This window comes from Podarcis cretensis (assembly GCF_951804945.1).
Source record: "Podarcis cretensis genome assembly, chromosome: 10".
Lineage (NCBI taxonomy): Eukaryota > Metazoa > Chordata > Lepidosauria > Squamata > Lacertidae > Podarcis > Podarcis cretensis.
Window position 1 is genome coordinate 50,064,502 of NC_137179.1, and position 71,859 is coordinate 50,136,360.

The 71,859-nt window shown below is 41.6% G+C and overlaps 2 protein-coding genes and 1 long non-coding RNA gene across 5 annotated transcripts in view; 2 read left to right on the plus strand and 1 right to left on the minus strand.

Moving 5' to 3' along the window:
* The first annotated feature begins 1,424 nt into the window (after positions 1–1,424).
* On the plus strand, positions 1,425–18,372 carry SLC38A2 (solute carrier family 38 member 2). 3 transcript variants are annotated; one of them, XM_079994266.1, is made up of 16 exons: positions 1,450–1,929; positions 2,969–3,213; positions 3,558–3,639; positions 3,785–3,900; positions 7,362–7,435; positions 7,548–7,640; positions 7,830–7,911; positions 9,168–9,250; positions 9,816–9,874; positions 10,030–10,200; positions 11,066–11,145; positions 11,248–11,348; positions 12,002–12,126; positions 13,176–13,320; positions 13,435–13,532; positions 14,059–18,372. In XM_079994266.1, exons 2-16 carry the CDS (start codon positions 3,095–3,097, stop codon positions 14,155–14,157), a joined length of 1,527 nt encoding a protein of 508 aa, XP_079850392.1. In that variant the 5' UTR covers positions 1,450–1,929; positions 2,969–3,094; the 3' UTR covers positions 14,158–18,372. The 3 variants fall into 3 exon arrangements, with proteins under 3 accessions (XP_079850391.1, XP_079850392.1, XP_079850393.1); XM_079994265.1 differs by having other exon boundaries at positions 1,425–1,929; positions 13,176–13,532; XM_079994267.1 differs by lacking the exons at positions 1,450–1,929; positions 3,785–3,900 and having other exon boundaries at positions 3,073–3,213; positions 13,176–13,532.
* Positions 18,373–19,084: 712 nt separating this feature from the next.
* LOC307226046 lies at positions 19,085–27,164 on the minus strand. The gene is made up of 3 exons (XR_013843290.1): positions 26,992–27,164; positions 20,910–20,998; positions 19,085–20,037 (listed from the first exon to the last, which is right to left on the minus strand). It is a non-coding gene; the product is annotated as an uncharacterized lncRNA (long non-coding RNA).
* An 8,465-nt stretch (positions 27,165–35,629) lies between these two features.
* SLC38A1 (solute carrier family 38 member 1) overlaps positions 35,630–71,859 on the plus strand; it is a 41,215-nt gene continuing 4,985 nt past the window's right edge. The window contains exons 1-12 of the mRNA XM_079994297.1: positions 35,630–35,954; positions 47,700–47,894; positions 51,705–51,780; positions 53,180–53,295; positions 62,761–62,834; positions 64,202–64,294; positions 65,428–65,509; positions 67,387–67,469; positions 69,171–69,229; positions 69,329–69,457; positions 70,389–70,468; positions 71,753–71,853. Coding sequence (XP_079850423.1) covers positions 47,776–47,894; positions 51,705–51,780; positions 53,180–53,295; positions 62,761–62,834; positions 64,202–64,294; positions 65,428–65,509; positions 67,387–67,469; positions 69,171–69,229; positions 69,329–69,457; positions 70,389–70,468; positions 71,753–71,853 — 1,012 coding nt within the window. The 5' untranslated portion in view covers positions 35,630–35,954; positions 47,700–47,775. The remainder of the gene's footprint in view (positions 35,955–47,699; positions 47,895–51,704; positions 51,781–53,179; positions 53,296–62,760; positions 62,835–64,201; positions 64,295–65,427; positions 65,510–67,386; positions 67,470–69,170; positions 69,230–69,328; positions 69,458–70,388; positions 70,469–71,752; positions 71,854–71,859) is intronic.

Here is a 71,859-nt window from a genome sequence, read left to right on the forward strand (position 1 = left end):
ATATGTTATATCATTATCATGTGATATTAACAGTATCCTAGACTTAACTGGAAATTGTGACTTAGGTGGTTAATAATACAGAATGACTCCTGAGTCCTGAATTCATACCCCCCAAATCTAATACAGTACCGTATACCATAAGCAGAATTTTTGTTCTTATTAGACAAAAGTTTTAGCAGCCTTGGTGGTACAAGAAAACATGAGCTATAGAGTAAATAAGGTTGGAAATGTTTTGTTTTGGTTTTTTCGAGTCACACAAAATCTTCAGATGCAGTGTTCCCCTGGTGGCACCATTTTCACCCATACCCCATCTCATCTAAACATTTTAAAACCATAGGTTTTATCAATCAGTTTTGGTAACATCTCAGGACTTAGGAGATGCTGTGGTTGTATACAGTACTTTTTTTCTTTAAAAAAATGTTTAGGGGGTACTCTCATTTTCCTACTCATATTGAAATACTGCCCCTCAATGAGGCCAAACATAATTTCACAAAATGTTTAGGAGTATGCGCACCCCTGCATACCCCCAGGGGAAAATGCACTGCATATGATAATTCAGTGATATTACATTTATCTATGAAATCAGCAGCTGATGGACCAAAAATTTAGACTAGTGAGCTGTGGTGGCATTTCAGAAAACATTACCGTGTCCAGAGGGTGTTCTGTACAATTTAGTATAATTTACAATTTGGTTTGATTTATGTTGGGGGCAGCAGGACACCCATCTGTCACCATCCTCTGTCTGGCTCTGTTTAGCAGATTTGGAATGAAATGTTTCAACAACTTGAATAGCTTGTTTAGCTTATACAGTGGTACCTCGGGTTAAGTACTTAATTCGTTCCAGAGGTCCGTTCTTAACCTGAAACTGTTCTTAACCTGAAGCACCACTTTAGCTAATGGGGCCTCCTGCTGCTGCTGCCGCCGCGCTGCTGGAGCACAATTTCTGTTCTTCTCCTGAAGCAAAGTTCTTAACCTGAAGCACTATTTCTGGGTTAGTGGAGTCTGTAACCAGAAGCGTATGTAACCTGAAGCGTATGTAACCCGAGGTACCACCGTACATAAATCCGGCACTGCAAACGACACTGTGTTGTTCTGGTTTTGCCGATGGGAAAACTGAGGCGGAAGGCACCCACGGGACCCAGGGGGAAAAAAACTTAGGATCCAAAAGCAAAGCCCTGCCCTCATTGTAATTTGAAGCCTCCATCATTTCGAAGAATCGCCGGCGGCGTCAAGTTTCGCCCGGCTGCTAAGTAACAGCCTCGTGATCCGCTTTGGCTCCTCCCGAGGGTTAAACAGCGTCCCCGGAGCGGCCTCGTAGGGCGGAGTCGGAAGAGCTCCCGGGGCGGAGCGACGGAGCTCCGTGTTGGTATACAAAGAAGCGGCTGCACGTTGTCGAGGGGAAGCCGCGCCCTGTCCTTCCGCCGCTCCCCCTTCTCTGACGTCGCCGCCGCATTCCGCCCTCAAAAGCGGAGGCATCGCCAGACATTCCCCAGACCTGAGCGCGACGTTCCGCGAGAGCTGATACTGCGCTGCTGCTCGGCGGCTCACAATAGAGAAAAACACAAAAAACCAACCTCCTCGCCAAGCGTCCAAGCCGCATACCTCACTCTCCGCCTCCAGAATTTTCGTCGTGATTCTTCTTGTTTTATTTAATAAAAGAACCATAAATTATTATTTTATACCGGCTTTTTTTTTTTACGAAACAATTTAAAACAAAACCTATTGCTGATATTTTAATTTGTATATATATATATATATATATATTTCTTTCTTACTGGGCCTTTTAATTGTTAATATCTGAGGGTTTTTGTCGTTTTTGCTTCCGTCGAAGAAGCGAATTAAATCGCGGAGATCTCAGAATTTTTTTTGAATTTTAATTTTTGTGGGGTGGAAAGGAGATCCGGAATATCCAAGGCTTCACTGATCGAGGTAAAAAAATCTTCTTGGGCTGTTTCAGGGGGTTGGGGGGGGGGGAATCTGTGATCATGGGGAGGGGGCTGGTTTGCTGCTGTGGTAGCGAAGGCATGGCAACAACAAAAAAACCCCAAATCATTCCTTTACGTAAGATTGGGTGTTAAATAATAAAAAAAATAGCCCAGCCAACGTTGCTGCATCTTTGGAGAGCCTGGGATGGGGGAGACCCATTAGAAAACAGGCGCTGCTGGTGCAGTCTTGTGACTGATTTGCATTTTTTTCCATTTTAAAAATGCAGGGACCCCTCTTTATTATTATTATTATTATTATTATTATTATTATTAAGAGGAAGAGTGGAAGAAAGAAATAGCAGGGAATGGCCAAGGAAAGGATAACGAGCAAGGCAGGGTGGTTAATGTACTGAAAGGGAATGTGACAATCGCCCGACGGGGTTGCATCATTTTCCGTTCAGATGGGGTGGAGTTGGCTGCCCGCCCAAACCTGTACAGAGGTTTGTGTGTGTGTCAGTGTGTCATTTCTGGTTGGACACAAGTCGATTTTCGTGAACCTGAAACTAGCCTTTGCAACTTCGGGTTTCTCCTGGTTTAGTCTACCCTTTAAGAAGTCAACCCTTATAATTAAAATGACTAGCTTTAAATGTCTTGCGGGGGGGGGGGGAGAGCAAGTGATGTATAGGTCGAAATGGGTTGTTGGGCAGATATGTGTTGTTGTGTTGTGTTGTGTTGTGTTGTGTTGTGTTGTGTTGTGTTGTGTTGCGCACCCCCTTGCCTTTCCCACGCAGATCTCCCCCAGTGGCGGGGGCTGCCGTGTCGAAGCTGGAGATTATCTTTGTTCTACTCTCTTGTACTTTTCCTTCCCTTGCCATCTCCCTCCTCCCTCCCATCTCTGCTGGTACTTTTCCACTCGCCTGGCTGCCTATGAATCAGCCGCGGTGAGCAGAAGCGGCGGCAGCGGCTGCTCACGTGACCCAATTCGGGAGGACTACTGCAGTATTGACGTTTCCCTTTTTTTTTTTTTTTTTTTACCTTCACAGACAAGGCAAGTCCAGCAGCCAAGGACAAAAGATCAAGAGGAGCCCAGGCTTGCTGCCACTATCCCAAATAGTTGATTTGCCTGCTTTTAATCCGGTACCCCCCAAAAAGGCATCCTGGATCCCATCATGACCAAAGCTGAAATGGGCAAACTCAACACTACTCCTGATGAAGACAGTAGCAGCTACAGTTCCAACAGCAATGACTTCAACTACCCCTACCCAACCAAACCAGCTGCTATGAAGAGGTCAGAGATGTTTCTTTGCATTGCTTTAATAATAATAATCATCATCATCATCATACACAGTCCTCTTCAGATCAATGACAAATCTCTGAAGTGGATTTCAACCTTCATCCCCAAATTTACCTTTTAAAAAAAAATGTCGTAAGAATGGCCAGTATCTCAGTTTGTACGTACAGCAGCAAAAACCGAACCTTTCCCAGACCAAATCTTATTTTAAAATAAGCCCATTTGAAATCGGTGGATTACACAATAAAAAAACAACCACCCCAGTGTTGTTTTATGTTGCTTTTTAAAAAAAGTGATAATACTTAAGTTGCTTTGTTTTCCTTCTTTTCCCCCTCTCACAGCCATTATGTAGACATGGATCCAGAAAACCAAAACTTTTTACTTGAATCCAATCCTGGGAAGAAGAAATATGAAACTGAATATGTAAGCATGCATCACTTATCTTTTTAGCATTGAGTACATAAGTGAAGACTAGGCTTCCTCCCCCCTGCAAATTAAAACCATTTGCAAATAATTGTTTCTGAACAAATTATTAACCACCTCCACCACACTTTTCTCTTATTCACAGCGTCCAGGTACTACTTCCTTTGGAATGTCAGTATTTAATCTGAGCAATGCTATTGTGGGCAGTGGCATCCTTGGGCTTTCTTATGCCATGGCAAACACTGGAATTGCTCTCTTTGTGTAAGTATTTGAATGCAGCAGAATTGCAGCATTATATTGTTGGTATTTGTGCATGCTAATGTTTTCCGTTTGCCATTTTAAAATGTAACCATGGAAAGGAAACTTGGGCGCAGTTGCCAAGTGAATGAACACACATTAGAACTCCCAGACTATTTGAACATAAACCAGTTTAATCCCACTGAGACCAGGGATGGATCCTAAGCATCTACCCATTTAGAAACAAGCTCTGTGGAGCTTGTTTCTCAGTGAACCATGCTTGAGATCAGGCTAAAATTAAGCATCCTTGAGAGCCTCAGTTGATGATTTCAGCCGGGAAGTTAAGCACATGTTTAAATCTCTCCTGTTAAAATAAATGGACTCAAAACAGTTTGTTTGCTGGATTTCACCTGTCCTATCCTGCCTTAGCATCTTTCAAAAATAGTTGTAAGGGGAAAGAAATATTTTTATTCATTCTAAGGAAGAAATTACATTACATGTGCATTTTCCAGTGTGTTAAGTACTAAGTGTTTTCAAGTGCTTTTAAGTATTCCAGTTTTGGTTAATACCCATTACTGCCATTCGTAAATGCATGCTTTCTCCAGTTTAAATGTCATTGCATGCTTCTCCAGCTCATGTGAAACCTCACTTACCCATCCTGATTCCTGGCCCATAGCATCCTGCAGCTAGACTTGCACATATAATATCATAAGGCATTTCTATTCCTAGCAGCACAAAGTGCTTGTCTATTTCATCTCTACACTTTCTTGTCAATTCCCCCCCTTAAATTACCGTTTGCCTCAGCCTTGGGATACACACTAATACACCTTTCAGGTTAAAAATTGTATATATTCATAGTCCTTGGGGATTAAGAAACTGGAGAATAAATTTCTAGGCAAATAGGTTTGTAGCTACGTGCTCACTGGCGTGGAAAACAAGGAGATCGTTTGCCTGTTTGCATATTGTGTACAGTATATGTTTCCTGTAGAGGGCAGTGTATATTGAGAACATGTATCCTTGGAAAAGCAAAGCCAGTGAGAGATGGTCATTGTAGCATCTATTACAGTGGAACTCTTATAGCAGGCATAGGCAAACTCCGGCCTTCCAGATGTTTGGGACTTCAATTCCCATGATCCCTGGCTAACAGGACCAGTGGTCAGGGATGATGGGAATTGTAGTCTCAAACATCTGGAGGGCCAGAGTTTGCCTATGTCTGTCTTAGTGGGGCAAAAATATGGAGATCTAATATGAAGCCTTAATAGGAACCAAATAAATTGCTCCATCCTAGGAGGAATGGTTTAAAATAATATTTATAAATTTATGTCCCAGTGCGTACAACTACGTGTAAAAAAATGATAGGTGCAGAGCTAAATATACACTTCAGACAGAATACTTCTAGGTGAAATATCTTGGGGATTTTTGTGATTGATTCATCCATCATTAGAAATTAATTTAAGAATCCTATGCAAGTACATTTAAAGTTGCATTTCTTTCTCACACAGGCACTCCCAGCAGTGAGAGAGGTTCAAAAGCACTTTAAGGCCATCTTCCTATGCACACTTATGTGTGTGTAAAGTCCCATTGGACTTGATAGGATTGCACTATAGGGCATACTTAAGTTGAAACTAGTGGCAGGGAACTTTGTAACATGAAATCAGTAAATGTGCCTTATGTTGTATGTTTTTAAGTGGATGCAATGTTATCTTTAAACTCCTTTTTATATGGCTCAACATATTTACTTCTAAGCAGAACTTTAAGCATATTCAGAGTCTTTCAACTTACGTTTCTGTCTTCTCTGGTCCTTCAAAATGACTCACTGACAGTCATTTAGAGATGACCCAAAATGCAGTATGCTGATAATGTTGCTGTTGCCACCAAAACCAGCTTTAGTGGAAGCACATTTTGTTCTATGGCAGTTGATTCATTTTATATATCTCCCCATATTGAACTCAAATGGGCTTTGCATTACACTTTGCCCTGCAGTGTGTACCACTGGCATGCATTATGCTGATGGCATTGTAACCAACACAAAGCTGTCCTTTCGGTATGTGTGCATACTGAATCCAGTGTGTTGTTTTATCAGAAAAAGTTTAAGTTATATTTATTTTCCATGGAAAACTTAATTTCTCCGAAATGTACTTTAAGGCAGAGTCCTAAGTACAGAGTAGGTTTCATGGGTGTTGGACTTGCTTCCGAATAAGCATGTTAAGTATTGTGCTGATAGTTTTATGCACATCTAAATGTGAGCAACTCCACTTAAACACAGGGGAACTTCTGCCTTTGATTGGGCTATTAGTTTAAAGTCTTAAATAGCTCAGTTTTGTTTTGGAACATGTAATTTAATTATCAGTGGCATCTTAAAAGGAAGAACAAGTTCCCACTAATATGCCTTTTTGCTATAGAGCAGTTGCTTTGTAGATTTCATGTTGGATGAAGAGCAGATCTATTATTTCTGAATATATTTTGTGTATATGTTTTATGGTATTCAAGTATATAATCCCAGAAGCAAGCATATTAGCTTCCACTTGAATTTTCAAACATCTCCTATATAGTTTACCTTGATTTTTATCTAGATAGCTGTATTTTTGTTGATTATAATGATGAAATTCTTATTGGTAGAATTTATTTGTCTTATGTCAATGACTCTGCAACAATGGGCATTCACGTTAACATAACCATGAAGCCAAGTCTAATTGGGGGCAATCTGTAATCAGTTTGTCTATTTAGTTCAGCGGAGTGCTACTCCTTAGATCACTGGGATTTAAGCATGTGCTGGGTTGCATCCATTTTATGAAAGGAAGTTTAATTCAAATAACTGAACTATGTGCATTGCTTGTATCTATGATCAGATTGGGCATTCCCGTAAATCAACATGAGTATTGGATTGAGATGCTGGCATTTTATCATTATAGCTCCACCGCAGGAGATGCCAGTGTTTAATATTCTGATTAAAAACCCCAAAACTATAACCATTTCTGATTGTCTAAACTTAAGAGTCATGATCTCCATTTATTTTTGTACTAAAATGAACAGAAAAGAAAGGGAAGTAGCATTTTGCTTCCCCTTTCAGTATCTCAGATGTGGAGAACTGTTTGCATAGAAAGGGCTTGTGGTTAACCCAGCATGAGTCTGAACCAGCTTAAAGGCAGATAATCCACCTTTAGAGACATGTCAATGGGATCATATGTAATCCTTGTTGGGATGGTTTCTTATAACCTCCACAATAAAGAGCACCACTGTTCTTATTACATTCATTTTTAGAATTATTTCAATATTTTCTTTAAAACCAGTTATCATTTTATCACTTGTAAATGAAACTGGTCTCAATTAAGAAGTCAAGTGTGTACTTAAATCTTCCCGGCTGAAATCACTGGGAAGTGCTTTGGCAGAACTGAGCCTGATTTTGTTTACCTTTTCTTGTTGCAATTTAGATGATTATTTCAGCCAAAGTAAAAGTGGTTTGTTTATGTGTGTTTTTTTTAAAGAATTCTTCTGTTCTTCGTGTCAATATTTTCTTTGTACTCCGTTCATCTCCTCTTGAAGACTGCCAATGAAGGAGGTATGTTAACATCTACTTGTGACTAAGAAATTCGCCTCCCTACACTTTATAAATTAAAAACATGGAACTGTAAATTACAGTCTAGCAACTGCTCTGTTTCTTGTTGCTGTAGGGTCTCTGCTATATGAACAATTGGGAATGAAGGCCTTTGGAATGGCTGGGAAACTTGCAGCATCTGGATCTATTACAATGCAGAACATTGGAGGTGAGGTTTTTCAGATAAATGTCCCTTTTTACACTTTATAACAGTTTTCTCCTTTGTTCTGATGAGATGAGCTTGTCACACAACATGTTTCCATTAGCAACCTAAAAGCGACACCAAGAAACATGTTTCTGTGGCTCTTATGTGCCATGCTCTCTATTTGCATTGATGTACAATATCATTCACCTGCAGCTATGTCCAGCTACCTCTACATTGTGAAATATGAGTTACCATTGGTCATCAAGGCATTTTTGAACGTCAAAGAGAGCACAGGGTAAGTCTTCGAACTGCTCAGCAGAGAAACTGTTAGTGGGAACAGAAATAGGCATTGTAGAAATTTTATCTGATGTCTTCCGTTGAAACGTGTAAGAAGAGATCATGGTTGAGCTCCAGTTATACTGGCCTACTTATTGAGTGGTCTGTTTGACATATGATACGGCCTATACGAAAGGGGTTAGAAAAAAGCCTTGTTGTTTGACAAAATAGCAGGACATGTAAACAGGATCAGTGTTCACTGACTGGCCAGTCCAATTACTTCTTTGTTCTGAAAATATAATCAAGCTGTGGTTCCAACATGTTCTTTGAAGCCAGCATGTGTATGGTAGTTTTTTAACACTGCCTTCACACAAAATATTATTGTATCATCCCATCTTAATCACTGCAGTGATGTTACTCTTGAATCAGAAGTAAATATTTGGGCACAAGCATTCAGGGACATGAGTTGTGTTTCTACGGGAATTCTAATACCATGATTAGAGTGTGAGATTCCCCCATATTTTAGTGGAGACAATGCTTGCGACCCATTGAAAGTTTGCAATACCTAAACCTCATTATATTCCTTAGATTGTAAGCAGACTGCTAAGCCACGTCAAACTCAATGGTGCTTAGATTCATGTAGCTTTCTCTGAACTATGCTCATTGCATTTTTGAATAGCTATAACGATAACAATTATTAATTTCTTTGGGAATAACCCTTTCCCATGTGGTTTCTCTGCCCACATAAAGAGGGTTCTCCACTGGGCATAGCAGTGCTCTTCCATGGCATGTTTGAATACCCATTTGCATGCAAGTACAACTTAATCCCATTAAAGAGTGTGTAAGGCCTCCTATATCCCCCCCTCCGAGTCCTGTGCCATACCACTTAGGAAGCAAACTCTCACTGAACTCAGACTTGCTTCTGAGTAAGCATATTTTGGTTTAGGCTGCCAGTCCTTCTGAAGGTGTTAACTGGAGCTCAGTCTCATTGATATCTGTGGTACTTAGTCCAATGTAGTTGCTGTGACCCAGCATAGCACAATCACTTCTGCACAAGAGGGTCTTTCCTATTGACAGCTGTAGAAAAGTAAAGTACTCCCCAAAGACAGGACCTTACAGAAACATAGCCATTAACGGGAACTCACTTGCATAGGTACTCTGGACCAGTACTGCTGTCCTGTGTTTCTCTATTGCACTGTGATAACAATATATTTTTAAATTATAGATGTGGTGACCATGCAGTTTTTCAACAAAGATTTCTTTCTTTTCTTACAGAGAATGGTACCTCAACGGTGATTATTTGGTTATATTGGTATCCTTGTGGCTCATTCTTCCTTTGTCATTGTTGAAAAATTTAGGTAAGTAGGCACAAGTGATATTGATGAAACTAGGGTGAACAAATTGGGAAATAATGGCAGTCCTCTTTGTGCTTAACATGGCACCTGTAATATGGAAGCCACTTCTACATTCTGCTCAGTTTTATTGTGCATGGAGAGCTAAGTGTCACAGCAGTTTCCGAAGCCCTCCTAGTTGATGAAATACAGATATATGCCAATATGAAGGCAATATACTTGAGCATCAGTTTTATATCCATTTACCTGGGTGTAAGCTTTATTGAAGTTGGGGGAGGGGCTAAGAAAGTATGAAAGAGCAGGATGACACCACCACACTAAATCTAATAGTGTTCTTATTGGATGTTTTGATTTGGGATAATAGAATGGATAGGAAATCCCAGATAATGGCTAAAACAAAGGTGTGCGCTTTCTAGTTGCTCAGTGATATTGAATCAATATATTAACAATATCCATTCCTGTAAATCTATTCTCTTGGAAACTCACTTTTGAGTTGTGCAGACCATGCTACTGAATGTGCCATCTCCCAAATGTGTTACAAGGACTAACTTAAAGCATTTTTCTGTTACAGGTTATCTGGGTTACACCAGTGGATTTTCCTTGTTGTGCATGGTCTTCTTCCTTATTGTCGTAAGTGCGACATTTTCTAGGCATACATTTAAGTGCTTAGGATATTTAATTCAAGTGATATTGCTAGTGACTTCTAATTATGTCCAGTCATTATTTTATAGAACAAATGTATCCCGTGAAAGTAACAGGCAGAACTCTTTGTCATTCTCCGTTAGGTCATTTGCAAGAAATTTCAAATTCCATGTGGACTGGAAAGTGACTTGATTAATGCAACTCTGAATACCACCCTAGAACATCTGTCAACCACTGCACCTTTTCATGTCTCAGAAGTTAATATAACCAGTGATGACCAATGCACACCAAAATATTTCATCTTCAATTCACAGGTAAATATTAATACAAGAGGGGGTGGGAGAAAATAATCAGCTACACTAATTAGAAATTTAATTGTGACTATTTTAAAGCCTCATTGACTGCTGAAAAATCCTTTTTCTCTTACAAGAGCACTGTGTACTTGTGGCAAGGGTCAGTGCTTCTTGAAAGGTCCTTATGTTAAACAGGATATGACTGTAAGCTGGAGAACATTTTTGTCTTGGGCACAAGCCTGCCAATAACTTAAGTACACTGCTGGCTTTTAACAACCTGAACAATCCGATCCCTATTTAGCAAATGCCTGTGTTTTGAATTTTTGCCATGCAAAACGGCTATCTGGCCTATTGCCTATAAAGATGCATTGTGGGTTCTGAAGCTGTTGAAAGGCCCCCACCACACTCAATGGAGCTTACTTCCAGGAAAGTGCGCATAGGCTTGTAAGATGCATGACTGGTCCTGCTCCAGACCAAGAACAATTTGTTTGGGGTTTTACCCCGGCTATTGTGAAGGCAGGCAGAGGCCAATGGGTAGGGATGGCCACCCAATCATAGTGCCCTCTAGCAGTCTGGACTGGAGGTTAGGATTACAGCCTTTCTGTGCAATCTTGCGCATGTTGATTTAGGTTTAAATCCCACTTTTTTAAAAAATGAAGCTAGCTCCCTTGTGAATCCTTCCCCAGTCTGATGCCACCCCTCTACTGTGGACTATAACTTCCATAAGATCTAGCTAGTATAGACAACTGTCAGGGGTGGGAATTTTAACCCAAAATACCTGGAGTGTGTTTACTAGCACTGCAGCCTTTACCTAATGAAGAAATATGCTTACAAGTTAATATTACAGAAATATTCATAAGTGCATTTTTAATTTTGTGCTTTTCAGACTGTTTATGCTGTACCAATCTTAACATTTTCCTTCGTCTGCCATCCTGCTATTCTTCCTATTTATGAAGAACTGAAAGGGTAAGTAAGACATGCGCATGTTACACATCAGGTATTTTATAGAAACAGGAATGGAAGCACATAACTTCAGAATCAATAATACATTTTGTTCCTTTGAAACAGGCGAAGCCGCAGAAGAATGATGAAAGTCTCCAATGTTTCATTTTTTGCCATGTTCCTCATGTATCTTCTGGCTGCTGTCTTCGGCTACCTGACATTTTATGGTGAGCAACTTCTGTTTCTGTTTCCTTTTTTTTTTTTTGTACCTAAACGTTCGGCGCACGTTTTGGCCAGACACAAACCAACCAAAATAAAGCACCCTTAATGTTAATTTTGGTGGGAGAGGTCTAGGAATGTGCTGGTTTTCGGACTGAAACCAGTGGGACTTTAAATGTGTTGTAAGTGCATGTGTGCTCTTTGCATCTTACGACTATGGATGTAATCTCAGAGGAGAGCTCTCTAAAGTCCAGTTAACTTATTTGAATATCATTTCTGAGTAATTTATTCAAAGGAGTGCAGACTCGCAGTTTGAAATGCACTGCTAATAAGAAGCAAGTCTCATTAGATTCAGGAGGGCTTGCTTCTAAGTAGAGATGCTTAGGATCATGTTGCAAGGGGAGTGAATGGTCTTAGAAATGTGAGTGATGGCAAAACATAGCTCTCTGGTTTTATATGAGAACCAATACATGTAAATAAGTAGAACAAGTAGAAGCATAATTGGAAAACTCCATTTGAGAATAAATTGATATGTATTTAAACAGAGCACAGGGATTTTCCTGATATATATATATATATATATATATATATATATATATATATATATATATATTCCACCTATAGTAATTAACATTCTATTAAAACACAATTTTCTTTGCAGGAAATGTTGAGCCAGAGTTGCTTCATACTTACGCTGAAGTCCTGGGAGCTGATGTTCTTCTCCTTATTGTTCGTCTGGCAGTCCTGATGGCAGTGACACTTACTGTGCCAGTTGTGATTTTCCCAGTAAGTGACTTAAGTTTTTTCCCCCAGCTTCAACAATAATTTGGAAATCAAGCTGATTTAGAACTTGTCTGCTAATTTCCAGTTGTGATTTAAAAATAATAATAAATAAATAATCATTTTCTGCTATTTCACCTTTCTGCATTAGTTTTTGTTGAGTGTGAAAGGCAAAGAGATTAATTCCCACGGTTGTTAAATTTAAGCATTTTAGCTTTAAGCTGGTAGACTTTGAAAGAGAAGCAGCCTAAAAGTAAAGGCTTAAATCACAAGGAAAGTTAATGTTGGGAAGTTCACAGAAGGAAAGCTTCCTGATCCATCTTTCCCTATTAAACCATCTGTGTGAACCCCCCCCCCCCCGCAACCAATCTTCTGCCAAAGCCTCTCTGAAAAATTGGAAGGCCCTCTTGAACAGGTTGAGATGGAAAGAGGAGGAGGGAATTGTGAACTTTCCTTCTGCAAATTTTCTTAATTTAAACTTAGCTTCGGATCCAACCTGAAACCTTTAGCTATCTATTGGTAAAGGTAAAGGGACCCCTGACCATTAGGTCCAGTCGTGACTGACTCTGGGGTTGCGGTGCTCATCTCGCTTTATTGGCCGAGGGAGCCGGCATACAGCTTCCGGGTCATGTGGCCAGCATGACTAAGCCGCTTCTGGCAAACCAGGGCAGCGCACAGAAATGGCGTTTACCTTCCCGCCGGAGCGGTTCCTATTTATCTACTTGCACTTTGAAATGCTTTTGAACTGCTAGGTTGGCAGGAGCAGGGACCGAGCAATGGGAGCTCACCCCGCCGCGGGGATTCAAACCGCCGACCTTCTGATCAGCAAGTCCGAGGCTCAGTGGTTTAACCCACGGCGCCACCCCTGTCCCGTTGGCTATCTATAAGGACTAGCAAAAATTCAAAATGGATTTTCCCTACAGGCTATCCCTCTCACTCATTGTTACAATGTTGAAACATTTCCAAAAGTTTGAAAAATGTACTTGGAACTTGCCTTTAAGGTGTTGGTTTTTTTAAAAAAAAATGATTTTAATAAACTTTCATTTATTTTACAGATCCGCAGCTCCATCACACAGTTGTTGTGTTCAGGGAAAGAATTTAGTTGGTGGCGCCATACTGCAATTACAATGGCTCTTTTGGTATTCACCAACATTCTCGTGATCTTTGTTCCCACAATTCGAGATATATTTGGATTCATTGGTAAGGGTTCTGTTGTTCTCGGTTCTTCTTGCTGTCATTTTCTAAAGCTTTCTTTTTTATATATAAAAAATCAGAATACTGTAATAGAAATGTTGACCATTTTTATTAACACAGGTGCCTCCGCTGCTGCCATGCTGATCTTTATACTACCATCTGCTTTCTACATTAAGCTAGTGAAGAAAGAACCAATGAAATCTGTTCAGAAGATTGGGGTGAGTAAAGAGAAGTGCCTATTATTATCATGCTTGTCTAGCTCGATCAGTAGAATCGAAAAACGCCAAGAGCTATTTGGCTGCATGAGCAGAATGACTATCAAGCATGCTAGTCATGAAAGAACAACATTGAAACATTTATGTATTTATGGAGAATTAGGTTGCTGGAAATGTACAGCTAATATAAGAAGACTAAGGGAGTTCTTGAGTTCTTATCAAATTCTTAACTAGCAGCAGACATTTTATCACGGATTCAAAGGAAATAACCATCAGTGTGTAAAGGAACTGTACAATAAGCCCGAGTTCCTTGATAGGTTTTCACAGCTACATCTCCCACAACAGAGAAGGCAAGATGTGTTTAAAGTTTTGTCGTCTTGGTTTTGGGAAATGCAGCACTGGAGAGAAGACTGAGCCCCAGCTGTGTATACAAGTTCCCTTACGTGTGCATAATTGGCCCTTTTCTTTATCAAGTTCTATTTGTTTCTGGCAAAATCCTTCAATTTTTTTTTATATAATGTCTTTGTAGGCTCTTCTTTTCCTGATCAGTGGCATATTTGTGATGACTGGAAGTATGACCTTGATCATTCTGGATTGGACCAGCAATGCTGCTTCTAATGGCCATTAGCTATCTGCTTTGGACTCCAGTGCTTACAAAACCATCTACTGAAGAAAAAAAACAGAACTTCTTACCCACGTTTGCAATTCTGCTTCCTTTCGAAATGCAGATTCTTTGATGCTGGTTCTTCTGAATGGAGAATAGGTGAACTTTTTTTAAAAAAAGATACTATTCTGCACTATGGGAATCGATACTAACATCAAACCACCTGAATCTTTGGCTGAGGGAAGTGACTATTTATTCCATTCCAGAGAATGGACAGCTCTCTCTGTAAAATTTTATCAAGCCATGTTTGGCTTTTGTCATTGTTACTTGGATATTTTATTGTTTTACTTGAATGTGCCTAATGGAAACAATTGATGTGAGAAATAAGTTAGTTTACATCAGGAGGGTAAGCTAACCATTGAAAGTGAATGAGAAAAACACTATTATTTTTGTACCAAAAATTTTATGGACCTCAAAAGCACTATTTTGACTTTAAGAAAATGTTTTGTAAGTTGATGATCCAAATAAGGGTAAAAAGAAATCCGTAAAACTGTTTAAGCAGAGTTCTAAATTCAACATGTTTTGCCTGCCTATAGAGGCATATCCTTAAAAGTATATTTTTGGCCATATGAAATTATTTTTGAAACCTATTATGTGAAAGGTTGATTAATTTGAAAGACTCAAAACTGTTTAATGATTTCTACACTTAGTTATTCTAACCTAAAACCAAACAAAAATATGTTAAGACAACCCCATGGCAATATTTCTAATCCAACCAACATAAACCACCACACTCTTTCAAGTAGCTATTTACTCAAATTGTAATGTTTTAAAAAAGATTTCATACCATTAGAATGGATGATGTATTAAAACAATTTATATGTAGCAAATGTAGCATCCAATCCAATTAGTGCTACAACCAAACAAGACCCTTGAAATAAATGAGGGATGCATAGGAGCAGTATTTGGCAAATTACTGAAAGTACAATCCTAAGCATTTTTCTTCTTGAGGTACTCAATAGTGCAATTATATTGAACAAATGGGCTATTATTATTATTATTATTATTATTCAGTTGTAGGTACCAACCAAAACATGTTGGGTCATTTGCCATTAATGTGGAGTTCACATGATCCAGCGACAATTTTACACATTTTAGCTTTCGTTTTTGTTTTTTGAAACAAGTAAAAATGAGGTCCTACTATCGTTTACTAGCAGTATAACAGTATTCACACACTGTACGATGTTTTTCAATAACCAGTTTTCATCCATTGTTGGATTTTAAATTATTTAATGTTTTTGTTCCTCTCTGACAATGTGATATTCCTAATTGCATATAGTACGCCAGGATTTGGTGTATATGGCAAAAGCTCTCTTCATAAGGCAACTGGGATTCCTAATGCAACGGATATTGTACAGCAGTCTTTTAAAATTACTATTATTATTATTAAGACTTGATGGGACTACACTGTCATCTCATATTTTTCTGATATAGGCATGTGCTGTTTGAGCCTTAAGTAGTTTGCTTTGAAAAGGAGGTGGTAATTCTGTGGTCACTGAGTGCTTGATCCTTCCCTGTTTGCAAAGAGATCACCATAGAGCATTAAAGAGCCCTTCCTCTGTGTGCATTTGGCATACTGGGGACATTACAGGAAATGGAATTTCTTCCATGTACTTACCATATCCCGTCCAGCCCCTCTAAACTAGGTCAGGGTATACAAGAAGAACATGGTACGCATATACAGACCAGTGGAGCCAGGGCTTCACACCCAGTGCAACCGAACCAGTCGTGCCCCGCTAAATTCAACTCTGTACTGACTTTCCGTTCCCTATCTTGCCCTACAAGTATATCGCTGGGCAGCAGTTTTGCTGAGTGGGGAGAATAACTCTGCTCTTATTAACACTACATGGTGATAAATCTGTGTGTCGGTACTACACCTGCATAGGTAAGGATCATACACTGCTCAGTTACTATGCATGTTCCCTGCATTATTTCCATCCCAGGCTGAAGAGATGATATACTTTCATAAGAGCACATTCAGCACCACTTAACAGACACAGATGCTGCTGGAAAGGACGGTCTGAAAGAATAAAGACAGGCAGAGTTTTAACAGCAAAGTCCTTAGTAGACGGCTTTCTGCTATGTTCATTTGGCATAATAGTTTAGAAATCTAATTTAGCTGATTTCAAGCAGTAGTTGAGTTATAAGGGTCAAATCGTAGCATGCAATTAGCTAAACACTGGCTTTTTTCCTTTTTCTTTGAAAAAAAAAGTTTTTTTAATAGTTGGCAGATTACTGCCACTCTGTCCCAGGTTTTTACAATCTGCCAATGCATACCTTTTTGTTTTGTATTTCTGCATGGCAACTGCCATCCCCTAAGGCTGCAATCTTGATTCCATGGAGGTCACTATCAAGAGAAACCTGCCTTACTGAAAAGTGTCTACTTTTTTTCCCTTTACAAGTTACAAATGGCTTGAAATTTTGAACTCAAGCCATTGTCCTGGGCAGGGCAATACGAACTGTACTTGAATAACAGTCCCGATAATCTCTTTTGTTAGAGAAACCAGGTAACCCAACAGCCACATCCATATGTGAAACTTTGCTTTGGTCTGTACTTAAAACACCCAAACAGAGACCATCTTTGAGTTTTCAAAAATCAATCATTTTCAAAGCAATGGCTCGGTATAATGTCAGATGCTATTTTTATTGGTTTATATCTCAGAACCACCACTGGCTTCGGTGTAATCCATTATACATCTGTGCATGGTATAATGAAAATGACATCTCTCTTTCCCTGCAAATTAGTCTAGTGGTACTTGGCTTTCATATTTTGCATACTTCTGAAAGCTGATAAGATGAGCCTCTGTTAAAATGGCAGCTCTTTCAATTTAACCATTCATGTGGTTCTTGTAAAAAATACTAGGATTCCCAAGTACCGTCAAGATATCAGAATGGTACAGGGAACAAATGACCATTTTTTCCAAACACCCTTGAGAGCGTTTGTAACCAAGAAGCTAAGTTCATTGGTTCATCTCAACAGCTGGAAGAGTGGCAAAAGTAACAGAAATTACATGACTGTACTAACTGTTGCATTTCAAAGGAGTCATTGCTGGATCAGAGATACCTCGACAGTACACTGTGAATCATGCAGTTTAGTGTCATTCAGTAACTAAAGAGGTCTCCTGCCTGACCTTGCTGTGTACTGCTAGGCTATATTGATTTCTAGTGTCTGTTGTAAACCTGTCTCTTTAGAGGTTTCATCGAAGCTCACAGTTTCAGTATTAAATTAAACCACTGTTTGTCACCTAATTTTTAAATTACTGTCTTCCATGTTATTTCATTCATAAAATGTAACATGTTATTTATAGAACAATAACCTGTTGAAGTTAAAACCTATTTTTCAGTATTTATGGGTAGCCTTTGTATATAAACTGTGTGTGTATATATTGTAAGTATATTGTATATAATGTAGGTTGGGAGTTTGTGTTTATGTATATAAGCTTTCGTTACGATTCATGGCTAATGCATTATGTCCATGACTCATTCCTGTTATGCATTCAGTTGAAAGAGCTATCAGATGGAAGTCTCCAGAGAAATAATTATGGCTCCCCAAATGAAAATCCTGTGCCCTCAAATTGTCTAAGGACACAAGAACATTTAAAGACCAGGGCTGGCATCTAAAAGTGTTTCCAAGGACGTGATAGTCCAATGAGGGGTTCCCCTCCCTTTGAACCACACACAACATTACACACTGATCTGAAACTTCCCTTGCTTTCAAAAGCAGTTTGCTTTGTGGGATGGAAGCTGTGATGGTTCTTTCAGAAAAAAGAAGTCTAGATTCATGCAAGGGCTTTGCAGTGTGAAGGCAGTTCTCTGCTCCCTTGTAAGAGGGAAATGTGAAGCCCCTGTGTGCATGAAGTTTATTGACTGGGCCCCTTATTCGTTACAACTGTGTACACTGCATTAAACATCAGAATCTCTTGGATCCACAGAGTGCAGGCTTTCAGAATACAGTTTGCCACAGATGGTTTTTCAGTAACTAGTTTTAAAATCAATATATCAAGCCTTCATGTACAGGTATGATAATATTTGTATATATTGTATATGTATATATAGAGAGAGATACACACTGTAATGTTAGATCAACAATTAAGGGACAATTGTTGAAAAAGAGTGCTACACAGTTTCAATGAAACATTGTATGTTTTAACTAAACTAAAATAAAGATATAATCTTAAATTGTGCAAGTCTGAACTTATTTTTCAAGTATAGATAATACAGCTATACAGTGCCAAAGGGACTCTTAAATACCAGGTATAGACACTAGAGGAAATGTGCCCATGACAATTTGCTCCCATCAGACTTCCAACTTGTCCCAAAGGACAGCTCCATGCAAACAATCTACTTTCGTGAGATTGCACAGGCAGCACTCAGTTTTCCTTCCCTAGAGGCTCCCAAGTATTGTGGGATATCTTCCAAAAAGAAATTCTGTCCTTTGTTTGGGCTGCAAACACTGATTCTTTCAACCATCCCCTTGATAAACATGAATCTTACTGCTGGATCTTAAAGGTAAAGGTAAAGGGACCCCTGACCATTAGGTCCAGTCGTGACCGACTCTGGGGTTGCAGCGCTCATCTTGCTTTATTGGCCAAGGGAGCTGGCGTACAGCTTCTGGGTCATGTGGTCAGCATGACTAAGCCGCTTCTGGCAAACCAGAGCAGTTCACGGAAACGCTGTTTACCTTCCCACCGGAGCAGTACCTATTTATCTACTTGCACTTTGACATGCTTTCAAACTGCTAGGTTGGCAGGAGCTGGGACCGCGCAACGGGAGCTCACCCCATTGCGGGGATTCGAACCGCCAACCTTCTGATCAGCAAGTCCTAGGCTCTGTGGTTTAAAACTACCAAACTGATTTCTTTATCCACCTTAATACCACCCCCTTGATTGTTTCCCAAAAGTCTTAAGCATTTCTCCCCAGTGATGGGTTTATTGAAGTACTTCATAACAGCACATTCTATCCATAGTCACAAATGAATGACATGTTGCATCATGTTGCTTCTTGTTATCCTCTTGTTAGTACCTCCTTTCTTTAATGGGAAAAAAATACTATAGGCTTGGATTTGTGCGTTAAGGAAATGCGACTTTTCAGGGCAGAACCCTCCCATGACAGCTTACAAAACAATTGGAGGAAGGAAACCTTTGGATCCAACCTATAGTATGGAAGATTACGTATTCTGTAGAACCTTTTAATGTCATTATGTTGGCAGTTTCATGTACAAAGCACAAATGTTGCTGGACAACAATGGCCATCATCCCTGTCCATTGATCATGTTGGTTGGTGCTGGTGGGGCCTGCACTCCCAACAGCAGATGGATAGTCACCAGTTAGCCTCCCCTGTTTTATAGCTTCCTGTTTCTGGACTTTGTAAATCAAATCACTTTTGACACCACATAGTGATGCAGGGTTTGGCGTTTTGGATGCTTCTCAGAATTGGAACGAGGCCACCCACATGATAGAGCAGAAAGACCTTTGTGTCGCATGCCCCTCATCAACTCGGCTCACATTCATGTCAGGAGGTTCCCAACTTTTCCATGCTGATTTGTATGTAAGTGCATGGAGTAGACAGATCTACTGGTATTAGTGAATTTGTTTAATTAACTGGGGATTGGTCATATAATCCAACATAGCTCGACAGCAGGTCTGTGTCTGACACACCGTAGAAAAGCCTTCCTTCCATTGGAGGATTAAAGACAGGAATTCCATACCTTCTGATGGGAATCATGGCTGCATTTCACAAAGCATTCAATTGCAAGTATTTCTCAACCTGTGACCTTCCTGAGTCACTGTTCATTAGAAAGCAGCTTTTCTTCAGAAAAGGACAACACTCTCAACCTCCTTCAGTCTGTAGCAGGCCAGAAAAGTTGGATAGGTAATGGTACATTATATTTCACATTTTCATGCAATATTATCACCATCATTTTCATACAGTATTTGGAAGCATTTAGTGTTCTTTAATCATGTGAAGCAGTTAATATTCCTTACGTCAATTTTAGAATAGGTTTTGAGGTAGCATGTCCAGATAAATTAATCATTCTTCTCTCTGGACTAGTATCATGGGTTCAATAGTTTATGTGTGCGCTGTGGATTTGTTCCAAATAAGGTCACATTATCTCAGTTTCTGAGGAAAGTCAGAAGCACTCGTTAGACTTCAAAGTTCAGCTCAGCTTAAGAGAGTTGTTTTCAGTTTTTGTTTTTAAGGAGTTGACTGTTCCAGTAAGACCAAGTTTGCAGTAATGATGCAACACACACACACACACACACACACACACACACACACACATTACGGGAACGCATGTACTTTTAATCAGATCATGTCCAAGATATTTTGGTGAGGTTTTATTTTTACCCACTTAAGAGTTATTCATGTCTATAAGTTGATAATTGCAATGGCATTTTGTAATTCATGCTTGGTACATATACTAAATGCATACCTAAATCACATCAACAGCCCAAATGCTTTTTTAAAAAAACAAAAACCCATAGGAAACAGGAAAATGTAATATTTTACATGTCCAGCAGGATCTGAGCAGAGTTAAGTGAGTCAACATGTCCTGGTCTGGAAGGATTACAACATCAAGCATCCATGGACAAATCAAGAGCCTCAGGCTATTATTTTGTATAGGTCATTAAGTGTTCTGGCTTCTGAAGAGTTACACTCATCTAATTATATTAAGCTGTCAGTTTTACAATAAATCTTAGAAACAAATTGTCTACCTTACAGAGCAATGGCCAGTGAGGTCTGTGCAGGCTGACTGGGAAGATGGTGAATATTCCTCTACCCAGTTGTATGATATTCAGGGACCCTGGAAAACCAGAATCCGTGCATTATAAATCAACCAAAGGGTTGTCATGCTCCTAAACTGTGTTTGCCAGAATGGCCAAAACTGTTGAATTAGAAATATGTTGCACCATTTATTTATTTTTGTGAGTTGACTTTGCAGGGGTGGGGTGGATTTTGGTAGGGCAGCCTGGTTCTCTGGTTGCTGTGACACATATCCAGGTTGCAAATCAACACATCAGGAGTTGAGTTTTCACCTGGTGCCAAAAAGATGTCAGTGAAGGTATGAAACAGATCTCCCTGGGAGCCACAACTGAAAAGCCCATCTCCTCCAAGCCTCCATCAGAGAAGGAACCTGGAGAAGGCCTCAGTTGATGATCTAAGGGTCCAGGCAAGTCTATATCAGAAGAGGCGTTCCTGAAGATATTCACCCTATTCATACCCCATTCACTCCAATGGATTAGTCTGCACTGCATTTCATTAAACCCCAAAATCAGCTGCCTTAGGCAGCAGCCTCACTTCTACTTAAGAGTATGGATAGCTCTGCAATACATCCTAGAAAGCCTTCAAAGAGTGGATAACTCATTATCTCAACACCTCTTGGGTGTTCAGCACAGCAACAAACCCTTAAAAAACTGAAGTTCAGCACACATGCAGACTGCATAACTGCCAATTCCTCTTGTTTTATTGCAATTTTCACAGTCTTTATAAGGCCAAGCAATTCAGCCATGTACAGATGAGCTCAGAGATGAAAATACACCATCTAAGAACAGTGTGACTCAGTGTTTAATAGGTATGGACTCAGTTTAATTACACACAGCCTTCGTAAGCAAGGTTATGTTTATTTAGATGGGGAAATGACTTGCCAGGTTGCTCAGCTGACAAGTGTGAATGCAGAAATCCAGAAACATAAGCCAGGTTACTCCTAGCAGCTCATTTCCATAGCTGTACTTTGAAAAAAATCACTGATGATTCTCAAGCCCCGAGGGGCCAAAACCAATGTCTTGCAGGAGATATGAGATCAGAGTTCCCAACATGTGCTCATTTTTATTAAGGCATAGGAGGGCGCTCTGATTTTTGAGCTTCAGGGGGATTTAGATTGGGAAATGGCATGGGAAAGGGTGAGGCATCCAAATCAGTCTCCACAGTATCTTTAAAATTGTTGTGAAGCAGAAGCGGAAGAACTGAACATGGATCTTTTATGTAACAAATATTTTGACCCTTAATTTCAATAATCTGTATGGTGCTATTGGCTGTGGAGTGCAGGTTAAAGACTGAGCTTTTGTGGAATCATACTTAAACATTCACCATTGTTTTATGTGCAGTTAATCATACACAAAGGACATGGGTGGCACTGTGGTCTAAACCATAGAGCCTAGGGCTTGCCGATCAGAAAGTCGGTGGTTTGAATCCCCACAACGCGGTGAGCTCCCGTTGCTCGGTCCCTGTTCCTGCCAACCTAACAGCTCAAAAGCACGTCAATGTGCAAGTAGATAAATAGGTACCACTCCGGCGGGATGGTAAAAGGCCTTTCCGTGTGCTGCTCTGGTTCGACAGAAGTGGCTTTGTCATGCTGGCCACATGACCCGGAAGCTGTCTGTGGACAAACGCCAGCTCCCTCGGCCAGTAAAGCGAGATGAGCACCGCAACCCTGGAGTCGTCCGCAACTGGACTTAACGGTCAGGGGGTCCCTTTACCTTTACCTAATCATACACATAAGCCTAGATTTTATGTGCAGCTGGTGTTCAACAAACATCTAATAACTTTACTATGCATCCATTTTCAAGATGGATTTAACCAGTATCTTAATTCATCCGGGGTCTGGGGGCGTCAATGTTACTCTGTCCGCAGTAGAAAAGATAACACTAGCCATAATTTTTGCTGTGAACTCCTGATTCCCACATTACAACCTTGAAGGGGTATCTTTAAAAAACAGAAAAGAAAAAGATATCCAAAGATATTTCAGGGCAAGACAAATCAAGTGTGTGTTTTATGACATCTCTACTTCAAAGTGGCTGAAGGATGCCTAGCTTACATAGGGAAAGCCCGTTGCATCAGAAAGATACTACATGGAAAAAACTTGCTCAGTTGCTACAATGAAACTTGTGCAACCTACCATTTTTGTCCAAACTGCCTTTCTTTCATTCAGTTACTGTTATAAATGCTACCAGACATTACATCAGATCTTTCCGCAGAGAGAAAAATAAACAAATAAAAGGACAACCATTGCTAACAATTTTAACCATTTACTTGTGAACTTTAACAGATTGAGGTTGAATCCTGACAAGACAGAAGTATTGTTTTTGGGGGACAGGGGGTGGGTGGATGTGGGGGTCTCCCTGGTCCTGAATAGGGTAACTGTGCCCCTGAAGGACCAGGTGTGCAGCCTGGGAGTCATTTTGGACTCACAGCTGTCCACGGAGGCACAGATTAATTCTGTGTCCAGGGCGGCTGTCTACCTGCTCCATCTGGTACGCAGGCTGAGACCCTCTGTGTCGCCAGTGTGGTGCATGCTCCAGTTATCTCCCGCTTGGACTACTGCAATGCGCTCTACGTGGGCCTACCTTTGAAGGTGACCCAGAAACTGCAATTAATCCAGAATGTGGCAGCTAGACTGGTGACTGGGAGTGGCCGCCGGGACCATATAACACCAGTCCTGAGAGATCTGCATTGGCTCCCAGTACATTTCTGAACACAATTCAAAGTGTTGGTGCTAACCTTTAAAGCCCAAAACGGCCTCAGTCCTGTATACCTGAAGGAGCGTCTCCAACCCCATCGTTCAGCCCGGACACTGAGATCCAGCGCCGAGGGCCTTCTGGTGGTTTCCTCACTGCAAAAGCACACAAACATTGCACATTTTCCTGCTTTCAAAAATAACCTAAATGAATTTATTTGCTGAACATGTGCTGAATCCTGCTAAAACCTACAACAGAGCCAAAAGGTTAACTGCAAGCTGGCAAATCTTTGGCATCAGCGTGATCATGTTTATTTATTTATTTCATAAAAAGTTATACACCGCTTGATTGTAATATAAATCAATCTCAAAGTGGTTTACAAAAGATAAAACAGTAAAATCAAGGAACAAAAATACAAACCTACTTTAAAGCATTTGAATGTTAAAACAAATTAAAATTAACCCCAGCTTTCAGTATATCTGAAGGAGCATCTCCACCCCCATCGTTCTACCCAGACACTGAGGTCCAGCGCAGATGGTCTTCTGGCAGTCCCTTCACTGCGAGAAGTCAAATTACAGGGAACCAGACAGAGGGCCTTCTCGGTAGTGGCGCCTGCCCTGTGGAACGCCCTCCCATCAGATGTCAAGGAAATAAGCAGCTATCCTATTTTTAAAAAACATCTGAAGGCACCCCTTAGGGAAGTTTTTAATATTTAATGCTGTATTGTTTTTAACACTCGATTGGGACAAGCCCAGAGTGGCTGGGGAAACTCAGCCAGATGGGTGGGGTATAAACATTATTATTATTATTATTATTATTATTATTATTATTATTATTATTATTATTTAGCTGCAGCAGCAACCCTCTTATATTTAACAGATTTCTGTACAGGTGCTTTGTTCTGAAGCACCCATACATTGGCTTTAGGCCAATTTGAAATGTCAGGGGATCCTCACCCACTGTCTTTGTTTGAAGCAGCAGGAGGGGATCTTAACTAACATATGTGTGCGCAGTGGTATAATGAGCTCTTGTTGTCTACACCAGGAAATGAAGAGTCTAAATATGGGGTCCTGCCTTAAGATCCCATTTCTGCTTTACAAGGTATACACTGTTTTGCAGTCAGTGGTGTGCAATGAATTTTTTCGTTGAGTAACAGGGCCAGAGTTGCCAGCTTGCAAGGGCGATTATGGGGGCCCAATGTTGTGCACGTGAGTATCTTGCTTCCCTGCCTAATCAAGCCAGAAACTTCCTGGGCTTTGGATAGGAGGTACCAAGGGAATATTTAGGGGACTAGCCTAGTGCCCCTGGTCCACTGACCACACACCACTGTTTGCAGTCCCTACTCCCATGACCTTTCACATCAAAGCAGCAGCCTCAGGAGATGGAGAGGTGTCCCTAGTAGCTGTCAGGACACAGTTTAGATGCTGGGCACCATCATAAGCTGTCACACAGAGAGATTGGCGGCAAGAGGTGGAGGGAAAAGGGTGACTCATCCACTCCATGGTTTCCTTCTTTGCAATTCCTCCTTGTGTCAAGAAGGAAATAGGTGTCGTCAAATTACTATAAGGATCAGCACTCATGAGACCTGTTGATTTAGAGCCACCCTGGTAATCAAAGCAAGCTTATCTGCCTCTTGCTCTCCTTTTGCCTTCTTGCCCCCACTGAGGCTTGTGGCACAGCAGATTTCCATCAACTGCACTTTTTGTATGGGCAGATAAATGGAGGAAAGGCAGCACACCCAAAAAGTCACTCGTCAGCCTGGCGAATTCTTTGCACAGAATCTGTTACACACACGAAAGTCCCCTGTCTGCAAGAGTTTCCCCATTAAGTTCAGTGGTGTGGACAATTTTGTGATAGATCCAGAGAGCTTTTCCTTTCGCCAAAACGAATGTGGAAGTGCTACATGAGCACACACAAAGCTTTACAACTGCATCGTATGATGTCCATTATCAATAAAAATGTAAGAGCAGGCTGGGCCACCCCAGGGCTCCATCTAGTCTTGCAAACCAGTTCTCCAAATGCCTCTGGAATTCAAGCGCAAGAGCACTCTTCTGTCCTGTGGCAACTGGTATTCAGAGAAATTGCTGCCTGCAGACGGCAGAGCACAGCTATCTTTTGTTTGTTTGTTTGCTTGCTTGTTTATGCATTTTTACAATTTATATATACATACATTAGTCGTAATTATCTCTTAACCTCAGACTTCTCAGTCCATCTCTCCATGGCATTCTAGGTAGTCTTTTGTCGGCTGCATAATCTACTATTCCACCCATTTTCATCTCAAATCTTCCTTTATTTAATGTTATCTGCTGCTCGTATGTTCATTCCTACTTGTAGGTTAAACTATTACACCCTCTGAGATACTCTTAAAAACACATCCACTCATCTCTACCAATGACTCATCTTTATTTCTTAGTTTTGCGGTCATAGTTACTAATTCTGCATATTATATCAATTTATTCTGCCACATTTCTTTCATGAGTATCTCTTTTTCTTTCCATGTCCCCCTCTCTGCATATACCACTCTAGCTGCGGTGGTCGCATTTAAAAAGAGATTTGAGTGCCTTTTTCGGGACATCATCACTTGCTATCCCTAACAGAAATGCCTCAGATCTTTTGGGAAATGTGATCTTGAGGATTTTTTTTAATTCTGTTTGAATCATCTCCTGGTATTCTCTATCATATTTGCATGGCCACCACATGTGGAGCAAGGTTCCCTCTACCTCTGCCCTCTGCCTAAAGCACAGCTATCTTGGCTAGCTGTCACTGACAACTCTCTTCTCCATGAACTTGTCTAATCCTCCTTTAAAGTCATCCAGGTTGGTGGCCATCAAAGTTTAACTGTGTTTAACTATGTATTGCATGAAGAAGCGCTTCCTTTTGTAGTCATCTTCTAGGCTGATTTTATTTTGGCTTATTGCCCTGAAATAAGTCCTGCTTTCCCACAAAACTGCTATTCAAATCCTATACATTGCTAATTTTAGATACATTTGTCATTCCTTCTTGACAAATACATTATATAACTCATGAGTACTTTTTAAAAACTATCGTTTTTATCTCTTCTCTTTCTGTACTACTATATATAGGAAACAAGTATCCTGGCAGGCTTAAAATTAATCTTTAAAGAGGATCAAACAAAAGGGGGGAAAATAAAGGATTAAACAAAAATACATTTTTCATTATTACTATTAGGCACCACTTTAGGGCTATTTTCTTGTTCATCTCATGTCAGATTTCTCAAATGAATTTGACATGTATATAGACCCAAAGCGCACACATTCATCATATTTTATATTTAGGTTTATGACTCGGATTAGTGTTGGGATTTATGGTTGGACAGGCTTACCAGAACTTCAGATGCTTGTTCTCTTCGATTGATATATTGAAGAAAGATGTGGGACATAAACACTTGTTTTATACTAGAACCGTTCTATCTCGTTCTATCTTTAGGTGGGTCAAGACTTGTTTCACATAAAGGATGGGTGTCGTTTTTTTTATCTTCCTCCTTCCCACGCTCAGAAAAACCTTGAAAAAAAATTAAACATAAGAAAGGTTTTCGTAAATTGAATGTTTCATTGTTAAGGTTAGACAAACTGGAAAGCTGGTAGTCAAATTTGTCCCAATAGCTCACCTGTTAAAGCACTTGCGGCAGCGAAAGCAAACTGAGATTCAGCTAACCTGAAAGTGGAAGGAGAAATGTATAGACAAATCGGTATCATCTAGCTACACGCAGCCTGGAAGTAGCAGCTTTTGCCAACCTGGTACCCTCCAAATGTTAAGAAGACTATTTACATGCTGGAGGTGATGGGAGTCGTAGTAAAAAATAGACTCTGCTTTACCCTAAATTGGCCAGTGGGTTAATAAAGTCCCTCCACCAGTCTGTGATTCTGGAAAGAAAAAAATGCATTCCTGGTAAGGCCTTATACAGTGGTACCTCAGGTTAGGTACTTAATTCATTCCAGAGGTCCGTACTTAACCTGAAACTGTTCTTAACCTGAAGCACCACTTTAGCTAATGGGGCCTACTGCTGCTGCCGCGTCGCAGGAGCCCAATTTCTGTTCTTATCCTGAAGCAAAGTTCTTAACCTGAAGCACTATTTCTGGGTTAGCGGAGTCTGTAACCTGAAGCGTATGTAACCTGAAGCGTATGTAACCAGAGGTACCACTGTAGTAATTTCACACATCTGCAACCAATCTATTTACTCCTTGGCTATTTGCTGCTTGCTCATTTGATTACATTCATTTGACAATTTCACTTATCAATAAAGGAGGTTGGTAAGGCGGGAATGGGGGTGGAGTGGGGGAGAAAACCTATTGTTATTTCCCACAGGCTTCCCATTCATTTCCTGAAAAGTAAAGAACGCCTTTGCTTGCTGTTAATGGATTACTGGTGGGATTCTGCTGAAAAGGCATTTCTGGCTAGCCTGTGTTGCCACATAGATCATTAGGACTCCTGAGCATCATTATTTCAATTATTCATTGCTCAAGCCTGTATTACTGAGGACCTGATTCAGCAAGGTCCTCAAGTACATCTATAAGTCTAACTACGTGAATAGTTATGGGCTGAGACACCCCACTTTATACCATACGTACGGGGAGTGCATCTTCCATTTAATACTGCCAATTCACCAATGTGTGAGGCAAAGTTCCTGCATTACTTGCCACCATTGCACATAAATTCAAAGCCTTCTAACCACTGCCATCATTTGTTTATATTATCCTGTTTTACTAAAGCACTTATCTATAAACAGTAGCTGTAGTATACTAGTATTGTACAAAACAAGTCAGACACCCTTTTTATAATTGTACACAGAGACTATAAATATATCAGATGAATACTATGCTTCAGTTGGTTACCAATTCTTCTGCTAAATGATACACAAGAGTATCTCAAAGGAAAATGAGGGTGTTTTCCCCTTTAACATTATTTGATTACTGAGTTCACTTGATCATATTAGATCATTTATTTTAGCATTCCACAAAGATCTCTTTTAAACACACTTTATTGATAAAAATTATTTCCACTTTTATTTGTCTTACTGGATCACTGAAATGTTTACACATGCCGAATATATTGAGACTGGACATTATTGCATTATTATTTATCCATCAGAGTTATGTGAGTAGAAGCATTATTTTACCCTGCCTGCTTTACATGGCTAATTTCAATTTGCTATTTTAGAACATTCATAATTCAGGATTTATTTATTTTTAATGTAACACTCAGGGAAAAGAAATCGAATTTCCAAATATCTATAACCCCCTACCCACCCACAAAAAAAATTAAATATCCAAAGCGTCAGGTCTGTATTTGCTAAACCTTTCAGTCACCCTTAATGCCAGGTTACTAATTTGCTTGACTTAGGTCCAAACTAGATGTGAGGATACATTTCTATGCTGATCAGGCATAGGATTGCTACACCAGCCTAGTCACAATGTGTCTGCACTCCCACCATGAAATGGTGTATAAGAATGGAGGAGCCCCACTGTGGCAGGCTAACAACCAGTTTCTCCAAATCATGCATATCTTTATCATATCTCTATCATGTCACCATACAGTCATTTTAAAAAATAAACAAAATATTGCACCTTTCCTCATGTAGGAGTTGTTCCAGTCCCACCATCATTTTGGTGGCTCATATTTTTAAATGCCACCGAGCACGATTTTCCATTCCTTTAGGTCAATGGAGATTTGCAGACATTAACCATGTATGTTATGATAATAACACGGAAGCAGAAACTGTGCTATTGTTATGACTTTTGGCACTCTTATTTGCATCGTGTTAAAGAAATGTCAACCTATTCCTTTTTAAAAGAAGTCGTCAGAACAGTCCTAAGCTACACTTGCTGACATGCCCTTAGGCTGTGAACAGCTGCTAGTCTTTTCAAACATACTCACAATCAGTATATACATGATAGGATTTTCTTTAATGTAGTGTCCTTTTCTCTCTCTCTCTTTTGGAATGCCTAACATAGGACAAAAATAATGACCTTCCTCAGCATAGAGTCTAATCTGAACTGGTTAGATGTTCGCCACAAGAGACTTAAAAGTATATTTACTGTAACCGTCTAGCTAAACATTAGTGGGTTTTCTTTTCAAAAGCACACAAACATTGCACATTTTCCTCCTTTCAAAAATAACCTAAATGAATTTATTTGCTGAACATGCGCTGAATCCTGCTAAAACCTACAACAGAGCCAAAAGGTTAACTGCAAGCAGGCAAATCTTTGGCATCAGCGTGATCATGTTTTATTTCATAAAAAGTTATACACCGCTTGATTGTAAAAAAAAAAAAATCAATCTCAAAGTGGTTTACAAAAGATAAAACAGTAAAATCAAGGAACAAAAATACAAACCTACTTTAAAGCATACGAATGTTAAAACAAATTAAAATTAACCCCTTCAGTATATCTGAAGGAGCGTTTCCACCCCCATCATTCTACCCGGACACTAAGGTCCAGCACTGAGAGCCTTCTGGCGGTTCCCTCACTGCGAGAAGCCAAGTTACAGGGAACCAGGCAGAGGGCCTTCTCGGTAGTGGTGCACGCCCTGTGGAACAGCCTCCCACCAGGTGTCAAAGAGAACAACAACTACCAGACTTTTAGAAGACATCTAAAGGCAGCCCTGTTTAGGGAAGCTTTTAATGTATGATGCATTACAGTATTTTAATACAGTGGTACCTCGGGTTAAGTACTTAATTCGTTCCGGAGGTCCGTTCTTAACCTGAAACTGTTCTTAACCTGAAGTACCACTTTAGCTAATGGGGCCTCCTGCTGCTGCCGCGCGATTTCTGTTCTCATCCTGAAGCAAAGTTCTTAACCTGAAGCATTATTTCTGGGTTAGTGGATGTAAGCTTATGTAACCTGAAGCGTATGTAACCTGAGGTACCACTGTATTTTGTTGGAAGCCACCCAGAGTGGCTGGGGAGGCCAAGCCAGATGGGCGGGGTATAAATAATAAATTATTATTATTATTATTATTATTAGGAATGATTTTAGCAGGAGCTGAAAACAGGAGCACAATGAAAGTGGCTACTTGATTTCAATAGGCACTGCCATACAAAACAATTGAGTTCTTGCAGGTATTATGTGCTACAAGTATTCTGTGGCACCTGTACTATTGCCAATTCCATCAACCGAAGTGGTTGAATGGGCACCTGTGGGGTAAGGTATGCTCCTATTAAGACAGCTTAATAGGTTATCTGATTTCGCAAGTTAATGAATACTTAAGAATGGCGCTCAACCGATGCATCTCTGCAGCAGGATTTCTCTTTTGACATTTAGAACAGTTTATTCAGAAAGGAAGGAAATGATCAATACATATATTAAAACTAACAATGACTGCTCAAAATGGACTTCGACTGAACTTTGAGTATCAAATTCCAGGAAATCTGATTTCAGCTGTCAGCTTCTCACAGGTTCCCATCCCTTTCTGTGTACAGATAATATCAGGACTAGCATAGGCTCCCTAGCCAATACAACCTGAAGTAATTATCAGTGATTAAAAGAAACCATTCAGCTATTTCAAAATCCTATTTAAACATCCTACTTGCAAACTTTGCACGAAATGTCCATGGCCAAATTGAAAATGTTGTATCAGACAAAACGAGTCTACATTTGGTATTAAAAACATATCTGAACGTATATTTGGAATATGTTTGTGTTTCCCCCCTCCAGAATGTGATTTCTGTAAAAATCAATAGAAATATTATTTTAAAAGACTTCAACATTGGAAAGCCCCATAGGTACCAGCTGCTCTTCCAAAGTAGGAATTTTGACGTCAATCTGAGTGTTGAAGAAGGTCGCTATGGGCGGATGTAGTTCTTACTAACGTATCCTGGCTCCAGACAATTTGAGGCTTTAAATGTCAGTGCCAGCGCTTTTAAAATTGAACAGGGTTCAGTAGTCTTTCTTTGCATGCGGAGTCTCTGCTGACCAAAAGTGAGCTTGATAGACCAGCAAGGGGCTATTTGCGCCTCACCTGTAGTGAAATACTTTCCATCTCCTTTTATTTCCTTCTTATGGTGTTGCACTAGTAGTGAGAAGAAGGGCAAAAGGTTGGCCGGAATAAACAAAGCCACCCTGTGCCCACTGCCTTGAGTTGCCACACTTTTATCATCTGCATTATTCTGTTCCATCACTTGGTCACGTTTGTGTGTGACCAATCGTTGTTAGGTCTCTCTTTTTTAAATGATCGCCATCATTCACGTAGTGGTTTTTAAATGAAAAAGCTGTTTCGCATTGTTCTTTTTATCTTTACAACTTCCCCGTACATTAAATAGTTTTATTCTCATTTTTACGAATTAGGATCTGAAGCTGAATATAAGCCATCATGTGAACCCATGGCTGCAGGGATTAAAATGTGAGCAGCAATTGGCGAGGTCTCAATTTTATTGCTGTTGCGATTCTTGTTTTACCAGCTTCGTATTTGTTTAAGTAGGACATGAAAATGCAAGGCCTGTGGGAAATGTAAGTTATTTAAAATGAAATTGGATCCAGGTAAATCTTTCACCCCGTGGTGGCACTATAGTATTCTCATTAGCTGTCCTTTAACAGCCCTGTACCAAAGTTACCTACCAATGACTGCTTTATGAACTCAAGCCTCCGCAGTCACCTGCCTTTCTCTCTGTCACATGACCTTTTTGATGTCAGATCGTGTGATCTCTCTCACGCCACATAAAGAATTCTAATTTTTCTCAAGGAAGCCAATATTCCATATGCATGCAGACCAGCCTTTCAGCAGCTGGATTCTGAGCTCAGAATGCTGGTACATACACCTGCAAACACACACACGAACATGTAACACACCACACTATGTGAACATGGAAGCAGCCACAAAGCAATTTGCAACCCACAGCTGAGCCCAGTACTCAAATATACAGAGGAACACTTCAGTATCTAATATAGTAAACAAACAAGACTGTGATCCAAGGATGCTCAGTTTTGTTTATCTAACTGTTACAACACCATCTAGATGAAGAAGCACATTTCACAAATTCCAGAAGCAGAGCTGGAAGGAATTCCCTTCTGCTAATTTTTGTTACCATCTTTGCACGTTGCCATGAAAATGTAGCTGTGGTTTGCATTGCAGACTGACATGTTTTCTGATGGTGAAATGAAATGCATGTCCAATTATACATTACAAGCAGAGGCAGCTGCGGCTGCAACCCTTGACATGCTTAGTAAAATCCAATGGGTCTTCATTGCAACTAAGTATGCTTAAGAAGATTTGTTTATTTATTTTGTATACCACTCTCTATGTGTAGATCTCAGGGTGGTTCAAAACAATTGAATGTTTTAGAAACAAAACCAAAAAATGAGCATTTATGTAAAATTGTCCTTGCTGGCAAATACTACACAGGTAGCATTAAACAGCCCCTCCAAGTGTCCCTATTTTCAAGGGACAGTCCCAGATTTATAGAGGCCGTCCCGATTTCTGATCTGATCCTGGAATGTCCTGCTTTTCCTTAGGATGTCCCTATTTTCATCAAAGAAATGGTGGAGGGTACGGAGTTATGCAAACCCTGAGCTAAGAAGATAAGTAACTAACTATGCAGTCTTTAGAAGACATCTGAAGGCCACTGGCAGACGAAGAGGGAGCAGGGGAGCGGGACGCCCTGGGTGCCATCCCTGGTGGGGTGCCATTGCGTCCGACTCCAGGACACGAACCACGCACCCCCCAGGACGCACACCACACCCCCGGGATGTGTGCCAGCCATGCCCCCACCTGTTCTCCGCTCCCAGAGCATGTAGCTCCGCCACTGCTGAAGGTGGCCCTGGCGACCCTGCAGAGGGAAGGGTTTTTTTAATGTTTAATGTTTTATTATGTTTTTATATATGTGGGAAGCCACCCAGAGTGGCTGGGGCAACCCAGTCAGATGGGCAGGGTATAAATAACAAATTTATTGTTGCTTTTGTTGTTGAATAGGACATCCCTATTTTCATCAGAGAAATGTTGGAGGGTATGCATTAAAAGAACTATCAAGCTTAACTAGATAACCTAAAAATTATTGTCTGGGCATTTGGATTTCACAAATACACATACAGTGGTACCTCAGGTTACATACGCTTCAGATTACATACGCTTCAGGTTACAGACTCCGCTAACCCAGAAATATTATCTTGGGTTAAGTACTTTGCTTCAGCATGAGAACAGAAATCGGGCTCTGGCTATGCGGCAGCAGCAGGAGGCCCCATTAGCTAAAGTGGTGCTTCAGGCTAAGAACAGTTTCAGGTTAAGTACGGACCTCCGGAACGAATTAAGTACTTAACCTGAGGTACCACTGCATACCATTCAGTTAAACCAGTGCTCAGATTACAGGTGGGGGGAAAGAGTGTCTAGCCCCAGCCCCCTATTTTTTGTGATGCCCTCCCTCAGGGACTGAAGAGGGGCTTGATTCGACTAAAATATAGAGGCAAGTAAAGCAGCCTCCTGTTAAAACACATCCCCTTTTGCAGAGGCCTCAGGTCCATCCACAGCATCAATACCACCTGCGAGTAAAGGAAATAAAGTGTGGTGGGAGGAGGAAGCAAATGCCCCCAGTCTTAGATTTAAAATCATTAAAATCACATGGAAATCCCTACGTTTCCCTCTATAATTCGAGCACAAATCACATTACTGCTATGCAATGTTGAAAACAAAACAAAACAGTGACAACGGCTTCACCTAGACTGAGGATCCCAAGAATGCTGTACCCCAGGCATTGGCAAACTCGGCGCTCCGGATGTTTTGAGACTACAATTCCCATCATCCCTGACCACTGGTCCTGTTAGCTAGGGATGATGGGTGCTGTAGTCCCAAAACATCTGGAGGGCCGAGTTTGCCTTTGCCTGCTGTACCCAGACCAGTTCAAGGAGCTCTACAGGATCAAGGAAGGTTACAGGTAACACCCAGAAGGTGTGGCCAGAATTTTCTTTCAGGAGAAATGCAATGTGCACCTGCCAGTTTACCGGACTGGTGAATGCAATCAAGCAGAGACACGTGGAGAGATAAGACACTGAACGAAACATCAAAGAAAGCACTAAAAAAGAAAAAAACCTTCTTTCCTGTGTATATAGGTTGCCACCAACTTTCCAGAAGGCTGTGTAGAGTTTTCCCCCTACCTCCCCAGAAAAGAAAGATTGGATATCCTGCATAGGAGCCAACTCCTAGGGTGCCCCCAAAATTGATGGGGATTGCCATTCGAATGGTGTGCATGCACAGTGTCATGTGATCGATTATGCAGGGTGGGGCTTACCTGGACCCCCCCCCCAACAATATTTTATTAAAGTTAGCATCTCTGATATCCTGTATATCATGGGATAGCTCTGTCCGTACAGCATAGAATCCTAGAAATGTAAAGTTGGAAGGGACCCTGAGAATCACCCCTGCAATGCTGTCCCATCCGAGGATCGAACCTTGGCGTTATCAGCACCACGCTCTCACCAACTGAGCTATGACTCTTAATCTCAGAGTTGCGGGTTCGAGTCCCACGCTGGGCAAAAGATTTTGTGCATTGCAGGAGGTTGGACTACATCCTGAGGACCCTCGTGGTCCCTTCCGACTGTATGATTTGGGTGTGTGTTGTCCCTTAAATTCTCCTCACCTAGATCAGAAGCAACGGTTCAGCTCAGGCCTAGGGAAAGCTTGCCCACGCTTGACTCGCTCTTCGTATCGCTTTCTTATTATAGGGCAAAGCCGATCGCGTTCAAAACACAAAAGCACAGATGGTCCGACGGCAAACAGCATCCTTGCCACCTGCGAGGGAGGGAAGGAAGGAAACGAAAAGGGCTGGGGCGGGGGGGGGAGCAGGGAGGAGAGCCCACGCGCCCCAGCCAGAGATTTAAAAGCATTTAATCCCTCAAGAACGGATTAAGAATAAAATATAATAATAATAATGCGGTCCTGAGGCACAGAGCATCCATTCACCCAACGACGACGACGACGACGACGAGGACGAGGAGGAGGAGACGCGAGAGGAAGGAGGCGGGAGCTGCGCGCTTGGCGCCCCCTTGAAGGTCGTTTGGCATCTTCCATTCATTCCGTCTAGCGCTTCGCCACGCCGCCTCAGAAACAACCGCTGGGCTTTCAAAATTCAATTTTAAATTACAAAGGAGGAACATTCTCTTCCTCTCAGCTCCCAAAAACGCCACCCCTTCTTCGCAACGGGGCGACAAGAGCCCGAGAGCGAGCCAGGGAGAGCCAGCTCTTCTAACAAAGGAGAGACCCCCCCCACCCGAAGGCGGGGCGCGGGAGAAGAAACACCTCAGCTTGGGCTTCTTTTTTCGTGAAGACGGAGGGGAGAAAAGGAGGGATTGGCAGCATTAACAGGTACGGAGTTTGGGGAGGGGGTCGCAGAGAGATGAGCCCCTCCCTCGTCTCAGCCATTCACCCTCGGAAGGACACATGGCCGGCGACAGGAGAGAGCGCCTTTCTAGCTGGCGCATGTTGGGCGTAGTAGGTGCTTTTGGCCAAAGAGGTCGGGGGCTCCTGGGCGCCTGAGGGAAAGGCTCGCGGAAATGGCGAGAAGAGGCGCCTCGCCGCGGCCCGGCAGCCGCGTGTAGCCGCATGGCGAGGGGGCCCCCGCTGCTTCTTGCCGGGTCTGCTCGTGAGGAGACACCCCCCCCCCAGCCAGCCAGCCCCCTTTCTTCCCGCCTTCGCTTCTCGGGCTGGCAGGCATTCTTCTCCCGGGCTGCGAAAAAGACCCGCACGTTTTGGTCTCTCTTTTCTTTCTCCATTATGGGTGGAGGGAAAAAGGCGCGTAGGAAGCGAATGCGTGTGACTCATGCGCCGCACTTATTTCCACCTCTCTGAGGGGGGGGGGGCACCCACCGTAAAAACACACACACACGCACACACACACACACACGCTAAATGAGACCCTAATGAAACAGTATTAGCAGACCTAGGTCACTGTTCAGGCTGAGGCACAAACCACGTTCCTAGAATGTAGTCCTAATAAAAAGCGGGCTTGCTCCAATATATAAACGGATTTGACGGCTGGCAACCTTGACATATAGGGAAAAGAAGGGGAGCGAGCAGGGAGAGTGAAATTCGTCTTTGTCCTCCTCACTTTGCAAAAGGTTCCACCTGAAATGGTCCCTTCCTTTCTTCCAGAAGCCCCTCCCCCGGTTTGTTTGTTTGTTTGTTTATTTGTTTATTTATTTATTTTTTAAAAAAAGGAATTGGGTTTCTGAATTGCTGGCAAGCTAAAGCTGATACTCTTGAAAGCCCAAAATAGGGATGTTGGTGGACCGAAACCAAAAGAGGGACACGTTTTAAATGACATGCGGGAATTTTTTGAATGGAACATATTGTCACTGATCTTCCTCTTTCTCTTTTTTAAGGCAGTTGACTTTTCAGCTTCTTAGGTACATTTGCCGTGGGTGTATTTATTAATGCTTCACTGCATTGGCCCTTTTCACCACAAAAAGACTTTGTCCCAACCTTGCTTGTGGCCCACTCAGGTCTAAATCATGCATGCCCTGAATAAAGATGTTGCTTTCACAAGAAATTCAAATTTGCCCTTTTTTAAAAGATCCAGTAGTTTCACCCCACTCCACTCCACCCCTTTAAAGCTCCACTGGAACATTTTTGTGCCTTTTTCTTTTAAAGATAACAATCATCTGTGCAAAATTAAAATGCTGCTACTCTGCTCTGACTGATTCTGTAGGGCTCTGGTGGGTATTCAAGAGGGATGCTACAGATTACTTTGGAATTAATTATCAATTTCTTACGTCATTTAGCTGTATTGTAGTCCTTGTGCACCGCTTGGAGACTGGAAGTTAACCGGTTTATAATTTGTTCAAATAAGTAACCGCTACACTGGGGAGTACAAGGTTATGCTAGGAATGCAGGCCTGATTCCAGCCTACATCTGTATAGAGGTGGCATCTTTTCCAAGTCTTGCTTTCTCTCCTAGAGAGGTTTTTTTCTCTGTTCTATTCTTCTCTCTCTCTCTTGTGGTTAGCGCCTTTCCTTTTTTTTATCACACACCATCAGTGTCCTTTCTGCCATAAGCCATTTGTTCACAAAGCAGAGTTGTCATACAACCTGTTGCTATCACTCATTGCCTTCACTGGCAGGGTGGGGAGTAAAGGTTGTAAATGCAGAAATACTAGGTGATGTCCTATGGATTCCTACAGTAGTTCCATTGGTTACAGTGGGTCTGCTTTGAGTGTGACTAAACATTATGTACCGCCCCTTATAATCACCATACTCATTAGTATTATTAGCTTAATTTCAAGACAGAGTTAAACTTGCTGAAATGCGCTGAAATCGGTGGAGTCCCAATTCTGTGCTGGATTTAGGCTATTAATATTATGATTATTGGCATCGTTGTCTTCAGCCTGCTTAAACATGCCAGATTATCATTTGATTATCCTGCCTCCCACTGGTCTCCTCCTGCTCCTTTTATAGCCATTTTAGTCAGGCCTCTTTGATCCTTGAAAATAGTTGCATCTTTTATGGTGGATTTCACCTTTCCCTGCCTGATTCATTTCAAAAAGAATGCTGAATTTATTATTTATATTTATTCGTATGGTGCAGTGATTAGAGAGTGTTGGACTATGACATGCGAGACCAGGATTCAAATCCTGGAACAGCCCCTGCAGATGTAGTCAACCGGGCTTACCAGATTCTGAAATACCTACTGAAGATCACCCCCACCACCCGCAACATAATGAAACCCAGAGTCTAAAGCTACTTAACTGCTCCATTGCTCATATCTATCCTGCCTGAAGATCTTTGGTGAAAGAAAGGCAAGGTATAAATATAATAAAATGCTCTTAAAGATGTCCCGTTGGAGTCTTTGGGAGAGGGGCTTAGCCACTAAACTTTACATCAGCTTGCTAACACTGAAAACTAAACTTTGATAATGAAGCAGTAGGTGGGAAATGGCTGTTCAGTTGAAATCCACCACCAGAAACCCATCAACATGCTTTTCTTAGAACGGAAGGGTAATTTTCATAACGCTACTTGATGCCACATAGTTTATCTCATATATTTAAAAACGAAAACAAAGACATTTGTGTATGTACAGAGAAGAACATGTTAATCCACAATGTGGTTCTCAAGTCTCCTCCATTCCACAACATGATTTCTCCCTTCTCCCACTACATTTTTTGTGATCAGAGATAGGAATGGTGAGGACATGTTAATATCCTCTTTTTCCTGTCGTTTTCTCTCACTCTTAATAGTTCAGGCCTGAATAAATGTGGGCTTTAAACCACAAATTGGGCAAGAAAAAAGATATTTAAAGCAATCTTCAGTTGACTCTATGCTGTATAAATAGCCCTTCAGTCCATATATTTAATGTTCTGAATCAAAGAATGAATAGAATTTAGGAAGCCAATGAGCTAGAGGTGCATGCGGTCTAAAGTCCTAGCATTATGGAAGAATTTTAATATCCTACATGGTGATCTTAATAATGCATTTTAAGAGACTTGAATGAAACACAGTTTGTTTGGGTATCTGACCTTCTTTACAGTAGCTCTTCTCAAGCCTGAATTGGCTTTACATTTTGAGGTGATGTGGTGAGGGTTTTATATTTGTTTACTGTATGTGTTTTAAATATTTTGATTTTTTTTTAAAAGATATTTATATTTTTGTCAGCTACCACATGCAAAGCATTGATGGCTAGTTGGTAGAATGCTCCTTTCAGAATAAAATAATAATAAAATATGTCCATTTTGCAAAAAACGAGAACAGGATCAGAGAAATCGCATGTGAGCTGATAAAGAGGATGTTAATGAACATGAATATACATAATATGCAGTACACTTCCAACAACCAGTGCAGAATTAATTGCTTTTTAATATGTCTGTTCTGCCTTTGTGATCTCCCCACCCCATGCTTGCACCTGGTAACTCTCACCCCGTTCTATTTTAAACGTTAGGCTGTAATTCTGTAGCCAGTTTTCTGGGTGTAAAGCCTTCTAAACTCAGCTGGACTACTTCTGAGGACTGCATGCATAGGACTGCCTGTTAGTGGTGTGTTGATTTGATACAGCACAGCAATTTGTTTTAGTTTGTAGCTGCATGCTGGCATGTGTAATCACAGTGGTTTCTCATGGTTATGCTGAGTTATCAGCACAGGGATGAATTTAGGAGCAACAGACCTACCTGGGGCAGCAGACTTAGGTCCCACAGGTCTCAGAGGGCACCTCTCATGGACTGGCTACTCATCTCTCCAGTCAACAAGCAAAGCAAATAGTTCACCTTTACTGTTGACAAGCGGCCAGTGTTGCATTTCTGTTTGTTTGTGTTTGTTTAATTTGTGGGGAACTTTACGCCACCGCTGCTCATTCGGTGACGTACATATGACTGTGAGTGATTGTGATCCAGACTCATGCATGCAGATTTATAGTCTTCTATGGCAAGCATGCTCTATGCATCAGAGTTATTAAATCTCTGCACATACAATACAAAAATAAGGTATCCAGAAATGCAGCAAATATATGCAGGGAGCACTACTGATGATTCTTGTTCCTGATCTTTGGTTGAGGTCTCCATGCCTGGTTGGGTACACTGAAGACCCTGTCCCAGCAGCAGGCAAACCCTTCTCATCCTCACTTTTTCCTTGAGCTGCAAATTGGCGCTGGGGACAAGATGGATAAACAGTCGCAGAAGACTGTTACTCACAGGAGTACAACTTCATGGTTCAGTATGGAGTTGGGCTTGGTGTTAGCGCAAAGTGCTTAATAAGCACACCAAAGGCTTCTTCTGTGTTTGGCTGACAGAGAAGGGTTTTTTCCCAGAGGTTAGAAAAATTAGCAACATCATATATTTTTGAGTTCAATCTGTCCCTTTCCCAAGCCTGGCTAAGAGAAGTTGCAAAGGAGAACTATGCGCTTGAATCGATTTGCATTTTCTCCCCTTGATGGTGCATGGGATTTGCCCAAAGCTAAATGCAGTGAGAACAGATTAGAGTTTAATGATTCCTGATCTTTTTATCAACCTGGTAGCAGGAAACCAGTTTCTGAACATGTGCAGTGTGGTTTGTTGGAACTCTCTCTCTTTTTAAACAGTTGAATAGAACATCCTGTTTGTGTCTCCAAACAGAGCATGCGTGTGTGGCCCCGGGGTGGGTAGGAGAAGTAGGGTTGCAGTAGCAGGCCAGCCCTTTGACTTTTACACATTCATTTTTATTTTTTTTAATAATATTTATTAAAAATTTTCCAGAATAAAAGGGAAAGATAGCAAGAAAAAAAGAAAAAACAAATATGATTTACACTTGGTTTCAGTGGCATCTTTCCCGGACTTCCCCCCCCCCTCCCCCTCTTGTATTCCATTTCCCTTAAATTGATTCCACAGATTCTTACCCCAAATTTTAAAACCTTATTTGTAATTTTAAATAACCCATTTATTCCAAATTAATTTATCTTATTTATCTTAATGAACCATTTCTCCTTATATTTTATATAATTCCCTAAGATCGACCCCATTTCCCTTCCACGAATTCCCCTATTTTCAAACAACAAACATGAAAAAAGAAAAGAAAGAAATAATATATAATTTTACAGCCTTTGGATTCCAAATCTCCCCCCCCCCCATTCCCCGGTTCCAATCCCCAAAGTTCATCCATTGTCTACTGCCAGCCTGGTGTATCCACGTCTATATCTCAACTCCACTTTGCCGTCTTTTGATAGCTTTTAATTTCAGAAAGTCCAATCTCGAAAAAACTCTCAGAAAAAGTCATTGTTCTTCCATCCAGACCTCTATGTTTAAGAGTCTAACTTAAATTCTATTTCTTGGTCCTTTTAAAGTCTGGATGTTCCAAATACTCCGGCTTCAAATTTGGTCCAGCTCTTATTCCTCAGGTTGCTTTTTCCTGTTCTGCTGCAGAAACCTTCTAATTCAGAAACTTCTTGTTCTCCACAGAGGCTTTTGTTATTCAGGAACATAACTTGCGTCAAGTCCCTTCCTTTCTTCAATAGATAAATCCATTGTTTCCTTTAGTATAGAAACCTCTGTAGACAAAATAATGCTTCGTTTTTGCAGCTTTCCCAAGAGATAACAGATCCTGCTCAAATTCATAGTATTTTTCCACTTGCTGCTACTGTTGCAATGTCCCAGCCTCCCTCTAGAGGGAATATGGTAACTTAATTTCTTTCAAAATCAGACCCAAAAGTCAAATAACTTGTTGCCTTTATTTCCAATAATTTATGTCCAAATTGTAACAAATCTAACCAGCAAAGCCATCGTAACAAAGTTCTCTTTTATTTTCCTGCTTTGACAGCTACTTTGACAGCTGTCAAAGTTTCTGTGTCTCTTCACCAGTCTCTCATAGCGGATTGTTCCCGGTTCCCGGGGGGGGGGTTGCATTTTAGTTCCCACAAATCAGTCTTCTCCTCCAGCACAATTATTGTAATTTCCCTTCGTGAAGTTAAAAATTTTTTTCAGGTAAACAAGTTCATCTCTCGATCTTAGTTGTCAAATCCTTGCGTTGAGCCATCTACAACAGGGGGGGGGGCGGACTTCCTTTTTGCACTCCCCCCGCTCGCTCCAAATTCAAAGATCAAATTTCCCTTTTAAGTCCAATCAATTTACTCACGGGTTGTTCCTTTTAGTCCAAATCCGAAATTTTCAAAGAAGAAGTCGTTGCACTCCGCCGAATGGCATGCGGCTTCGCTGGGCAGGGGAAGCATTGGACTCACAGCACCACACCCCCCCCGTCACCCGCACCGCAGCCTTTAAAAAGGCTCTTTCGCGGGTTGGGGGGGCGCAAACGGTGCCCGCCAAGTCACCAAGTCCATGGGCATCTCCGCCCATGGTTTTTGAGGGTCCCCGCGTCGCCGGCACGGCAGGACCCGACCCCTACCCAGCCGACTCCCTCCGGAGCTCGGAGGGAGTCCGCCATTCGGCGATGGCGCCGACCCGGAAGTCCCGACTTTTACACATTCAGTATACCCTATTGGTGTGAAATGAAAGCCCACACCTATCAGAAAATTCTCTTTGCTGTTTCACAGTCCTTTTCAAACTTAGAAAACATACCCTTTCTGCATATTTGCAGTATGGCTAATAGGTGATTCATCAGTGGCAGTGTTCAAAATTAGCCAGGCACATTTTGCACCCTGCTGTCGGTCACTTGCAACCAAGGGAAGCTGCCTGGGCACCAGGATGGGCGCCTGACATCTCCACCATCTGGAAGTGCATGCCTGGGGATCTTTGGAACATGACTGTTTTCACACACTAATACCACCTCCTGTAGAATTTCTATCCAGTGTATGTCATCTGCGCAATCAGAACGAATTTCAGGAACCAAAATGCTTTTTCTGTGCAGCCTGAGCAGGAGCAAGCAGTAAACAATGTTATAGTTAATTGCCATAGCTTGTCTTCACCCCACTGTTCTGCTCATTGTTGCGAAGAATTTTCCTACATTATGAATGGTCTGTGTCACCATTAAGAAAAAGAGGTTGGAACCGGCCAATAGATATGTGGACAGTCCCTGGATAAAGTGGCCAGCATGACTAAGCCGCTTCTGGCGAACCAGAGCAGTGCACGGAAACGCCGTTTACCCTCCCGCTGGAGCGGTACCTATTTATCTACTTGCACTTTGATGTGTTTTTGAACTGCTAGGTTGGCAGGAGCAGGGACCGAGCAACGGGAGCTCACCCCGTCATTGCGGGGATTCGAACCACCGACCTTCTGATCAGCAAGTCTTAGGCTCTGTGGTTTAACCCACAGCGCCACCCGCGTCCCTAAATTGCAGTTAATCTTAACCATGGTTTGTTGAAACACGCCAACTTCTTAAGCTATGGTTTGAAGGTTTGTTTCAAGCAACCACACTTAAGATTAAGCACAGTTTGTCAGGTTTAAACAAGACAACGAGCTACAGATAATATAAACCAGAAGCAAAAGCTTCCTAAATTCTTTTTATAGCCACACTGAGCACATGGGGGAGAGAAAAAGCGTCTCCTTCTTAACCCAGCTCAAAGTTGTCATCTGAACTAGCCAGATGTTTTACTGATAATCAATCACAGGCAGTCCATCCTTTGAAAAATAAGACTTGCCATCTTGCCGTAAAATGGCAACATTCTGTTTTGGTAACTGTAACCTTGGTTTATGGAGCCATTTGGCACCTAGCAGTGCTGTGGTCTAAACCACTGAGCCTAGGGCTTGCCGATCAGAAGGTAGGCGGTTTGAATCACCATGACGGGGTGAGCTTCCGTTGCTCGGTCCCAGCTCCTGCCAACCTAGCAGTTCGAAAGCACGTCTGGACTTAATGGTCAGGGATCCTTTACCTTTTTTACCTTATATCTCTTGAGTTTCTAACAATGATCAGTAGCGTAATAATGGAATCATTAATATGCCTAATTTAGGGTTGCCATATTTCAATATTTCAAATTCGGACACAAAACTTGTTGAACTTTTTTTTTGGGGGGGGGGTGTTGCAAAGTTGTTCAGACTCTTCCCCCTCATCTATACTTCTCCAATGGCAATTAGAGTATTAGAGTTAGAGCATGTTCAAGGCAGTGTTAAAAACTCAGATATATAAGCTAATCATTTATATATCTGAGGAAGAAGCCTACAAAGAAATAGAAGTGCCGAAAGGGTCAGTGCTGGATTTGTTTCTGAATATGTTTGCTATTTCCTCAGTGAAGCTTTATTTCCCTTAAATAAAAGGATAATATAATCCACTCAGAGCAGAAGTACTTAGATGGTTAAACAGTTGTAATAAGCTTTCACTTACTTACATCCATGTTATGAGATCACAACCCATTTGAAGACTTCCCTCCTTTTCTTTCTTTTTAAAAAGTGGGTTACATATAACATTCCTTATCGAGCCTGCCTGTTACATTCAGTGTGTTACAAGCAACTGTGGTTTTTTTAAAAAATCTTTTTCCTGTTGCTGAACTTTATCTTCTAGAAATTATCACCTGTGATAACTTACTTCCTTTCTGGTTCTTGACATGTGTTTTGTTTGAAAGGGCCAGTTTGCAGAGTTGCTGTGGAACTTAATATCTTATGCTCATAATCCCATAGTCGGTCTCCCTGGTCCTCGTCCTCTTCTTTTCAAAGGTGAGGCTGGGGAGAGGAGGGAACACAAAAGATATCACATGGCAGTCTTTACATAAAGGAAGCAGTTTATGTGAAACTAGAGCTCTAGGTCTGAAGGCATCTCTTAGGCACATAAATGAGCCTCTAGCAAGATCAGCCTGCCTAATGAACAGAAAGAGGAATCCAATTTCAGCCTGTAAGCAAATTGTTGACTTCTAGGGCTGAAGCTAGTACCCTCTAAAAAGCCCAGCTTTAAAATCTACCTGAACTCAGGTGGAAACAGTCCAAAGGAATGGAGGCTGAAAGTCATTTTTTTAAGAAAGTAATTTTAAGAGACCGCCTAAGGATCAGTGTAGGATACCGGTTAGAGTGCCGAACTAGGACCTGTGAGACCAGGGTTCAAATCCCCACAGTGCCATGAAGCTCACAGGGTGACCTTGGGCCAATCACTGTCTCCCAGCCTAACTTCATAGAGTTGTGGGGATAAAATGGGGAGGGGAGAACCACATACACCATTTTGAACCTCTTGGAGAAAAGGTGGAATATAAATGCAATAAATAAATAACACCTCCCAAATTCCTGTCCTTACACTTTTAATAGCCTTATAAATCAGTTTTTTTCTCATCACATTTCCCACAGCCAGACAAAGATAAGATGAACATTTAATAAGTAATGCTCGCTAATAGTATTACCACTAATTAGTTCAATGGCACATTTTAACTGTACAATAGTTGCTGCCATCATTACTACTACAGTGGTACCTCAGGTTACATACGCTTCAGGTTACAGACTCCACTAACCCAGAAATAGTGCTTCAGGTTAAGAACTTTGCTTCAGGATAAGAACAGAAATCGTGCTCCAGTGGCACGGCGGCAACAGGAGGCCCCATTAGCTAAAGTGGTGCTTCAGGTTAAGAACAGTTTCAGTTAAGAACGGACCTCCAGAACGAATTAAGTACTTAACCCGAGGTACCACTGTACTTCTTTCTTTCTTCTTTGCCAATCAGTCGTAGCCAAGTAAGATTGTCTCCCATGAATACAGTGTGTCCATAAGTGACTGTGGAGGCCAATTCTGGATCCACACGTCCTTCCACAGTGGGGACATAGGTTTCCTGGTGGGAGTTAATCACAGTGAGGATTTACCAAATGTGCCTTCCTCTTAGTTTGTTTCTCCCTTTCGTCCTGAGTTTGTGCTTCTCCAAAGTCCGTGACGCCTTTGGTCAAGGCTGTTCTCCAACTGGAGCGCTCACAGGCCAGTGATTCCCAGTTGTCAGTGTTTTATACTACATACTGAATTTATTAGCTACTTTCTCCAAGTTTGATGTACTTTAAAAACATGGGTTTTAAAAATGAGCAGCTGGAACTGCTTTAGAAATGGTAACAAAATTATAATTTTAAAGAATACTTGTAGAAACAAGATTTTCCCTTCCCTATGAAATAACATTCCATTGGGAGGCCAAAATGTCCAGGGCAGGTGGCAGGCTTCAGTCATGTCCCAGCCCGTTTCTGTGGACAAAAATGGCAAAGCCACTATGAGTGGAATTATCCACCCAAGCTTTCATTATTTGGAAATTATAAAACAGGCCTTTGCAGCATTGACCAGCTAAGTCAAATGTAATCCTCAGACAGATATGGTAACCTGCCAGCTACTAGGCAGCCCCACTGTTCTTACATTACCTGTCAGGCAGCGATACCCCAGCGGACTGTCACACATAGCTGCTACTCAGCTTGGTGAGTTGCAATCCACTTAATGAGAGTCATCAAAACGATCCTCTGATATAGCTCCTCTTCTTTGCAGATCTGCATGGATCAGCTAAGAGGTGACTGTGTGTTTGGGGGGGGGGGCAGGAATGGCCACACCCACTTCTGACATGTGACCACCAGATGTTTGGTCAAGGATTAATGTGGCCCTTAGGCCAAATAAGGTTTGCCCCCCCCCCCCACTTTACACTGTTGATGGGATTTTTATCTCCTCACCTTCCCCCTGCACAATTGTCTCTTTTTAAATGATTATTTACATAGGATTTTTGTCTATGCTAATATGCAGCCTGGCAACACTCCAGGTCTGTAGAGTAAATGGTGGCCCTGCCCTATCAATATTAAACAGCAGGTGCAGTCCAGGAAAAAACATGATGGCGTTACATGTGCAACTGCATCCAGAGGAACTGCATTTGTTGTATTGGGACTGGAGAGATATGGGTTAAAATTCCCACACGGTCATAAATCTTACCAGGTGGCCTTGAAACAGTCTCTTATCTCTCAACCGAAGAGAGTTATTTTGAGGAGGAGGACATGTGGGAGAGAAGCATGGCAGCTGCCGCAAAAAGGGCATGGTGTAAATGTAATCATTAGTTGTTAAGAGTGCAAGCGTTAATAAAGTTTTTTCACCTCATACAACCTGCAATAATATTTAATTTCATAATTTCACATTTTTCTCAAAGTATGTACACATGGGAGTAGATCGCTTTGCATGCCAAATGACAACCTTGATTATACATTGTGCAAAATTAAATACATCTAAATGGGGAGGAAGAATCTCTCTTAATCTTTCCCAAAGTTCTCAGGCTATTTGTCTGTCAACAATCATCATCATCATCATCATCATCATCATCATCAAACCTTTATTGGCACCACATACAAACATTCAGAATAAATAGGCCAGTGCAATCTCGTCACCATTTCAACAGTACAGTCATTTGCCAAAGGGAAGAAGAGGCCATCAATCTATTTCATCTCTGTGGGTCTCCAGAAAGGGCAGGATCCTGTAGCATACTTCGGCGACAAAAAAAATCAAATAGAGGAACTTAGCTACTGTCTTGGTGAGCTCCTGGTCTCTCCCCTGTAATAAGAAGTGTATAGCCTCTTCTCTTGATTCCATGTTGGAATGCATAGATGGTCTAGAAATTGTCAACAATTATATACTGATGGCAGAATTATACAAATGCCATTTAGAGCACTCAGATCACCAATCCTAGAGAAAGTCCTAGCCCCAAGTTATGTGTGTGTGAGAGAGAGACACTTGAGAGGTTATTGTTCATTTTCTTATTCTGACTTTGAACTTTTCTTTTCTTTTTGTAGGTTTTCAGGCTCACATTACAGGTGCTACTGATCTCTAAAGACCAAGCAGCCTTCAGAATAAGTTCACTAAATCAAGATGCCTTTCAAAGCAGGCCTAGAATTAACTGAGATGCAGAATATGACAGTTCCTGAGGATGATAACATCAGCAATGACTCCAATGATTTCACAGAAGTAGAAAATGGCCAGATGAATAGGTGAGTAGTTTTCCACTGCCCCAGATTTACCATGTGAAAACACTCTGTTTAAAAACAGTGTTTCTGACTTGAAACACAGCTCATGAATGATTCATTACTGAGTCATGTTCCATTTGAGAATGTGATTTGAATTTCATACCCAGCCTCTGTTGGGCATTGGCAGTAAAAACATAGTGTACCAATTTATTCAACCTTTAAATGTTGGCATATTTAATACAAATGTATAGATTGCTTTGTAACCAACCAACCCCACAACTCAGCCTGGTCATCCAAAGCACAGCACAAAGGAAACGAAAAACAACATTCAACATTTGAGATTAGCATTACACATGATCTTAGATGTCTCTGGGTCTTTGACTACTTACTATTCGGTAGCCAAAATAGTGGCCAAATTGGTTCCAAACTAAAACATGGTTCAGATGATCCATTTTTCTTAGGTTTGAGGTATATGTAAAAGAGTAAACTTCCATGTTATGCAGGATTCTTCATTAATTTGGTTTACATTGAGATTTGGGCATCTTCAAGCAAGATTATTTAGTTCCAGTTACAGATAGGTAGCCGTGTTGGTCTGCCATAGTCAAAACAAAAAATTTTTTTTCTTTCCAGTAGCACCTTAAAGACCAACTAAGTTAGTTCTTGGTATGAGCTTTCGTGTGCATGCACACTTCTTCAGAAGAAGTGTGCATGCACACGAAAGCTCATACCAAGAACTAACTTAGTTGGTCTTTAAGGTGCTACTGGAAAGAACAAGATTATTTATTACTGCATATCATTGCATATTGCACCAAGCACCAGTTTTTCTGCTGCTGAACTTGGTGCAGCATGCATTCTTAAATGAACGTGCTTGAAAGTCCAAAAATCTCATGTAGGCCAACTTGATGGAAGAATGCTACATCAAGGATAACCCACCTGCTTTCGACAGCACATTGTACCATCTCTTGTTCTAAAGCAAAATTACTTGGACCCCGTATACATGTTCACGAAGACCATGCAAAAAACTCCTGGGACTGTGCCTCTTCAGAACATGGGTGAGAGGGTTGCTTAATTCATAGCACTGGTTTTGTCTTTTAAAGCCCTTCACAGCTTTGGACCAAGTTATAAAGAACCTCCTGCCTTGGTATGTGCCTACCTGTACATTAAGAACTGCAGTGGAGCATTCCCCCCCCACCCCCATCATTTTAGGTGTGGTGAGTAGTTACCGTGGAGAGGACCCTCTTACTTGTGGAGTGCTCTCCCCAGAGATGTTTGCCTGACTCCTATTTTATTGCCCTTTTAGTGCCAGCCAGGCAAATATGCTTCTAATTTCCCCAAGCTTTTTAGATACAGTTTCAGCCCTACTGCCTGTTTGATGCTGTTTTTGCAACGTTGTGGCCTTTAGCTTAATTGCGTATACATATTTTGTATGTACATTTTAATTGTTCCAGTATTTTTGTAAACCACGCTGCAAATAAGACTGAACCCTAACCCTACCACTGCCAAAAGAAGAAGCAACTCAGCTCATAGAAAACCAGCATATGAGAAAGAAAGGTTGTAGACCAGGCTTCTCATAGCTGAGCTAGTGTTGTTTTCTTTGCACTGTATAGCCTGTGTGTGTTTACATATACAGACATACACAAAAGGTAGAGCATTCAGCATGTATTTCTCCACCTGCATTCTGAAGTGCTACAGTCCCAGGAGGTCTTGAGCTGTTTATTACGTTTGAGGCAAGCAGACTAAGAGCTAAATAGGTCAAATGCTTCCCAGGTCCATTTTGAGTCAGCTGCCCCTTCCTCCTCCACCACCTTTGTCACCGTCAGCGGTGGCAGAGGAGGAAACAGCAGCCCAAAAGCAGCCCTTTTGGGCTGCTCCTTCTTCCTCCTCCTTCGCCACCGCTGACAGCGGCAAAGTTGCGCGTGTTCAAACACTTAAAGAAGCCCAGGCATTCCGACGCATGTGCGGCAGTGCTCCGTTAAAAAACAAAAAACCAGACAGAGCGGCGGTGGCGGTTGCCGTGACAACTGCCGTTATGGTTCTAGAAGGCGCTCGCGAAGGGAAGCTCTCGCTCCTCATGTCCTACTCCACCAGCCCCGGACGGTGCTGCACTGGCTGCAGAGCCTCGACCTCAGCTTCCTGCCTATGCATTTCCGTAAGTGAGCCCCCCTCCCCCCGCTTCCCACACCTTGGCCGCCCTGACACTTCCTGCCGTACCTGGGCACCTCGGAGGCTGAAGACGTACCTCAGGATCAGCAGGAAGAAGGGGCCTGGTTTGCTTGGCTCCCTCGGCTGCAAGCCCTGGGCTGCGTCTTTCTTGCAGTGTAGGTGCCTCCCCTCCTGCGAGAAGTGAATGCAAATCTCCCACCTTTGTGGGAGCTTGAACTCAAGCCCTTTGATATGTGTATATCAAATGTTTTCAGACCGAAGGCTGGGCGAACCAGTGGGGTAGAGAGGCCCTTTTGGGGAGGGGGGAAGCACCTGTGTTCTGTTGTCATTGCTGCTGGAAACGTCGAGTAAGATAGCACCAGCATCCTCTTTATCCGTTGAGAAGAGGTTTCCTTAGCTTATACTTGGGTCAGCTTATACTCAAGTATATACTGTACTTAGAGATAAGTCCTGCTGAGCTTAGTGCACATAGAATTGCAGCCTTTAAGTCCAACTAATTTCAGTGGAGAAGTGAAACTTGTGCTTCACATTCTTCCATTGAAATAAATGGAGCTTATAGGTCCTTGCTTTTGGTTTTTCTGTTCTCAAGGACTGGATCCAGATTTGACAATGCTTAGAGTAGATCCGTAAAATCAATGAGACTCGAGTTAGTAAATCCCATGTACTTAGCTGAATCAAACACCAAATATGTATGGCATGAGCAACATAAATCCTGGTGGCAAGCACCCTAACATTACAGAAATATATTCAGTATAAAAGTATAAATAATTTTTTTAAATAATGAAAAACAAGATTTACAGTGCAGTCCACAAATGTATTTTTAATGCCTATAACTGAATCACACTGAAACCCCATCTCATTCAGCATTTGATTTCCAGCTGTAGCTAGCCTTGGTTCACAAGCACAATGAATCGCATTAGCAAGCAGGCGAATATGGAGTTCATGGCCTATCCTGAGGGTTTGTTCCGTCCAGGTTTGCCCTCCTTATGGTCTTCTTGCAAGCATCTGACTGGCCACTCTGGTGAAACAGGATCCTGGACTTGATAGACTTGTGGTAATACCACCTTTGAAAACGGAGGGTCTGTCCAGCTATATGGCTAAGGGCATTCAGTAGAGCTGTCCTCTGTAAATTAGTGTAAAAGCAGTGGTGCTCTCAGGGTAGGACCTCAGGGCAGATGCCTGGGGTGTCATTCAGCAAATTGAGCAAGAAGACCCCCAAACAGAGCTGGGCTGGGTTGCTGTATTATCGAAATGCCACTATTCAAAGAGAGAAGCCCCCATAAGACAATTGAAGCCAGAATCTAAAATTACCCAGCAGATTACTGTTTTAATAGTTTTAAAATCCCTGCAACAATCTAAACTAGTCTTCCTTCCTTATGGCAGTTTATAGGAGAGCTGAATCTGGCTCTGTACGTATATACTTCCCAGGCTTAATCATTCATGCCTATCTCTTTTTGTGTGTTTTTTCTTTTGTGTGTGTACCAATCCATGCCGTTATCTGTATGATTCATTTCCTTATGGCCCAACCTTCTTGTACAACTGGGTTCTAGGTAGTTTAATTAAAACAATACACACCACCTCCATAACGGCTACAGCTCAATAATAGCACTAACGTATGTTCCTCCTGTGTATGCTGTAATGCTAAAGAAAATCCTGTTTGTTCTTTTTCAGTAAATTTATTTCAGACCGCGAGAGCAGAAGAAGTCTAACCAACAGCCACTTGGAAAAGAAGAAATGTGATGAATATGTAGGTTACCCTCCTTGCCCTCCTTGCACAAAGAGCCAGCCTAATGCCCTCCAAAAGCTGTTGGACTACAACTCCCATAATCCTCGAGCACCAGCCATTCTATCTGGGGCCGTTGGGAGATGAAGTCTAGCAACATCTGGAGGGAAACATGTCTGCTACCCCTGTCCTACAGTGGGAGCTGTGAGGTGCACACAGATCTCCTTTGCAAACAAGAGGTTTGCTGTTCACGTCAGTTTGTGGAACAGCTCACCCACATTTTATTTATTACATTGATATTCTCCCTTCTAAAGAGCTTAAGGCAGTGTGCGCAATTCTCCCAAACCTCGAATGTTATCCTCATAACACCCCTGTGTGGTAGGTTAACCTAAAAGATATTGAGTGACCCAAGATCACCCAGTTAGCTTCATGTGGCTAAGTCAGGGCTTGAACCTGGGTCTTCATGTTCCTAGTCCCAACATTTTACTGCTACACCACACCAAACTCTTTTGAGTTCCACAGAACTGAATGATTAAGCTCCTTGCTAGAAGAGGTCTCTGTAAGGACAGAGTTCTCTTGTCCTGGAGGAAGGCCTGTGTGGGACGTCACCACCCATCTCTCTACTGGCAGGAAGTCAAGACTTTAATGAGGGTATACCTGGTGGGCAGGGCAACCCCTTCACCAGCTCAGCTTCCTGCCAGCTCCACTGTATGTTGCTCTTGTCGGCAGCTTCAGGCAGGAACACCATTTAGGAAGGAATTTTCCTTTGTCTTCATTTGTTTGTCTTTCCGGGATCCTCTTTTCTCTCCCCCATCTGCTGCTTTTTCGTTTCCTTCTGGCTACATAGATCTCTCCTTTCCCTTCTTCCAGCATCCATTTTCTTTTGGCTTTTGGGGCCTACAGCCCTTGGAAGCCTCTGGACATCCCGGAGGGGGAGAGCTTTGGAAAGGGGTGGAACATGGTAGATGGGGCTTTGCCGAGGAGGAGGTCCAACAGGCCAATGAGCAATCCCAGGCAGTAGGCAATGCCTCTAAGGCCTTTCCTGAGCATAAGTCTCCCCAAGAGAGTTTTCCCTTTTCTAGAAGAGTTCTGCTAGAACATCTTGCATGAATGGCAGGTTCCTGGGGCCTCAGTGTGAAATTATGGGTGATATTCAATTTATTTGATTTCAGTGCATCTACTGAATGTATGACTTGGTTGGGTATCATCCTATGTTCTCTCAATTACTTTTGTGGCTTTTCAGTTACTAATAATTCACCTCTTGCCACTGTACCCAAGTGGGCAAATAATCAAATTATCTGACTGAAGGGAAAGGGTCAGGATGAGAAATGATATTCAGAAAAAAGCATAGGATGCTTTTCAAATATGCTGCAAACCATAGGAAGTTTTATTCTTTTCTTTTCTTTTAATTCAACCTGTACAGATTCCAGGCACGACTTCATTGGGAATGTCTGTCTTCAATCTCAGCAATGCTATTATGGGCAGTGGAATATTAGGTCTTGCCTTTGCGTTGGCTAACACAGGAATCCTGCTCTTTACGTAAGTCATCAACATGCAAAAGGCCTTGGGTAAATTTTCACTTTGACACAGACATCAATTTGGAGTGAGTGTTGATGTTCATACTCCATTTGTATGCTGTTTTAATAAATGAAATAAGCTATTAAAAATAAGTGTGCAATTCACATACAACTTAAAAGGCAGCTATTTAGCATTCAGGCAGCCCAACACACTGGAGTCTAGTTTCTTCTTTTTCACCTTCAGATTTATTTCTGTAGGAGTAAGGCAGATGATTGCATAGAATCCCAAGCAATGGCACTTTTTCCTAAGGCTAAAGCATCTCTCAGAGAACAAATGCACTATTAAATGCCATTATTCTTATCTGATTTCTGGGGGTGATGTTCAACTAAGTTTTACTCAGAGCAGACCTATCAAAATTAATGGCCCTGACATGTTCATTAATTTCAATGGATCTACTTTTGAGTAAGGGACACAGGTAGCACTGTGGGTTAAACCACAGAGCCTAGGAATGCTGATCAGAAGGTCAGCGGTTCGAATCCCCGCAACGGGGTGAGCTCCCGTTGCTCGTTCCCTGCTCCTGCCAACCTAGCAGTTCAAAAGCCTAGCAGTTTCATGTGCTGCTCTGGTTCGCCAGAAGCGGCTTAGTCATGCTGGCCACATGACCCGGAAGCTGTATGCCGGCTCCCTCGGCCAATAAAGCAAGATGAGCGCCGCAACCCCAGAGTCGGTCACGACTGGACCTAATGGTCAGGGGTCCCTTTACCTTCACCTTATCTTGAGTAAGCCACCCCAGTTACTTATCTTTATGAAATTGTGTTTAGGTGATCATATATTAAAATCACAGCATTGAAAACTAGCACATTTCAGAGAAATAGTTCTCATTCTGAGCCAGTGAAATTATACCCCATAATAATATTTTGAATTAAAACATGTAGTAGGTTGGTGCAAAAATGTTTTAATGCTATGAACAACAGAGGCTTCAATTCCTAACATACTTTCTTGAAAGCAAATCCCATTGGATCCAGTGGGTTAGACTCAACCTGCAAGTGTTATTTGTGAAGGGTTCTACATTTAAGTTTCTCCATGAGAAACATCAGGTTCCTGAATTTAGTGCCTTTAGAAAGTGTCTGAACCAAACATTTCTTAAACATTATAAATAATAGGATTTTATCTTTGTTCAGTATCTATTAATCTATACTAGAAGAGTTTGGATTTTGGATTTGATATCCCGCTTTATCACTACCCGAAGGAGTCTCAAAGCGGCTAACATTCTCCTTTCCCTTCCTCCCCCACAACAAACACTCTGTGAGGTGAGTGGGGCTGAGAGACTTCAGAGAAGTGTGACTGGCCCAAGGTCACCCAGCAGCTGCATGTGGAGGAGCGAAGACACAAACCCGGTTCACCAGATTACAAGTCTACCGCTCTTAACCACTACACCACGCTGGCTCTCATACTAGACTTTCTATACTAGACTTTGACCTATACCTAGGGATGTGCAGCAGATTCAAACAAATCCCAAGCTGAATGGGATGCCTCTGAGAAATTCTGAGCTTGTTGGAGGTGAACTGGGATAAAAGTTGTCTAGAGCTGAAGCAGTTTCCAACCCCTCAAAAAATCCAACAAACATTGGTGATTTGCAAGCCCCCCAAAAAGGATTTAAAGAAGTGAAACTCATGATTATGAGCTTACTACAGGCATAGCCAAACTCAGCTGGCCAGATGTTTTGGGACTACAACTCCCATCATCCCTAGCTAACAGGACCAGTGGTCAGGGATGATGGGAATTGAAGTCTCAAAACATCTGGAGGGCCAATGTTTGCCTATGCCTGGCTTACTATATAAGGAAAATACTTGGGGAGGGATGGGTGGAGCAGTGCAAGGGTGGGGAGAGGGAGGAGGCTGATAGGTCAAGCTTGTAACCAGAGGGAATTGTTTTCCCCAGACTCTTCCATATCAGTGCTCCTTACCTCTACCCTCAAATCAACTTTCAAGGTGCTTAGCACAAAAACCACTGGACCAATCTGTCCCAATTTGGCACTCCTTTCTCTCTTCTGGCTGCAATTTTCCAACCAGTTGCCCACAAAACACTAGAGGAGATTAAGTTAATCCTTTTTCTTTCTTTTTTTTTTACACCCCCAAAGCTGTCCTTGTGGAAAAACCGCTGCTGCTGCTGTCCCAGTATTTGGCAGGTTGCATCTCCTCATAATGGACTACCATGCAAATTACATTCAATTCTGCCAGAGAGGGTGGGGAAAACATTATAGCCGTTTTAACATTTCCCAATAATGAATGCTTATTAGATGCATTTTTGCAATCCATCCATAATGTTTGCCTTTGGTCATTGGTAGTTCCTAACTCATCATTTGAGAATTCTTATCTGGAGCAAAATATATTTCCTCTATATAAGTTCCAGTATCTTAGCAGCATCCGAAGGAGCAAACCTGAAAAGTTTTAATTGCATATAGGAGTGAATTACTTAAGCTTTAAGTAAGACTTTAGGTGCTAGAAACACGGGTTCTTTCAATCTTCGAGAAGTGCCAAAGAGTGTAAAGGAACATTGCAGTAACTTCACAGTCTTAAAAAAAACACACCTTTGTGAAGCAGTTTTACAGCTTCCCTGAAAAAGATGTCTCTTGTAAACAAGACAGATTTTATAGATTAAAGATGGAGCAGTGCCCACCCTCGAAAAACATAAAAATAATTTCCACTCCAGAGACATGTTTTATAGATAGATAGATAGATAGATAGATAGATAGATGGTTTGATTTTTAAAAAGTGGTTTAGAACATCCTATTAATAGAGAAGAAACCAGACTGTGGTTGAAATCCTGTGTACATTTTCTTGGGAATAAATCTTCTTGAATACAATGGGGCTTACTTCTGAGTAAATATACATACTGTATTGTGTGGGCAGATTACAGAGAGAAGGCGCCCTGTACAAGCCTTGTTGAAATTAATGTGAACCAGATTAAAATTAATAGTTTATTTCATGGGCAGGAGAGCTTCTACCTGACATGCACCCTTTGCCACTACATTGTTTTTTAAAAATACGGTAAATTCCAGTACTACACTGGAGAAATTCAAGAAATTCAATATGTGTTACTCGGTACCCAGAGTCATTGTTGAGTATCTAATATTTGTTACAAAGGAACCACAAACTGGTTCGCAGTCAAGGATAAATGTATGTTAGGGGTTTTTTTAACACTGTAACCAAAAATCCCAACACCACCAAATCTAGGAAGCTGTTGCTACATTGCAGTGTATCAAAATTTGGGTTACTAGAGCTACAGCTGTTGGAATGAAGCTTTTTTAAAAACTGAGCTCAAGAATCTACCCAGAATATTCAAGGTGATTCACACATTTCCAGATCACATAGGGAGTGAAAGAATGAATTGGTTTGGGGGGGGGGCAGTCAATGAGGTTGTCCAGAGATAGCAAAATATCCAGCCCTGAACCTGTTCAACAGAAAGAGGAACTCTTTCCTGTCAACAACCCTCCCCCCAGTTCTTGAAGGCAGTCAAGGAGAGTCTTCAGATGTGTTTTCTGCTCTGAAGAAATGCAATGTTTGTGCTGACTATCCCTCATGGTACCTGAAGCACTTTTTGGTGGTTGGTCGTGGGGGCGTAGGGTGGGGTAAAGCCAAGCCCCCCCATGCATTCAGGAGCATCTCTCCTGGCTGGGGTGAAACTCTAGTAAAAGCTTCCCAGCAGGAGCATCACTGCCAGTTGTTGGGTTTGGGGAGGGTTGAGGCTGTGTGGGCACGCTGGTGGCAGTGCTACACTGGCTCCACCAGTGCCCCTATGCAGCCCCAAGTTCACCACTGCCTCATCCTTCCCAGTGGGTGACAGCAGTGCTATGGGAAGTCTTACTGCCCTCCCATTTACCTACCTCTCTGTTCCTTTTTCCCTGTTGCCACACTTCCTGAAAACAGCTTGGCTTGCAGGAGAGAGGGGTGAGTTAAGAGGCAGAGAGAGGACTCCTTCCATTCTCTTCCTCTTGTTTTCCAATCCTTTCTGCCTGAGGCTATTTGGATAAGAGGAAAGGGAGAGATTGTGTGAAAAAGGAGAGCAAAAAAGGAGGGAAGGGTCCTTCTTTGCCTTGTGCGCGCTCTCCCCCCCCCCCCATTTTTTCAGCCCCCAAGCTATACAAAAGCAAACGTAAGGACAGGTCTGGCAAGTCATGCTACATTTTTCATGTAACAAATATTCAGCAAGCTAAGAGCAATTCAACCACAGAAAATCACCCTGTGGAACAGACAGCTACAGGTGACTCACACAAATGAGCAACACTGCTTTTGAGGGCGAGGAGCTAGTAGCCAGCCTGCTCTTGGACGAAAGACCATGTCAACCTTGAGAACAGGGCTCAGATAGATGATGAGGTAAAGGTCTTGGCAAAAACCACATTTCATTTGTAGCCCAGTATTCTGAGAAATGGTGGGAGGGAAGTGAGAATAACTTTAGTATTTACCCAGTTTAACAATAAAAAAATGACCAAAAGTTGCTGACTGGCCAAAAAAAAGAAAACTCTGGCCTTCTCTTGGACCTTTAAGCTGCAAACAGATCCAGAGCAGGACTGTTACTGTCACATGTCAGCAGCAGGGCTGGCTCAGGATCCAGCCCCATTTCAAGAGTTTCCCCGCTGACAGTAGATCTTCTCTGCTAGCCAACAGGAGGGTCCAAGGAACAACTACGCTCTATCCAGATCCATAGCTGTCAACGTTTCCCCTTTTTTAAGGTAAATTCCCTTATTCCAAATAGGATTCCTCGCAAGAAAAGGGAAAAGTTGACAGCTATGTCCAGATCCCTTCCAGCATAGCTGATTGGCAGTTTGAATTGCTCTGTTACACAGAATGGAGAGATAGCTCTATGCATCAAGCAGACGTGAAATTTACAGCAACAGTGGTCAGTGGAAATCCTGGAAACCCAGTGCTTTTCCCCCCCTAAAAAATGTTTAGGGGTACTCTCATTTTCCTACCCATATTGAAATACTGCCCCTCAATGAGGCCAAACTTAGATTCACAAAATGTTTAGGGATATGCGTGCCCCTGCGCCCCGCCCAGCCCCCCGAAAAAAGGACTGTGGAAACCCTAATGTGTGCTCCAGCACAAAAGAGCACGAGAAGGGTTTTTAAAAGGTTAAGACAACACTAAATGGCTCTGAAACTGACACAGTCGTTTTCCTGTTCTCCTCAAGTTACCTCAGAATGTTATGAATGCAACCTTAAATCTCCACCCTCCCTCACACCTACAGCCCATTATTATCTATTCTCACTAATAGGTGCAATGCCATCTAACACTTAACAGGGTAAGAAGAAGCACCTTTGCGTTGCTAGCAGGAAGTAAGAGCCATTTGCTTTGTACACATTTAATATCCCTCAGAATCGGGTGAAGAACATTTTTCTAACTTCAGTATATTGATGCTAAAAACGCTGAAACTGTTTGAGGGAAGCCTTGTGTGTTGTGAACCAGTTAAACGGCATTATCACTTGCACACTTTTTTTCTTTTCCATTTGTGGAATAAATAGACAACAATCAACTAAAGAGAATGCTCCGTATATATTTACAGATGTATTTGCCACAAAATTAGTTCTGCGGATTTATTTTTTTTAACAGTGGTTTTTGACAAGTATGCTTTTGTTAGCCCTGGTTCAACATATGAAACATGAGAGCTCTTTGGGTGCTGCAGAGTTTTCTCAGCTCCGCGGTGCATGTTTTGAATTTGCAGAAAGCCGGCACTGTTCATGTTTTCATACCATTCCCCGGGTTGGTACTGGCAGTAGTCAGCCTGTCTCAACCACAACCCATACAGCAAACAATCTGTTCATGCTGTTTTATTGGAAGCCGTGGAAAATACCAAGTTCATGCATAGCAACCTGCAGCAGATTTTGAGGGCAAGGAAGGACAGCAGATTAGAATATTGTTCCCTGTTCCTCTTTTTAGTTGCAAAGACCATCCTGGGCTTGCCATGGGGCGCTCAGGACTAGAAACCACATTACTGTTTTGCAGAAACTACGACTTGGGGCTCTTGAATAAACATCTGTGACTAAGCACGAGTCACCAGAGACTTCTTCCTATCCAATTCAAACACTGGCCGCAGCTACTGATGGCTTGAACAGAAACATGATTAGTAGCAGTTCTTGTTAGCTTATTTAAAGAACTGCTCAGCCATTAGGTAATGTGCTGAAAACTCAGGAAAGACCGTATCATGGCTTGGGTTCCCCCCACCCCCGCAAAGTACAACTTCTTGCAGTTTAGAGATCCAGTACTAACATATTATGCTAAGCTATGGTTCACCATTACACGCATGAGCTTCAGGGTCCACATGCTCCCCACCAGTACATTTGTTCATATAGCACAGCCACAGGGAGGAGATCAGAAGCTTTTGCTTCAATGAACAGTGGCTATTTGTTGTGTCTGAACCCAGACAAGCATTAGTTAAGTAAGGTTTAGGGAAACCATGGATTATAATCCTGTTTCTCTAAACCAGGCTTCCTCAACCTCAGCCCTCCAGATGTTTTTGGTGTACAACTTCCATGATCCCAAGCTAGCAGGACCAGTGGTCAGGGATGATGGGAATTGTACTCTCAAAACATCTGGAGGGCCGAGGTTGAGGAAGCTTGCTCTAAACCATGGCTAACACTAACCACAGATCTTAGTTTGGATGGGGGGGGGAGGTGAAATACCTACATTCATTTATTCATAAAGGTAAAGGTAAAGGTACCCCTGCCCGTACGGGCCAGTCTTGACAGACTCTGGGGTTGTGCGCCCATCTCACTTAAGAGGCCAGGGGCCAGCGCTGTCCGGAGACACTTCCGGGTCACGTGGCCAGCGTGACATCGCTGCTCTGGCCAGAGCCAGAGCCAGAGCCGCACACGGAAACGCCGTTTACCTTCCCGCTGGTAAGCGGTCCCTATTTATCTACTTGCACCCGGAGGTGCTTTCGAACTGCTAGGTTGGCAGGCGCTGGGACCGAGCAGCGGGAGCGCACCCCGCCGCAGGGATTCGAACCGCCGACCTTTCGATCGGCAAGCCCTAGGCGCTGAGGCTTTAACCCACAGCGCCACCTGCGTCCCCATTTATTCATAGGCCTCTTCAAAACCAATAAACATGCAAATCAATACAATGAAATACAATTACAGATACAAATCACAAGCTCAAGTGTAAAACTGGGTAGACATGTGGAGATCAAATAGAAGCTAGCCTGGGAATGGAAGTGAACATTTCCAATTTCATCCTCCCAGCTGCTCCAGTGGAGGGAAGGGGAAGGAGGAGTATGAAAGCCTGAGGCTTGCCTAGGCTTGTTTCTGATATACTAAACCTTGGTTTAGCATTATATCTGAACACAACCATTATCTGCTACTAGAATCGATTTTGCTAATGGGAGAGGATGTTTTCTTTCTTAGAGAAATTCCGCAGGAATGATGCTTATCCAAAGTGGCCATACAAAGTGGTCTAACAACATCTGACAGATGTGCCAGGGACATTATTCATTTCCTTGCTTGAATACAAAGGACAATAGTCTGAATGGAAATCACTACAAGAGCATATAACTCCCAGCTGTGTCATATATTTAAACATTTTCTTAATAGGACTCTTGTCTATTCAGACTAATTTATCTTGGTGGCTTGCATCAAGGTACTAAATATAGCTGCATTTGTAACTAACCACCACACCGTTTTCATACCATATTCATTTGAAGAGCTTTACACTGCTTGGTCCAATTTATGGTACTAATTTATTGAGTGAGACTATTTGGAGAGTCTGGCTTTGAGCATCTGCTGTAGCATTAGCCAGCACATGAGCAATGCCGTCTGTACCCAGGCCTTAATAAAAGGAGGCCCAACTTTGGCTCATACCATAATACTTGCAAGACACAAAAGAGCTCTTAGAAACTATAGCTTCCATTATATACCCCACACTTCAGTTCCATACAAAATATCGGTGGTGATTTTCCCTATGTCTATAAAAATGTACAAAGACAATAAACAGCTTCTCTTGCCATATCACTGCTGTTATTAGTTTATTATATTTATAAGGCCCCTTTTCACACACAAAAATGAACTCAGAGTGACTTGCAGAAACAAATATGAAAAACAAATATAAAAACCAGAACAAAAACATATTAAGCCACAATAATATGCATAAAAGAGCAAATCCAACTCAACACCACCTCACCCAAAATAGGCAGAGAATTAAATGCCAATGGCCAAGAGAATAAAAATGTTTTTCCTTGTGCTTTAAAGGGAAGGTGCCAAGTGGATCTCCCAGCGGAGAGCATTCCACAGCTTTCCTAGGAAGCCTAGTTTAGGTAACGCACCACCATTCATTATATGGATAGAGAGTTTGGCCAAAACAGTAGCCCTTAATTGAAAATTAAATTTAAAAGTTCTGGAGGCAGTGTAGCTTAGCTATTGACTTTCCAATTAACTCAAGGCTATCCTGTTCTGAGGGCTAAACGGGGGTCAGAAAATCTCATAATTATTCTGGTATTAAAATTCCCCAATAAATCCATATGGGGCTCTGGGTTAAACAAGGATGGACAAACGGACAGACAGCATTTCTCAATTCACCCCACACTTCAGGCACAAAATTTTGCGACGAACCTTCAATATTTTGGATGTTGCGGAAATTTCTGTAAGCACAAAGACAGCCTTTATCCTACTGCTATGACCACCACTACATCTCCCCCCCACCTCCTTTTTTGGGGGGTGGAGGGGGGGTGATGACACACTACACAAGGTTTGTAACTCTAAATATATTCTGCTTGGATCATGCAGCCAAATTTGCTGGAGACAAATAACCTAAAACTGATGGAGATACACTATAAAATCTTTGTCAGCCAATTAGTTTAGCTACTCAGCAATACTCTAAATAAGCAATTTAATTGGTTTTATACTTATAATTCAAGTCAACAACATTCCTTTCTCAGATAGTTTGCTGATGTAAACAATAATTTAACAGAGCAACTTCACATCCCATGAATTCTCTGCTTTATGAACTTCTGCATAGGCTCTTGCAGGAATGGGGATAACATTTGGAAAGCGTAAAATAATTTCCCTCCCTTTGACCAATGTATTTTTTTTTTTTAAATTAATAGACCCAGGTCTTTGATCACTCCATAGGAAGATGAATGGCCTGTGATTTAGAGCTCTGAGTTCTTCTAAACCAGGCATCCCCAAACCCAGCCCTCCAGATGTTTTGGGACTACAATTCCCATCATCCCTGACCACTGTTAGCTAGGGATGATGGGAGTTGTGGCCCCAAAACATCTGGAGGGCCGAGTTTGGGGATGCCTGTTCTAAACTATCAATTTTTACAGGAAATATCTTAACATTCATTCCATTTGCTTGTCACCTGGACACTACTGAGTCATTTTGTTTCCAGTGGCTGAAACAATATTTCTACCACTGTTCCAAATTCAGTGCAGTACAGGACCTGGCTTATTATATAACGATGATATATTTTTCTTTCTTATTTCCTTTTTTTATAGGTTGCTTTTGATTTCAGTGACGTTGCTGTCTATTTATTCAATAAACCTCCTATTGTTGTGTGCAAAGGAAACAGGTAATTCATAAGAACGTTGTACAATTCAATAGCAATGAAGGTGACAGGGTGAAGTATATGGAGAATAAAATAAATGTTTTTGTCCCCCCCCCATTCAGTGCTATAATAGTGCAGGAGGGGGAAAAATTTTAGTAGTGGTCCTGAATACAATAGAAAACATTAAATGCACTTTACTTCACCAGAGAAATTGAAGCCTTGCAGAAGTGTATCAAAGGAAGCGATAATTGAGCCTTCAGTTCATGAAGGCAGATACCGACTCAGGTGAGACTGCAGGAAACAGAGCAGAACCAGTTCTTGATGGATTGCATTTTCTGCCTCAAACTCCCCATCCTGTGCTTTAACAAAGTACCAGAAGATGGAGGGTATCAAGACACAGTGTAAATGACAACAGTGCATAAAGGAAGTGCATGTAGTGTCTCGATTTCCTAAGCTAGATAAAGGAACATTCCTGCTGCTGGTGCCATGTCAACTTAAAGTGTTCTTATGTATTGGCCAACCCTAAACAAATATATCCTTGGTCTGACTGCAGATCCTTCAGTATACCAAAGGAAGTGAACATTGTTGGAAAAAGGAAGGTTCTCTAATTTTCTGTACAGTGTGTTACTGAATAGCACCTGTTAGAGATCAACAACACGAAAGGGTTGTTTCCTTAATGCCCTGCTTGTGAACTTCCTGGCTCATCTGGTTTGTCACTGTATGAAACAGGATTCTAGACCAGATGAAGCATTGATCAGATGCAGCAGAGCTCTTCAAATGTTCGGTGGTTTATTGTGCCCCAAGAGTTGCGTTGTATCATGTTCTTCTTTTTTCTTTTTAACTTTTCACCCTTTTAAATATTTTCTTCTCAGATTGTAAGATTATATCCAAAAATGAATTTTTAAAGAAAGAATTTGAAGTGAAATAAAAAAGTTTGGAGGTCATAGAGCTCAATCTGCCTATTTACATGACCTGGCCAAAAAAAAAAAAAAAAAAAAATATTATGATGATGCCAATGCTATGATTGGGCTTTACAATGCTTCGTGTTCCACTTGTTCCTAGAACTCTCGATATTCAATTTCCTGCTGTTTCAGATATGTACATTTGCCCAAACATATTCAGGTTAAAGGAGCTTACTGAAGCGTTTGAACAGAAGCATTACAAATGTCAAGGGGGTGGGAGCAAGGAGATTTCATTTTGTGTTGAACTCCACCTCTCTAAGTATAAGTGACAACTTCTGACATTTTGGAAATGCATGATAAGCTGGATAGACTACAGAGATGTACACAGAATTATGAATGGGGTGTGTGTGTAGATGAGAGTGCGAGAACTGTAAATGACTTGTCATTATTGTATCATATCATGACTCTTTTCTAACTTGGTTTAACCAGGCTGCATGGTTTATGAAAAACTTGGCGAGCAAATCTTTGGCACCCCGGGGAAGTTTATTGTTTTTGGATCCACGTCTCTTCAGAACACTGGAGGTAAATGCTGTGTGCTTAAAGGTGACCTTTTGGCATTTTCAGTCTCCCTAGTACCACTGTACTCTGCTCAAACTTAAATTCTCGCTGTATTGTAATAAATATGTGTTAGGAAGTATATCTAGTGTTTCTGCTGTCTTGGCTATTTGGATTCACCTTCTGCCCGTATGCCTTTGCTCCTCCTTCTGCCAGTTCTAATAAAGAGACCAGTATGCTTCCAAGGATAGATGGAAGTCTATCAATTCCTTTCCCCCACCCTATTTTTGGGAAACTCTTTCCTAGTATGGGTCATGTTAATGACATCATGTGAGGTTTGCTGGCCCAGTTATTCTATTTCTATAGGACTATCACTGGGTTATATTCACTGCATAGACTGAAGCCTGGAGGCCACTTCAAATGAGACCTTTTGTACTTCGTTATGGTTCCTGACTTGAGTACAAAAAAACTTATGCTGTGTGTCTCAGTTTCAAATGATGTATTTTGAGTGACTTATCTCTTTAAAATGCACACAAATGGTGAGTGGGAAAGGATTGGGCCACTTCTGATGCATATATTAAAGGCATAAGCTACTGACAATACAGGCATGTGTCATTTAGACATCCATGTGAGATACACAAACAGAGGGCAAGTTCAGACATAATATTTCTGGTCCATTGGAAATGGGCAAGCAGCCTGAGCATTCTTGCATTCCCTTTATTTTCAGTAATCTGCACTCGGAAGTTTGGGTGCTACCTGCAAGCCAGAATTGCAAACCACAGCTTGATACTGGTTTGCAATCCTGGCTTGCTGGAAGCAGTTAAAACCATAGTTTCCTCATCCAGATAACATGGGGATATTGCAATTTAACAGACTAGGCACTCTTCTCTGCATCTGGGTGTGCAAGAAGAGGAAGAGGGAGCCCTCAATCTCATTACTCGTTCACATGTCAATATACCACAGTTTATTGGACCAGCAATATTAATCTCTGAACCCACCCATAGTGTGTATTTTGTACTTGGGGATATCATAGCTGAATATACAAAAAGACTCCTTTGAATTGGCCCTGAGGATAGCACAGAGAAAAACCAAGCACACGGCAGTGTCTTGGCATCATGACTGATTATGTTCCCTTTCTAACAAGACCTTGTTTTCCCCAGCAATGCTGAGCTATCTCTTCATAGTTAAAAATGAACTACCTGCTGCCATAAAGTTCCTTATGGGAGAAGAAGAAACATTTTCGTAAGTTTAATTTGTGGCTTTGCTGACTGGACTAATTGGTTAGTCGGTCTAAGGCAGGGGTTTATCAAAAGTATTCTGTGCTAGAAATGTTATAGGCTCCTGTCTTGCTGGTTTTGAATGCTAGGTGTTACATCACAACTTTTTATGGGATTATTAAAGGCAGAGAAATACAAAGAAGCAAAATATAAGCCTGAAGTTATCTATTCTGTGCTGCTTCAGTTGTTTGTTTTGGTGTTTTTTTTTGAAAACTCTATAATAATAAACAAAGCATTATTATTCAAGTTCTTGGGCGGAGGGTACGCCATTGAGATATAATATATACTAAACTGAACAGAAAATGCCTTGAGGGAAGTGGCAAACCACTCACAGATATATATTTTTCATGCTAGATCAGCCTTCACCAGCCTGGTACCCTCCAGTGCCTCCAGCACTGTGCTAAAGAGACAAACTGAGCAGTTGTATTCAACTAACTTTTACTTAAGAGCAAACCTGTTACTAGACTTAAGTTAGTCATGGCCATTAATTTCAATGGATCTACCCTGAATAAACCTAGCAGTTTGAAAGCATGTCAAAGTGCAAGTAGATAAATAGGTACCACTTTGGCGGAAAGGTAAACGGTGTTTCCGTGCGCTGCTCTGGGTTGCCAGAAGTGGCTTAGTCATGCTGGCCACATGACCTGGAAGCTGTACGCCGGCTCCCTTGGCCAATAATTCGAGATGAGCGCTGCAACCCCAGAGTCGGTCACGACTGGACCTCATGGTCAGGGGTCCCTTTACCTTTACCTTTTTACCCTGAATAAAAGTTAGCTGAGCATCAGCACCAATTTCTAATACCTGACTGGAAGGCTTGTTCTGATCAAAAGCAGCAGCCAGAATGTTCCGTAGTGCTCCTTTTGCAAAGTATAGAGCTTGGGTAGCCAACATTGTGCTCTCCAGATATTGTTGGACCACAACTCCCATCAGTCCCTGACAGCATAGCCATTTGTCAGGGATGATGTGAGTTGCATCCAACAACATTTGGAGAGCACTCCATTGGCTACCCTGGTACAGAGAAATGAGTTAATGGGAGAGTTTGTACAATCACCCCTCTGCTTCATAGGCTGAGATATCAACGAGCCTTTTGCCTGCACTTGCGGCTCCTTTATTCCTTCCTTCATGCAATCTGGCAAACCTACCAGGAAGTCTTCCATTTGCTACAGTTTCCCATTTCACTCAAACCAGGAAACTATGGTTAACAGCTTTAGAATATGGATATTAACTCCAAACCATTGTTTTAATATTCTGTCTTGTTCTGAAGCTGTTGAGTTTCCCAGTTCAGACAAAACAGAAAACTGTAGTTAATAGGAGACTTTCTGATTTGTTTGCTAACTCACACAAAGGAAGGAGCAAAGAGACCACATATGTGGATGGGGGGCGGGGCGGGATTTGTTCATATCTCAGCTTATCACAATAGACATCATACGCCTAGAAGCAAGGGCTTTTCATTCAGTGCATGTTGTCTTATGGCCACAGCACATATTGCAAAATAACTGTCTGCCTGGTTGAGCGAACCTTTCCTATGTTGACAGCCTGAGGCAGGTCTAATGCCAATTGGCATGGCTTTGCCCTCCACCCCTGGCATAGCTCTTAGCACTTGGGCAATCCTTTTCTTAATAACTCCCACGAAAAAGTGATGTTTGCAGACTCCTGTGGCTGAGATTCAAGAAAGTCAACTTCATATTCATAGCTGTTTACTTATACCTGTCCTGGGAAACAGTATCTTTTTGAGCAACTAGTCACTTAATAGGGGGTGGGGGAAACCCCAACTGTATAAAAATATGAGAATTCAGGGTTAAAAAAAAGTGATGCTATCCTGTCACTTTTGAAAATGTTTTACAGGGCCTGGTACGTGGATGGGAGGCTTCTTGTTGTAACAGTGACGTTCTGTATAATCCTTCCCTTGTGTCTTCTTAAAAATTTAGGTAAGGATAGATACCTTCTTTAGTTTGAAGTATGGTTCTTAGACTTAATATTCAGGGTGTATTCCAATCATGGAAGGCCACATTCTGTTTCAAGCATATTCCTTAGCTCCAGAATAAACTATGCACAGGGAACCTTATAATATAAGAAGCCTAAGGTACAATTTGGTACTGTCTGAATACATCTGGCTGTCTGAACCTGAGACAAAATAATGTCGTCACTTGGTATTTTCTATTTCTGACCACTGATTATGGCCAAAAAAGGATTTCTTTCCCCCTGAGGCAATGTAAATAAAGTTGGCTAGTCTCTCTCCCTCTTTCTCTCTCGCTCTTTTAAAAATACTGTTAACATATATTTTGTTCCTAAAATAAGGGAAGGTTCTGTTAAACATCACCTTTAAGAAAAGGTGACCAATTCTACATAAAACACAGACTAGTAAACACCTCGGGACATTCATTAGTCTAAGATATTTTTAATTGACTTTGAGACTCACCAAGCCTGGCTCCAGAACCCTCTTTCCACAGTTTCGCTTTTTGCCAACCCTTCACTCCTTGCTCTGCAACGAGGCCTCTGCAATTCAGCTTTTAGCTGCCTGTTGCTGCCATGTCTCCAGACCTTTCCTTCTCCAGAAGCCAAACTAGTGCACTGAAAAATGCCATTTGTTTTTCATGGTATAATACATGATATTTAACTGGATTTCTCCATTCAGGGAAACCCCTATAGACTTTTCACTGGGTGTTTGAAGACAGGATAAGAATGTGACAACAACATTGTCTTTCACAGTCAAGAACCCTCTGCAATTCCACTTGATGTTTGCTCCTTAATGAATCATTTTTCCTCCTGCAAAGATTGAATTGTTTGAGCCAGGATTCTAAAAATATAAAGATATGCTATCAGAACCGTTGGTGTTACTCCTGCTTCAACATGGAGAAGCATTGTGTCCTTTTGAGTGACACAAATGGTTGTCAAAAATAAAAATCCAAATGAAAAGCTAACCATTTTTTAAAAAATATTAAAAAAAATTTGATTGGATTGTTAAAATGGAAAAAAAAAATATTATTTTTTTATAAAAAAAGCTAACTAACAGTGCAGTCCTAACCATGTCTACTCTGAATTCAGTGGTAAATAGAGTTAGGTTTACACCAATAATTATTAACGTGTAAGTGCCTTTCGGTGGCACCCCATACACACACACACACACACACACATACACACACACACATCTGCCACGTCACCCTGCTCCTGGTTATGTAACTATAAATCAACCAAATAAAAAACAATTTGGTCAGCTGGTGGTGCTAACCTTCTGCCATCCATATAGCTGCTGCTTACTAAGAAGTAGAGAGGGGGTGAGGTGGAGGGGAACTTGTTCCATTATAAACATACAGCAAGAACCAATCTGATGCTGTCATCAGTGTGTTTGCACCATGCTGACTTCATTGCTGCCTCTTCCTCTACCTCCTGGTAAGCACGGGCAACATGGGTGACAGAAGGTCAGGTCAACTCCCCTGCCAGCTACTCCTGGCTTTGTCTGAAAGCCAGTGTCTTTGAAAAGTATTTGTGACAAAAGTGGCATAGATATTCCCCGCATGTTATTGGAATATGTTCCATATTATTCACCAGAACTTAAAACATTTAACCTGTTAGTAATTTGATAAATCTGAATGAGTTGCTGGATAAGTTTTCCTTTGATTTTATCTCAGGGTATCTCGGCTACACCAGTGGATTTTCCCTGACTTGCATGGTATTTTTTCTCATAGTGGTAAGTTTTGCTTGGTGTTTCGGTTAGAATGAAATTATTAACTTCCAGCATCAAGTCATTTGTTTTGGATATTTTTTCAATGGTGGTCCTTTATCCCAGGTTGTATACAAGAAATTTGAAATTCCTTGTCGCCTGGATGAGAAAAATGCCACCGCACCTCTGTCTCCAAACTCTAGCATTGCCTATGTGGATACGTGCCAACCCAAGTACGTCACCATTAATTCCAAGGTACGTTTCTTTACACGCCATTTTGTCATTTTGTTCCACATGCCAGCAGCTAGACGGTGCAAGAAATCCTAGACAAACGCAAGTTTTCCAACCAGAGCAAATTACATTTTTACCTAGATTTTGTTTCCAAGGTTGAAGAGTTCAAAGACCTGGGGAAAATTTTGACAATAATTCTGAACAGCAGATTGCATAGGAAAATATGTGCAGCCAATCAGATGTAATAATCATATCAGCAGCAACACCAACACTATACAGTGGTACCTCGGGTTAAGTACTTAATTTGTTCTGGAGGTCCGTACTTAACCTGAAACTGTTCTTAACCTGAAGCACCACTTTAGCTAATGGGGCCTCCCGCTGCTGCCGCGCCACCAGAGCACGATTTCTCTTCTCATCCTGAAGCAAAGTTCTTAACCCAAGGTACTATTTCTGGGTTAGCGGAGTCTGTAACCTGAAGCGTATGTAACCTGAAGCGTATGTAACCCGAGGTACCACTGTAGTTTCCCTTGTATTCAAACATCATTGTATATGCTTATAATTTAACAGGTGTCCCCAGTCCCATGAAAGCCATGTTTTTCTAGGCAGAGCTCCTAAGGTTTCAAATCATGGCAAAAACACAGTAGGTTGGATCCAAAGGTTTCCATCCACAAACAGAAAGACACCTTTCATCAGAGCAAGGGAACCTTTGGATTCCATTCCATTTCCTTGGGACTTTCCCTGGTCATTGCACTGCAGCGCTGGGCACCGCTTCACATGATATGCAACTATAAAAAAAACCAGGAACCCCGCCAGAGCAAAACGTTGACAATCCCAGTTGAAGAGCACAGAAAATTCAAACTTGTATATTGGAAACGATGACAATTTTCTTAATAACATTTGGAGGGACTACGTCTCTACCTCCTGACTCATAGTTTTGTTTTTGTTTTTCAAACAGACCGTGTACGCTTTGCCTACCATTACATTTGCATTTGTGTGCCATCCCTCGGTCCTTCCAATCTACTGTGAACTTAAAGAGTAAGAGAGAAACCATTGTTTTGTTATTAAAGCAAACTGCTTTGTCTGTAGAGCGTTGGTACTGAGTTGCACTCTGGACTGCTAAGAGAAAATAACTTTAATTTGAGAAAAGCAGCAGGACCTGCTCGTCATCTAGGAAGACTTGGCTCACCCAGGGGGTTTGAGGGTGGCAACATAACAAATATGGGGCTCTCCTTAGATCTACACAGCTGTTAGCAGAGACAGAAACAGTGTGAACAATCACTTTATACGAGGCAATGCCAAAGTGCAGCCAATAACTGGTGTCTGTCTCAAAGGCAGCTATATCTGGTGCAGGAGCTAGCAGCATTGTCGATGTTATTTTATGGAGCTTTCAATCTTATATGCTTTATACTAGCTTCCATTTTCAAAAAGAAAGAAGAATCGCTGCCAACACGGTGCTACTTAAAAGACCATTTGGAAGGCAAAAGTTTGCTGACTTCTGAGATTAGCTGGGGCCTCCTCTGTTTTGTGAATGTGTGGACCATATAAAAACTCCTTAACCTTACATAGATTTCAGGATCATTTCAAAATGTTGGTGCCCCAGGAATCTCCAGCTAGAGCTGGCACCTCTATAATTATGCAATGTTCCTATAATGGATTCATTTATAGAAAGATAGTGGACTCCTCACAGGAACTGCTTAACTGAGGCAGACTAATAAGTCATCTAGTCTGGTGGTCTGTGCAGGTGCTGGCAGCCCCTGCCCTGAACTGCTATTTCCTAGAAACCAAAAGTGTTAGTTATCTCTAAATCAAGAAGAGTTAGTTATTGAACCTAGCGCCTTATGCAAGCAAACCACATGGACCTTTCCTTACTAGATTGGACTTGATACTCTGTTGGAATCTCTGTAGCAGAGAGGGGGGAAATTACCACTCCCCACCCAGGAATCAAGGGCTCCCTAAATTAATTGGAGATTTGTTTTCCTGGTCTTTGCTAAACTTTAAAAACCACAATGCCATTGTTATCTCTTTTTACCTTAATTGTGTGGGCTTCAAACCTTAATTGTTGTGTTAAGTAAAAGGGTCGTGGTTCCTTACATATAGGGAAAGCCACCTATAAACCAGCCCTTTAATCGTTACCATCTCAAGAAGGTGGACAATGAAGTGGTATGGTGTGGACAGTTGTTTACCCCAAACCATTCCCGTACAGTGCTTCTCCTTGAGATCTCAACGGTCTTCAGACTTGTTCCTGTTAAATGGCGTACATTCAAGTATAGTTCCAATTATTCCATAACTTCCCCCATTGCCCCATTTATTTATTTTCAGTCGTTCGCAGAAGAAAATGCAGATGGTTTCAAGAATCTCTTTCTTCGCCATGTTTGTCATGTACTTCTTGACTGCTATTTTTGGCTATTTGACATTTTATGGTAAGT

Coding starts and splice junctions, on each gene's coding strand:
- SLC38A2 (XM_079994265.1), top strand. CDS start 3,095: ATGACCAAAGCTGAAATGGGCAAACTCAACACTACTCCTGATGAAGAC. Junction 7,912..9,167: donor AACGTCAAAGAGAGCACAGG/GTAAGTCTTCGA, acceptor CTTTTCTTACAG/AGAATGGTACCTCAACGGTG. Junction 9,875..10,029: donor TGGTCTTCTTCCTTATTGTC/GTAAGTGCGACA, acceptor ATTCTCCGTTAG/GTCATTTGCAAGAAATTTCA.